The following is a 72,089-nucleotide window of genomic DNA, read 5'->3' on the forward strand; positions in this document are numbered from 1 at the left end:
CCAACATCTTGTGGATGCCACGCCATGAAGAACTGAGGCTGGTTTATGGACTGCAGGAGACCCTACCCAGTATTAGTAGAGCGTGCCTAATGATTTACTCAATGAGTATAAAGTAATCTGTATGTGTGGAGTATGAGCATCGTACTTCTAGGTGGAAATTCATTACTTGTCAGCACTCGCATACACAAAGCCCAGCCCTGTGCCTTCAGAACTCTCTGGTTTTGTCAGTGCCAGTCACAGGAGTTTGTGCCCAACTGCCACAGCCTTTCTCTGAGATTATCGTAAAGTCTGCGGCAGAAAATTGCCGGAAAAGTCGTGTAATGTTTCATGGCCTTTAGGTGAACGGGTTGATTGGCAACACTCAGGTTGACCTGGTGTGAGTAAAGGCCATGTCACGTTACACGTCTTTTCCAGCACTTTACTGTGGCAGACTTCATTTACGTAATCTTTGGGAGCCGGAACAGTTGTGTTGTGTGACATGCCCAGCAGCCCTGACAAAATGAAACCGGCTGGGTTTGTGTTCATGTGACTGCTGACACCCAATGATTGCTCAAGAACCATGGATGTTTTGGACCTTGTGATCAGAACAGAGGCTCGTCTGTCTGGTGTTTTATATACCACAACTGAATGGGGAAGAAAAAAGGGCAGAGATTGCAGTTGAATTCGTCCTACCTGCAAACCCTTTGCATGGGCATCGGCTCCATCAGGAGCACATTATTGGCTATCAGGAAAAGGGTCGAGATCGAGATACTTTTGGAAATGTGAAACTGTGTTTCAGAACAGGTCATCCACCTGAAGCTGAGCATGTTTGGACCTGGCCAGTACTTGGGTGGGAGACCGTCTAGGAAAAGCTTGGGTTGCTGCTGGGAGAGGTGTTGGAGAGCAGGGGTCTCTTACCCTGTGGTGTGTGTGTGTGTGGATCCCAATGCCCCAGTGCAGTGAAGGGGACACTGTGCTGTAAAAATGGCGGCGTCTTTTGGATGAGACATAAAATTGAGGTCCTGACACTTTGTGGTCGTAAAAGATCGCTGGGAATGCTTGGTGAAAAGTAAGGTGTATCCCGATGTCCTGGCTAAATTGCCCACCACGGCTTAATCATTCTGCCCCCCCTAATCCTCCCCCGTCTCCAATTGGCTCTCTTTCTCACCCTTTCACCACATCACAGCTCCTGTGTGGTGAGCGTACTTATGCAAAAATGGCTGCCATCCCATCATCCAGGTGGATGCTACACATTAGTGGTGGCTCTCCAATCACTATGAAAAGCACTGTATAAATGTAAAGAATTATTATTATCCAGTCGTGTAATTTCTCACGCCCAGCAATTTTCTTGTTGTGAAAACTGACACGCACAGGCACCGAGATCAGCAACTGCATTTGGGAAGTTTGACATCTCCTCTGACTAGAAGGTGTGTAATGAGGCATTGGCTTTAGTGTGAGATCGGTGTCTCTTCTGCACCTCTTGCCTACTTCTTGATGCTGCAACAACAGACTTCAGTTAAGCCCCCCCCCTCTCCCCCCCCAAATGACTTCTGTTGGAATAAATTGGGTTTGGCACAGGAATATTTCCCACACCATAGCAGACCTGTCTTGTTCTTCAGCCGCACTTGATGATAAAATTATGGGCTCTGTTCTGAAATCTTAAAACAACCCCATAACCTGCCGCCTCCCCCCTATCCTTTCTTGGTTTCATCTTTATTTACCTTTATACTTCTGCTCATATTGCAGCCCTGACAAGCAGAATAATGAGTCACTCCTGCCCCGAGTCTTTCACGGCAAAGAGCACACGATATTATGATATTCTTTCAATAGCGGACGGTGTTCTCCTACTTGAAACAGCAGGATGCTTTCTGATCAAAGTGAAGCATTGTCATTATAGAAATGTACGGATTGAGGGGCGAAGTGGAGAAGGGGAAAAAAAAAAATCAAAATTTTCATTAAATCTGTTTCCTCTCTTCGTAATTGAATGCTACAAAGGGATTACATAAATTGCTCTAACTAATTAGTCAGCCTTTGAAAGAAACTGAAATGACTAGAGGAGAGCATAAGTGTTGCCATTATTGGTTACCAAGAGAGTCTCAAAGTCTTTGAGCTATAACTTTTTTTTTTCGTTTTTCTTCTCTCTCTCAGGAGTCCCATATAAATAAATAAAAAGAAAGCAAAACCTTTCAGAGAAATGCAAAAGAAATTGAGGTCATGGGGATAGAGAAATACCAAGTATAAGATGCTGTTCGAGATGGATGCTAACACAGCCTGTGGACCACCCCAGCCCATCCCAGTGTTTTGGCAGGTAGGGGTGCCCATGTCTTTAAGGTTTGTCTGCCTAGGACCTTGTTGGAGAAGCACACCACCATGTTTATGGAGATAGAGCTGATTTTCTCATTCTCTCAGTATGATACTTGGGAGCAGATGGCACATCTCTGGAGACACGCTCATCCATTTCTCATGATGTAGGCCAAGAGGGGGCTCTCTTCTCTCCTGTCCTGTTCAGGTTAGACTGGCACTACTGTCCAGCCAGTTCATGACTATGATGGTTGGATGCACATCTCTCCAGTCCATCAGGTCTATCATGTTTTCTGCTTGGCATCTCTTTTAAGGAACTGCTACAGTCAGAGGCAGCAGGTTTGGAGAGACCTCCTTGGAGACCTGTGAGTGTTGTGTGGACTCAGGTGCGAGCCTCAGGCTCACGCTGGCTTCCGTCGTACTATTATTGACCCGGAAGGGCTCGTGAGCTGGTTGGATCGCCACAATGAACTGACGCTTGAAGGTCTCGCTGAGCACAATGTACAGGAAGGGGTTGATGCAGCTGTTGACGTAACCCAAGCTGATGGCAATGTTATAGGCATAAAAGAAGGCGATGGAGGGCCTCTGGATGCCGAGGTGGACAAGTTGCAGAGTATAGTAGGGAGCCCAGCAGATAAAAAAAGTTAAGCAGATAGCCACAGCCATCCGGGTCACCTTTCTGTTGCGTACCCTGAGACTTCGTTGAGGAAGCGGTGCCACCGTGGTGGACATGTGTTGCATGATCTTGAAATAGGCCACGCAGATGATGATGAGAGGCAGCGCGAAAGCCAGTGCAAACTGGTAGAGAGTGAACCAGTAGATATCTATGGCAGGATTGGGCAAGATGAGGGCACAACCTACTGACCCGTCTTTAAGAGGCATTAGACCTGCATACATCCAGACTGGAATGATTGTCAGCAATGAGAGCAGCCACACCAAGCAGATGACGATCGTCGCCACAGATGTCGTGCGTACATACGAGGATCGGATAGGGTAGACGGTAGCTAGGTAGCGATCGACGGTCATCACGGTTAGAATGTAGGTGCTGACCATCTGGCTGTTGGTGTCTAGGGCAGTGATCATCGTACACATGATAGCACCAAAGCGCCAGGAGCCATTTCCCAGGAGTTGGTGGATGAGGAAAGGCATGCCCAGGAGAAACAGCAGGTCCACAATAGCGAGGTTGAAAATGAAGATGTCCGGCACTGTCTGCTTGGCACGAAACTTTGTCTTCTTTACAATGGTGTAAATGACAATGCAGTTGCCCACAATACCCAAGAAGCAGATGGTGCCAAAAATGCTTGGCATGATGACGGTGCTGTAGGAAACGTACTTCTCTGTTGGGGAGAGAAAGCATAAAAGACTGGTCATTATTTTATGCACAGTGAAAATATAAAAATACTCATATAGTGACAATTTGGATGCTTACTTCTTTACTGTCATAGACTTTTGAATAATTACAATGTTAGAAAAATATTTGTCAAGAATGGACCATTTAGCTCAATAAAGTTCTCCAGTTCTATCCAGCAAATTTCATCAAAATAATATCATGCTGGAATTTGAAGGTCCTTCAGTCCACCACACTGCTTGGTCACTTATTCCATGTATCTATTGCTCTATTATTTATGTAAAATTAACTCTGAACAATTTAACTGTGAGCCTCTTCTCTTTGCTGAACTCCTTTTAAAGTAACACCCTGGTTCTTATTTCATTTCACAAGTTTAAAATGATTATTCCTCAATTTCCACTTGCATGCGCTCAAAATGGTCATCTCCTTTAGTCTTTTCCCCATAACTCATTACTCTGCAGTCCTGAAATCAGCCGAGTCGCTCTTCTCTGGACTTTTTCTAGTGCTGCTATGTCATTTTTGTAATATGGAGACCAAAACTACACACAGTACTCCAGACCAGGCCTTACTAATGTGTTATAAAGCTTCAACATAACCGTCCTTGACTTGTACTCCACACACCATGATGTATAACCCAACCTTCTATTAGCCTTCCAAAATGGCTTCTGCATATTATATTATATGACTGTCACTTGTAGATCCTTATCATAAAGGATACTGTTTAAGCTACAGACCCCCATCCATGCATTATCCAACCCGCTATATCCTAACTACAGGGGTCTGCTGGAGCCAATCGCAGCCAACACAGGGCATAAGCCAGGAACAAACCTCGGGCAGGGTGCCAGCCCACCACAGCAGACCCCCATTGTGTATTCAAATCTAACATTTCTACTTCCTACTTCTGATTTTCTTACATTAAATGTCATCTGCCATAAATCTTGTACTCTACACACTGTGATGTATAAACCTAACATTTTGTTAGCCTTCTTCATGGCTTCTGTACGTTTTCTGGACATCGATAGTAACAAGTCTGCTCTGACTTCCAGGCCCTACTCATAAGGGGTACCTTCAAGTTTCATAGCTTCCATTGTGTATTCAAATCTATCATTTCTACAAATCTGCTCAAGCCTGTATTCTGTCAAGTCCTTTCGTAAAGCTTTACAGTAGCTGATTCCTGGTTATCTGCCATTATCCATTGTGTGGTTTCCTCGCCAGACAGCGGAGCTAATTTCTGCAGTTCACACCCATTACTGTAGTGTGAACACCGCCAAGTGATTCGTTCAGAATGCTCTTTACAGTGCCTATCATTTTCTTCAACTCCCTGTGACAAAATAAACCTGATTTGATTTTCCCATAAGAGGGTTACAAGCCATAAAAATGGGCTCTTGTGTCCGTGATGGTTAACGAGCCGTAATAAGGGATACTAATTAGTTTTTTTCAGTTTATCACATAAGACTTGTAATATTCAGCATGTTTTTATTTTAGGACAATTTAGATAAGATGGAGCTTTTAAGTGAATAAACTGTGTGACAATACTAGCATAGCAAAAGGCCAATTTAGTAAAATGGGCACAATGTAAGTTTGTCTGTTTCAATCATATCATGCATTTAGAACCTTTGTTCAGTTGATACGCTAGCCCTTATGCCACTCTTTCTTTGTGTGTCTTGTTGCCTTTGTTCATTGTACATTCCAGCCCTCTTGTGGATGCTGGATGACATTACACTTAAGCCCTCACGCCAGATGTTTTGTCATTTTTTATATATATATATATATATATATATATATATATATATATATATATATATATATGTATATGTATTGTGAAGGACGGCCGGTAGTTCAGTTCAGCCAGGACATCCTAGAACGGGAAGAAGGGAGAAGAGTAGCCTTTTCAGGACACTGCCTCCCCCAGGACACTAAGTGGTAGCTCTCCTGGATGGCAACGGTTCCCCAGATTCCCTCAGGGCATCCTGGGACATGGAGTCCGTTTCCTCGGCCCTGTTGGGTGCTGTGGGTGCCGCCAAGGGGAGCTCACAAAGAACCTGGGGACTCCTACTCTTACTACAACCCAGAAGTACTTCGGAGTCGCAAGGACGGAAGCCTGCAGTACTTCCGGGCTACTTGAGGACTGCGGATGTGGCATTGACCCAGGAAAAGAGAAGGAGCACTTCCGGGTCATGGACTATTTAAAGGACTGATGAAGACCCAGCAGTGAGCCGGAGTTGGGTGGTAGAGTGATGGAGCTGCTGGGAGAATTATTGTTATGGATTATTTGTATTGATTATTGTTGGAGAATTGTGGCGAGTGTGGTGCTTTGTGCACTGTATTGGAAGAAAAGTATTAAAATTCTTCTTGGTGCTTTTTACAAGTGTGTCTTGGATGTCTGTCTGGTGGGTTTCACAGGGCAACAGCAACCCCTAGCATCCACTATATATATATATATATATATACAGTGGTGTGAAAAACTATTTGCCCCCTTCCTGATTTCTTATTCTTTTGCATGTTTGTCACACAAAATGTTTCTGATCATCAAACACGTTTAACCATTAGTCAAATATAACACAAGTAAACACAAAATGCAGTTTTTAAATGATGGTTTTTATTATTTAGGGAGAAAAAAAATCCAAACCTACATGGCCCTGTGTTAAAAAGTAATTGCCCCCTTGTTAAAAAATAACCTAACTGTGGTGTATCACACCTGAGTTCAATTTCCGTAGCCACCCCCAGGCCTGATTACTGCCACACCTGTTTCAATCAAGAAATCACTTAAAAAGGAGCTGCCTGACACAGAGAAGTAGACCAAAAGCACCTCAAAAGCTAGACATCATGCCAAGATCCAAAGAAATTCAGGAACAAATGAGAACAGAAGTAATTGAGATCTATCAGTCTGGTAAAGGTTATAAAGCCATTTCTAAAGCTTTGGGACTCCAGCGAACCACAGTGAGAGCCATTATCCACAAATGGCAAAAACATGGAACAGTGGTGAACCTTCCCAGGAGTGGCCGGCCGACCAAAATTACCCCAAGAGCGCAGAGACGACTCATCCGAGAGGTCACAAAAGACCCCAGGACAACGTCTAAAGAACTGCAGGCCTCACTTGCCTCAATTAAGGTCAGTGTTCACGACTCCACCATAAGAAAGAGACTGGGCAAAAACGGCCTGCATGGCAGATTTCCAAGACGCAAACCACTGTTAAGCAAAAAGAACATTAGGGCTTGTCTCAATTTTGCGAAGAAACATCTCAATGATTGCCAAGACTTTTGGGAAAATACCTTGTGGACTGATGAGTCAAAAGTTGAACTTTTTGGAAGGCAAATGTCCCGTTACATCTGGCGTAAAAGGAACACAGCATTTCAGAAAAAGAACATCATACCAACAGTAAAATATGGTGGTGGTAGTGTGATGGTCTGGGGTTGTTTTGCTGCTTCAGGACCTGGAAGGCTTGCTGTGATAGATGGAACCATGAATTCTACTGTCTACCAAAAAATCCTGAAGGAGAATGTCCGGCCATCTGTTCGTCAACTCAAGCTGAAGCGATCTTGGGTGCTGCAACAGGACAATGATCCAAAACACACCAGCAAATCCACCTCTGAATGGCTGAAGAAAAACAAAATGAAGACTTTGGAGTGGCCTAGTCAAAGTCCTGACCTGAATCCAATTGAGATGCTATGGCATGACCTTAAAAAGGCGGTTCATGCTAGAAAACCCTCAAATAAAGCTGAATTACAACAATTTTGCAAAGATGAGTGGGCCAAAATTCCTCCAGAGCGCTGTAAAAGACTCATTGCAAGTTATCGCAAACGCTTGATTACAGTTATTGCTGCTAAGGGTGGCCCAACCAGTTATTAGGTTCAGGGGGCAATTACCTTTTCACACAGGGCCATGTAGGTTTGGATTTTTTTTTCTCCCTAAATAATAAAAACCACCATTTACAAACTGCATTTTGTGTTTACTTGTGTTATATTTGACTAATGGTTAAATGTGTTTGATGATCAGAAACATTTTGTGTGACAAACATGCAAAAGAATAAGAAATCAGGAAGGGGGCAAAAAGTTTTTCACACCACTGTATCAATCAATCAATTCAATTTTATTTGTCATTCAGCAGAACATCCAAGATGTGCTGCAGAAAGCAAATACGATGCACAAGACATTAATAAAAACACAGTTAAAAATCAGCCTACAATAAAATACTAAAATGCTTCATTTAAAAGACGAACGGCAGTAGGAAAAAAACTGTTTTTAAACCTGGTGGTTCTACATTTCAGGCTGCGGTACCTTCTGCTTGAGGGCATGAAGGAAAAGAGTTCAGAGGCAGGATAAGTAGGGTCTCTAGAAATCCGCACAGCTCTGGCCAGACAGCGTTGTTTTGCCAAATCTTGTACATTTGGCAACGGGGCTCCAATGATCCTCTCCGCAGCCCTCACCACTTTCCTCAGTGCTTTCCAGTCCGAAGCGCTGCAGCTCTCCTGCCACAGAGAGCTGCTGCTGGTTAGCACGCTCTCTATGGTCCCTCTGTAAAAAGTGGTGAGGACTGACTTACTGAGATGGGCCCTCTTTAGCCTCCGCAGAAAGATCAAGCGCTGGTGAGCTTTCTTGATGACGGAGGAGGTGTGCAGGGACCAGGTGAGGTTGTTCGTCACATTTACTCCCAGGAACTTAGTAGACTGCACAATTTCCACAGCAGTGTTCTTAATGTAGACCGGGATGTGTATCAGCTGTTTCTTCCTGAAGTCGATCACCAGTTCTTTTGTTTTTTTGACATTCAGTATCAGATTGTTTTTATCACACCATTCCACAAATGACTTCACCTCCTCTCTGTAATCCCCCTCCCCGTCACCTCGAATGAGACCCACCACTGTTGTGTGGTCCACATACTTAATAATTTGGTTTGTGCTGAACTTGGCACAACAATCGTGGGTCATGAAGAGGAGGGGACTTAGAACACACCCCTGTGGAGAACCTGTGCTCAAGGAGATGGTATCTGATTTATTCTTTCCTACCCATACGTACTGTGGCCTATCCATTAGAAAGTCCAATATCCAGTTTTGCAGAGGTATGCCCAGTCCCAATGGGCCCAGTTTGCTGATCAAATTCTGAGGGATGATGGTATTAAAAGCCGAACTAAAATCAACAAACCACATGCGGACCATAGCGTCTCTATTCTCCAGATGTTCCAATGAAAAATGGAGTGCAATAGATATGGCATCCTCTGTGGCACGGTTGGAGCGGAAGGCGAATTGGAGTGGGTCAAATGAGGAGGGTAGGACAGAAGTAATATATGGCATTCGTAGTCTGAATCACAATCTGATTGTATGGGTGGTTACCTACCAGGTAACGCTTGTGGTTGGTCAGCAAGTCAGCTAACATCCGCCACGGTGCCCTCTTTAAGTTGCGAGAAGCAGATCATAGAATGGTTGAAAATAGTTTTACTGTCAAATAATGCAAAGAGTACGCGACACGTGTTTCGCCCTAATTCTGGGCTCATCAGGCGTACACACTCACTGCACGCATGTTAGAACAATGTAGGTAAGGGAAGTCGGCAAGCCAGATCCATAACTTCGGGATAAGGATTGGCTGTAAGGGCTGGGTCGGTCAGGCTGGGGTGCGACATCTGGCCATTGCTGTGATATTTGATGCAGAGGTAGCCCAACTCAGCCAACCCCAAGGTATTTGACCCGGAGGTGGCCAACCTCAGCCATCACCAATATATTTGATGTGGAGTTGGCCAACCTCAGCCATCACCAATATATTTGACGTGGAGTTGGCCAACCTCAGCCATCACCAATATATTTGACGTGGAGTTGGCCAACCTCAGCCATCACCAATATATTTGACGTGGAGTTGGCCAACCTCAGCCATCACCAATATATTTGACGTGGAGTTGGCCAACCTCCGCCATCACCAATATATTTGACCCGGAGGTGGCCAACCTCAGTCATCACCAATATATTTGACCCGGAGGTGGCCAACCTCAGCCATCACCAATATATTTGATGTGGAGTTGGCCAACCTCAGCCATCACCAATATATTTGACGTGGAGTTGGCCAACCTCAGCCATCACCAATATATTTGACGTGGAGTTGGCCAACCTCAGCAATCACCAATATATTTGACGTGGAGTTGGCCAACCTCAGCCATCACCAATATATTTGACGTGGAGTTGGCCAACCTCAGCCATCACCAATATATTTGACGTGGAGTTGGCCAACCTCAGCCATCACCAATATATTTGACGTGGAGTTGGCCAACCTCAGCCATCACCAATATATTTGACGTGGAGTTGGCCAACCTCAGCCATCACCAATATATTTGACGTGGAGTTGGCCAACCTCAGCCATCACCAATATATTTGACGTGGAGTTGGCCAACCTCAGCCATCACCAATATATTTGACCCGGAGGTGGCCAACCTCAGTCATCACCAATATATTTGACCCAGAGGTGGCCAACCTCAGCCATCACCAATATATTTGACCCGGAGGTGGCCAACCTCAGCCATCACCAATATATTTGACCCGGAGGTGGCCAACCTCAGCCATCACCAATATATTTGATGTGGAGTTGGCCAACCTCAGTCATCACCAATATATTTGACCCGGAGGTGGCCAACCTCAGCCATCACCAATATATTTGATGTGGAGTTGGCCAACCTCAGCCATCACCAATATATTTGACATGGAGTTGGCCAACCTCAGCCATCACCAATATATTTGATGTGGAGTTGGCCAACCTCAGCCATCACCAATATATTTGACGTGGAGTTGGCCAACCTCAGCCATCACCAATATATTTGACGTGGAGTTGGCCAACCTCAGCCATCACCAATATATTTGACGTGGAGTTGGCCAACCTCAGCCATCACCAATATATTTGACGTGGAGTTGGCCAACCTCAGCCATCACCAATATATTTGACCCGGAGGTGGCCAACCTCAGTCATCACCAATATATTTGACCCAGAGGTGGCCAACCTCAGCCATCACCAATATATTTGATGTGGAGTTGGCCAACCTCAGTCATCACCAATATATTTGACCCGGAGGTGGCCAACCTCAGCCATCACCAATATATTTGATGTGGAGTTGGCCAACCTCAGCCATCACCAATATATTTGATGTGGAGTTGGCCAACCTCAGTCATCACCAATATATTTGACGTGGAGTTGGCCAACCTCAGCCATCACCAATATATTTGACATGGAGTTGGCCAACCTCAGCCATCACCAATATATTTGATGTGGAGTTGGCCAACCTCAGCCATCACCAATATATTTGACGTGGAGTTGGCCAACCTCAGTCATCACCAATATATTTGACGTGGAGTTGGCCAACCTCAGCCATCACCAATATATTTGACGTGGAGTTGGCCAACCTCAGCCATCACCAATATATTTGACGTGGAGTTGGCCAACCTCAGCCATCACCAATATATTTGACGTGGAGTTGGCCAACCTCAGCCATCACCAATATATTTGACGTGGAGTTGGCCAACCTCAGCCATCACCAATATATTTGACATGGAGTTGGCCAACCTCAGCCATCACCAATATATTTGACGTGGAGTTGGCCAACCTCAGCCATCACCAATATATTTGACGTGGAGTTGGCCAACCTCAGCCATCACCAATATATTTGACGTGGAGTTGGCCAACCTCAGCCATCACCAATATATTTGACGTGGAGTTGGCCAACCTCAGCCATCACCAATATATTTGACGTGGAGTTGGCCAACCTCAGCCATCACCAATATATTTGACGTGGAGGTGGCCAACCTCAGCCATCACCAATATATTTGACCCGGAGGTGGCCAACCTCAGCCATCACCAATATATTTGACCCGGAGGTGGCCAACCTCAGCCATCACCAATATATTTGACGTGGAGTTGGCCAACCTCAGCCATCACCAATATATTTGACCCGGAGGTGGCCAACCTCAGCCATCACCAATATATTTGACATGGAGTTGGCCAACCTCAGCCATCACCAATATATTTGATGTGGAGTTGGCCAACCTCAGCCATCACCAATATATTTGACATGGAGTTGGCCAACCTCAGCCATCACCAATATATTTGATGTGGAGTTGGCCAACCTCAGCCATCACCAATATATTTGACATGGAGTTGGCCAACCTCAGCCATCACCAATATATTTGACGTGGAGTTGGCCAACCTCAGCCATCACCAATATATTTGACATGGAGTTGGCCAACCTCAGCCATCACCAATATATTTGACGTGGAGTTGGCCAACCTCATATTTGACATGGAGTTGGCCAACCTCAGCCATCACCAATATATTTGACTCAGAGGTGGCCAACCTCAGCCATCACCAATATATTTGATGTGGAGTTGGCCAACCTCAGCCATCACCAATATATTTGACGTGGAGTTGGCCAACCTCAGCCATCACCAATATATTTGACGTGGAGTTGGCCAACCTCAGCCATCACCAATATATTTGATGTGGAGTTGGCCAACCTCAGCCATCACCAATATATTTGACGTGGAGTTGGCCAACTTCGGCCATCACCAATATATTTGCCACAGAGGTAACCAGCCTTCTCCACTCCTGTCTATGTTGAGTGATGAGTGAACGTTAAACAGGTCGTTGTTGCAGGCAGCACATGTAAACCAAGGCTAATAATTTTGCCATTTCCTGTATTGACTTGTCCATCAATATAAAATGAACCTTAGAGGCCTTTTGTGAACACTTGTGCATGAATGAACACCCCACACCACCGCCCCCTCATATTTGACTTATATGGTGGGCATCTGCCTTGCTTTGTCCAGTGTCCACCAGCTAACTGCCTTGCCTTGTCTGTCCTCTTTCTGCGCCAATATGACTGTTTATGGTTTTAAAATCTGCTATTTGTCATACAGTAAAAAGGGGGCTGAAGTAATTTTTAGATATACTGTGCAAACTAGAGGAGGTAGGAAAAGGAATGACGCCTGCAAAAGTGTTCTCTGTACACAAACATGTTCCTTACCTTATCTGACACCCATTTAAATAATTGACTATATTATGACAGTCATTGTAATTTACAATTTAATTCTAATAATACTATAAATGAATTAAAACTAGATGTGTTGTCTCCCTCTCCTGGTTTAGCTTTGCTCTTCTTCCCTTTTTCTTTCTTGACTAAAATAAATAAATAAAGCTGTAAATAATTGCCTGTTGGGATCCTTTAATGTCAAGGTTGAGCCCCTTGCGTGTGTAGACAATCGATGGCCCTCTGTGACATTCATCTATCGCTCCGGTCAGTCACACATGAGGCAGACGTGCAAACTGCTTACCTGTTGTGGCTTTCCACAAGGAACAACTCAACTGCTTTCTTTATTCTCCAGATATGTCAAAGGAAATGGCTTCATCTCAAAAATGTTAACCTGCTTAATATAAAAGCTAGGGTGAAACCCCTCCACTGAACTCCAAAGGGGGCGGATTAGCAGCCTTTTGGCTCGAGAATCCGTTTGCCACATCTCTCATTCTTGCCGTTTTAATCCCCGAGAGCCGTTATTTGACAGAGCAGAGTGCCAATGTTCTCTCAGGGGGCCAAAGGACAACGTCAGACAAAATTGCTTGTACTGAAATTAGAGGTCATTATTGTAACCTTTTCTTCTAGCTAAATGAAAACGTCTCTTTTTCAATCTTTCTTCAGATTGTTTTCTATTGTGTGTCGGCCCTGAAGTGCTTCCCCGCAATATCGACGTCCTCTTAACAAAATAATGTGCGGCTGCTCTGACTCCCATCAAAACGGCTCAACTTGGATTTTTTCACACACCTCTCTTTTTGCATCAGCTACTGCCATTGTTGGCTGCATTTTTCAGTGTCATGTTGGCTGTTTGTGAAATGCCTCGTAATTGTGAAAGCTATAAAAGATGATCTATCTGATGGATTCATTCATTCATTCATTCATTAGACGGGGGCAGCACAATGGCATCTGTGGTTAGTAATGCTACTTCTAAGCTCCAGGCACCCAGACCCTCAACTACAGAGGCTGGCACTATCAATTTGAAGTGTGTATGGTGTCTCCTTTTCCATGGGTGTTTTTTTTGAGGTGTTCTGGTTTCCAATAATCCTCCAAATTGATTTGTCGGTTAGGCTGTTTATTGCTTCCACAGAGGTCCTGTGTAAATGAGCGTGGGGGAGTGGATGAGTGATTGACTGTGCTATATAGTGCTGTCGTGTATCATCCAGAAATGGATTCTGCTTTGTGTCCACTGCCCCTGAAATCCATAATCGTTTGTTTAAATAACTTTGAGAAGATCATTACATTTATATAGCACTTTTCTAGACCCCCAAAGCTCTTTAGGTACGCAGTAGGGAATCGCTTCATAAACATCTAACTAGATGATGGAACAGCAGCTATTTTTGCACCAGTAAACTCACCACACATGTGAGACAGAACGAGAGATAGGTAGGTAACCAATAAGGAACGGGATCATTAGGGGTCCTGAGTGACCAGGTTGTGGTGTGCAATTTAGGCAGGACCTTGGGAAACACCCTGAAAGATGCAGAGATCTTTAATAACCACAGAGAGTCAGAACCTCAGTATTACGTCTCATCTGAAGGATGGTGCCAATTTTTACAGCACGGTGTCCATGTCACTGTACCCGCCACATTGGGCTCTGCACAAAGACCACAAGATAAGCGACCCCTGATGGCCTCACTAACATCTCTTCCAGCAGCAACTCAAGCTTTTCCATATTGGTTTCCCATCCAAGTACTGGCCAGGCTTGAACATGCTTAGCTCCAGGTGGATGACTTGTTCTGAAATGTATGAGCAGGCCATCCACACAAATTTGAGTGATCACGCAAGCAGAAGATCAGTGAGAACTCTGAAATAGTCATCATCTACAGTGCCAGAGACTGGAGAGATTGGTGCAGGTAACAACTTTTGCCCTGGTGCTTCATCAGCCAAGGAATCACACAGGACATCTCTGCTTTGTTGGAAGACACAGTCAGCAAAGTCATCCAGGAGAAGGTTTTATGGCCTGATGAGAGCAAAATTGAGCTACTTGGCCATTAGATTTAAATGTCAGGCTTGAACACTGCACATTATGAAAAATTCACCATCGCCACCGTGAAGCATGGTGGTGGCAGCAGCATTAGGCTGTGGGGATACTTCTCTGCAGCAGGCACTGGAAGGCTTGTGAGGGTAAAATGAATGTAGCAAAATACAAAGAAATCTTGGAGTCTGCAAGAGACCTGCACCTTGGGAGAAGATTTGTTTTCCAGAAAGAGAACAAGCCCAAGCATAAAGCCAAAGTTATACAGGAATGGCGTCAAAACGACAATGTTAATGGGTAGCTTCATTCAAGTAGGTTCATTCTCGTTAGGTGCCCTAATTGCAATATAAGTGCAGTCAGACACTCATATTACATTCTTACTGGACACTGCTGCAAAGTGCCTTTACATGTTGATAAAACAGGTCTAACGTATGTACACCCACACTGTACAAAAACCTAGATGTACACTGCATCCGGAAAGTATTCACAGTGCATCACTTTTTCCACATTTTCTTATGTTACAGCCTTATTCCAAAATGGATTAAATTCATTTTTTCCTCAGAATTCTACACACAACACCCCATAATGACAACGTGAAAAATGTTTACTTGAGATTTTTGCAAATTTATTAAAAATAAAAAAATTGAGAAAGCACATGTACTTAAGTATTCACAGCCTTTGCCATGAAGCTCAAAATTGAGCTGAGGTGCCTCCTGTTTCCCCTGATCATCCTTGAGATGTTTCTGCGGCTTCATTGGAGTCCACCTGTGGTAAATTCAGTTGACTGGACATGATTTGGAAAGCCACACACCTGTCTATAGAAGGTCCCACAGTTGACAGTTCATGTCAGAGCACAAACCAAGCATGAAGTCAAAGGAATTGTCTGTAGACCTCCAAGACAGGATTGTCTCGAGGCACAAATCTGGGGAAGGTTACAGAAAAATTTCTGCTGCTTTGAAGGTCCCAATGAGCACAGTGGCCTCCATCATCCGTAAGTGGAAGAAGTTCGAAACCACCAGGACTCTTCATAGAGCTGGCCGGCCATCTAAACTGAGCGATCGGGGGAGAACGGCCTTAGTCAGGGAGGTGACCAAGAACCCGATGGTCACTCTGTCAGAGCTCCAGAGGTCCTCTGTGGAGAGAGGAGAACCTTCCAGAAGGACAACCATCTCTGCAGCAATCCACCAATCAGGCCTGTATGATAGAGTGGCCAGACGGAAGCCACTCCTTAGTAAAAGGCACATGGCAGCCCGCCTGGAGTTTGCCAAAAGGCACCTGAAGGACTCTCAGACCATGAGAAAGAAAATTCTCTGGTCTGATGAGACAAAGATTGAACTCTTTGGTGTGAATGCCAGACGTCACGTTTGGAGGAAACCAGGCACCGCTCATCACCAGGCCAATACCATCCCTACAGTGAAGCATGGTGGTGGCAGCATCATGCTGTGGGGATGTTTTTCAGCGGCAGGGACTGGGAGACTAGTCAGGATAAAGGGAAAGATAACTGCAGCAATGTACAGAGACATCCTGGATGAAAACCTGCTCCAGAGCGCTCTTGACCTCAGACTGGGGTGACGGTTCATCTTTCAGCAGGACAACGACCCTAAGCACACAGCCAAGATATGAAAGGAGTGGCTTCAGGACAACTCTGAATGTCCTTGAGTGGCCCAGCCAGAGCCCAGACTTGAATCTGATTGTACATCTCTGGAGAGATCTTAAAATGGCTGTGCACCGACACTTCCCATCCAACCTGATGGAGCTTGAGAGGTGCTGCAAAGAGGAATGGGCGAAACTGGCCAAGGATAGGTGTGCCAAGCTTGTGGCATCATATTCAACAAGACTTGAGGCTGTAATTGCTGCCAAAGGTGCATCGACAAAGTATTGAGCAAAGGCTGTGAATACTTACAGTGGTGTGAAAAACTATTTGCCCCCTTCCTGATTTCTTATTCTTTTGCATGTTTGTCACACAAAATGTTTCTGATCATCAAACACATTTAAGCATTAGTCAAATATAACACAAGTAAACACAAAATGCAGTTTGTAAATGGTGGTTTTTATTATTTAGGGAGAAAAAAAATCCAAACCTACATGGCCCTGTGTGAAAAAGTAATTGCCCCCTGAACCTAATAACTGGTTGGGCCACCCTTAGCAGCAATAACTGCAATCAGGCGTTTGCGATAACTTGCAATGAGTCTTTTACAACGCTCTGGAGGAATTTTGGCCCACTCATCTTTGCAAAATTGTTGTAATTCAGCTTTATTTGAGGGTTTTCTAGCATGAACCGCCTTTTTAAGGTCATGCCATAGCATCTCAATTGGATTCAGGTCAGGACTTTGACTAGGCCACTCCAAAGTCTTCATTTTGTTTTTCTTCAGCCATTCAGAGGTGGATTTGCTGGTGTGTTTTGGGTCATTGTCCTGTTGCAGCACCCAAGATCGCTTCAGCTTGAGTTGACGAACAGATGGCCGGACATTCTCCTTCAGGATTTTTTGGTAGACAGTAGAATTCATGGTTCCATCTTTCACAGCAAGCCTTCCAGGTCCTGAAGCAGCAAAACAACCCCAGACCATCACACTACCACCACCATATTTTACTGTTGTATGATGTTCTTTTTCTGAAATGCTGTGTTCCTTTTACGCCAGATGTAACGGGACATTTGCCTTCCAAAAAGTTCAACTTTTGACTCATCAGTCCACAAGGTATTTTCCCAAAAGTCTTGGCAATCATTGAGATGTTTCTTAGCAAAATTGAGATGAGCCCTAATGTTCTTTTTGCTTAACAGTGGTTTGCGTCTTGGAAATCTGCCATGCAGGCCGTTTTTGCCCAGTCTCTTTCTTATGGTGGAGTCGTGAACACTGACCTTAATTGAGGCAAGTGAGGCCTGCAGTTCTTTAGACGTTGTCCTGGGGTCTTTTGTGACCTCTCGGATGAGTCGTCTCTGCGCTCTTGGGGTAATTTTGGTCGGCCGGCCACTCCTGGGAAGGTTCACCACTGTTCCATGTTTTTGCCATTTGTGGATAATGGCTCTCACTGTGGTTTGCTGGAGTCCCAAAGCTTTAGAAATGGCTTTATAACCTTTACCAGACTGATAGATCTCAATTACTTCTGTTCTCATTTGTTCCTGAATTTCTTTGGATCTTGGCATGATGTCTAGCTTTTGAGGTGCTTTTGGTCTACTTCTCTGTGTCAGGCAGCTCCTATTTAAGTGATTTCTTGATTGAAACAGGTGTGGCAGTAATCAGGGCCTGGGGGTGGCTACAGAAATTGAACTCAGGTGTGATACACCACAGTTAGGTTATTTTTTAACAAGGGGGCAATTACTTTTTCACACAGGGCCATGTAGGTTTGGATTTTTTTTTCTCCCTAAATAATAAAAACCATCATTTAAAAACTGCATTTTGTGTTTACTTGTGTTATATTTGACTAATGGTTAAATGTGTTTGATGATCAGAAACATTTTGTGTGACAAACATGCAAAAGAATAAGAAATCAGGAAGGGGGCAAATAGTTTTTCACACCACTGTATGTACATGGGATTTCTCAGTTTTTTTATTTTTAATAAATTTGCAAAAACCTCAAGTAAACTTTTTTCACGTTGTCATTATGGGGTGTTGTGTGTAGAATTCATCCATCCATCCATTTTCCAACCCGTTGAAACCGAACACAGGGTCACGGGGGTCTGCTGGAGCCAATCCCAGCCAACACAGTGCACAAGGCAGGAACCAATCCCGGGTAGGGTGCCAACCCACCGCAGGACACACACAAACACACCCACACACCAAGCACACACTAGGGCCAATTTAGAATCGCCAATCCACCTAACCTGCATGTCTTTGGACTGTGGGAGGAAACCGGAGCGCCTGGAGGAAACCCACACAGACACGGGGAGAACATGCAAACTCCACGCAGGGAGGACCCGGGAAGCGAACCCAGGTGCCCAGGTCTCCCAACTGCGAGGCAGCAGCGCTACCCACTGCGCCACCGTGGCGCCTGTGTAGAATTCTGAGGAAAAAAATGAATTTAATCCATTTTGGAATAAAGCTGTAACATAATGTGGAAAAAGTGATGCGCTGTGAATACTTTCTGGATGCACTGTAAGTGATGTCTCTGAGTAAAATTTGCTGGAAAAGTCATCTAATGTGACATGGCCTTGAGGAAATATGGACAAGTACACTGTCTGAGAAATGAACTGTTGGATTGCAGACCCTGTTCTTCAGAGATGGGTGGTGAATATGAAACCAACCATGGAAGATCTAAAATGAAAACATTTTAAAAGGACATTATTATTTAGGAGTCACCTAAATTATTTCATTGTATGAGTTCAAGATCTGAGGATGGTATGGATGAGGTGGGGTCGTTACCTGTGAGTGAAAGTGAACTGTCCCCATCTCTTTGACAGCACACTCAAACACTTTTCAGGGGTCTTGAACCCCACAGCACAGGAGATTGAAATAGCAATGCAGGGATTACCAGGCAGTGTGCCGTTTCGGTAATGTGATGAGCGCCTGTTTGAGGAGGTCCCTCAGAGAATGGAAGGAGCTGGCAAATCATTGAGAATGCATGTAACTCAAGGAAACGTAAGAGATCCTGTGTGTGCTGTGAAGACATCAAGAAGAGGGCAGGAATCAAACATCCTGAGAAAACACATGCTGGAGAGGAATTCACCACAAGTCTGCCGGTGCGTAAGTATGGAGAGATAGTTTGTTCAAAATGAATGCATTTGGAAATGTGACAATAAATAAATACAGGTGAGCCCTAGCGATGTGTGGGTTTATGATTCGCAGATCCACCTGTTTGCAGGTTTGTCTTCAATAACTAAATGGAAGTTATTTTGAGAGTTGTGACCTATTGCTGAAAACTACAGACAATGATGTTACAATGCTACTTAAATGGACTGCAACTCCCAGCAGCCCCAGGAGCATTATCATTGGGCGGCTTCTGCAGTTGCTGTGAGGGCTGATGGGTAAAAAAAAAAAAAAGATGTGGGTGGTAGTTTTAAAAGTGAGTGAAAAAATAAACTTTGCAATATTTTTATACTCTTGGTTAATTTACATAATTGCTTTAATGATTATAATCTACTAGCTGTGTGAGCCCGCGCTGTAAAAAGCCCGGGGTCCTAGAAACTATTGAAATCGTCAGAAAAAAATTGAAATGTAGAAATGTCAGATAATTGAAAGGATCTACTCTGGGCGTCTTTCTCCTAGGAGGATTCGTTTTATCGACGCGCTTGCCTCATTTATGCATTACCGGCAGGAGGAAAAGTAAAAGGGTTACCGGTTTGCCGATGTTAGCGGCTAAGCGACTTTGTCTTTCTTCTTTCGTTTGCTGATGTGATGGCCTTGCTTGTGTTATTAGCGGCTAAGCAAGTTTTCTGTTTCCTCGGAGGCGGAGCCTTTACCTTGACTCCACCTCTCACTTCCGGGACAGACACTCTTCCACACATAGATGTTTATATATAAGCTGATTGTAAATTTGAGTTGTTATAACTTTTGTTACCCGTCCTGTTACACTTGCTGAACAAACAGGCCCTAGCCTAATGTTACTCGATTGTTTTACCTTTTTTGTAAGTTGCTTTGGATAAAAGCATCTGTTAAGCAAATAAGTGTAAATGTAAAAGAAGCCAGCAGGGTTTGGGTTTTTGTTTCAACGCTTCGCTGTACAATTGGATTACAGTGACACCCATCAGGTTACAGTTTTCTCCAGATTTATGTTTGTGTCCTGTTCTTTGTGCGATTTTGCCTGGGATGGAAAATGCCTTTGTCTGGGGAGCGCCACAACTTCTACAATTCTTCACTTGCGTCGGTATTACGGTAGGACAGAACTTTGAGGAGGCTCTTTACAGGGGATTTCGTTTCATAACCACACCAACCATCAGTGATGATGGACCGTGTCGTGAGTGTTTAACGTTTTGTGCTTCATTGGATTTCTTTTGTTTCTGTAATTTTAATCATTTTTGTTATTTACTACCATAAATTGTCACAATTTTGTTATATTTAGTAAAAAAGTTTGTAAAAAGTTGCAGTTTACCAAAGAACGCCAGTAGAACCATCAGAAAGGAATGGTCACAGGAGGTGTTATGAATGATTTATGACCTTAAGCCCCACCACCAAAATATGATTGATGACTTTAAGTCCCGCCCCAAAATATGAAATATAGTTTATGAAAATATGATTTATGAAATGGGCGGCACGGTGGTGCAGTGGGTAGCGCTGCTGCCTCACAGTTGGGAGACCTGGGTACCTGGGTTCACTTCCCGGGTCCTCCCTGCGTGGAGTTTGCATGTTCTCCCCGTGTCTGCGTGGGTTTCCTCCCACAGTCCAAAGACATGCAGGTTAGGTGGATTGGCGATTCTAAATTGGCCCTAGTGTGTGCTTGGTGTGTGGGTGTGTTTGTGTGTGTCCTGTGGTGGGTTGGCACCCTGCCCGGGATTGGTTCCTGCCTTGTGCCCTGTGTTGACTGGGATTGGCTCCAGCAGACCCCCGTGACCCTGTGTTCGGATTCAGCGGGTTGGAAAATGGATGGATGGATGGATGATTTATGAAATATCGCCCGCCCCTAGGGGTGAGGAGTGATAATGAGGGGTTGGACCACCGTCATAATTGATAAGCTCTCAACCCGCCTTTTAGGGTGGTTCTTTTGTAAACTGAGCCCTTATCACTCCCCATTAACAATACCCACACCCACGAGGTACGCCTTTGTCTCTCTAACCACCTATAGGGTTAGGGGAGAGGCATGTCGCTCCACTCGACTGCGTCAGTCAACGAAAGAGTTCTTGTATAAAACTAGTCATTTAGTGAAAACGCCACGACACACAAAAGCAGATAGAATGGACGGTCTTGTGAATGCTCCTAAGAAACTGAAAACAAACAAGATTTTACAGAATGCTCGATTTACGGGATCCCCGATTCAGCACAGCTTGGTATGATTCTAATTGTGCTTTCCGCCAGGTAGAAGTAAAAAGAAATATTCGGGGACATCTCACGGTAGTTGTTTCCAAGAAGGAGCCTATCCTTCATGAATATAAAGATGCGGGGGGAGTGAATATTTTATATCGTTTTTAGAAATTCACGGCTATGCGTGGCTACGCGGGTAAGATAAGTGTATATTTCATTTCTTAATATTAGTTTTGAATCTAGTGTTTATAAAATTAACCCACGTGTCATGAGTTTATAATTTATAAATCATATCAAACTATATTTTCATATTTTGGGGCGGGGCTTAAAGTCAATCATATTTTGGGGGCGGGGCTTAAGGTCATAAATCATTCATAACACCTCCTGTGACAGTTCCTTTCTGATGGTACTACATACTAACATCTGCCCTGCACTTCGTCTCAGCAGCCAGCCTCTCTCACACGTGATTTGCTTGCGCGCTGATCGTTTAGTGTAGCAAATTCGGAATATGCAGTAATCATGGCCATCAATGTATTCATGGATTTTCGCATTCATGGGGGTCATGTGCCCCTATCCCCTGCAAATCGCAAACAGTAATAACAAAATCATCCATCCAGCCATCTATTATCCAACCCGCTATATCCTAACAACAGGGTCACGGGGGGTCTGCTGGAGCCAATCCGAGGCAACACAGGGCGCAAGGCAGGAAACAAACCACGGGCAGGGTGACAGCCCACCGCAGGGCACACACCAGGGATAATCTGGAATCGCCAATGCACCTAACCGGCATGTCTTTGGACTGTGGGAGGAAACCCATGCAGACTCCACGCAATGATGGACCTGGGAAGCGAACTGTGAGGCAGCCACCGTGCCGCCGCCCTCATTAAAATCGAGTATATGAAAAATAGATATTACCCATTTTTACCAACAGGGGTTCAAATGAGTTGTATCACGTTGGGTCAGTTTTCAGGGACCAGCCCACCGCAGTAACAAAATCATATGTGAGCATAAATAAATGTCATAAAAAGTGTTGATCGCTTATTTATTTATGCACGTTGACGTATTCATAGTGACTGCACACAACATGATGCACACCTTGAAATGTAAACTCTCTTTTCCGCCAGTCAGAGTTGAGAAGGTGGGCTCTAGCGAATGCTCTGTTTTGATTGGTGAATCGTCGGTGAAGTTCATGCTCTGAGCTATGATTGCGTGTGTCCGGGGTGTATCTGAGCGCAAGAAACTGTTACCCAGAATTACTGCATGGAGCAAAGACACCCAGAATTAATTCAGCATTTGGGGGGGGGGGGGGGGAATCTGCTGTTGATGTGGCCTTTGATGACCAAAGATTTATATCTGGTCTACTGACAGTGCACCAATTCAAAAACAGTACTAGCTAGAGCCCATCTTTGATGAGTGAAAGTGACCGCTTTCATTTCAAGGCTTAATTCAACTGTGCAGTGTCACTAAAATAAATGTGGAAATAATTTACAAAGTGCATAACAAATTAGCACCAAACACATTTCATGCCACATATGCCCAATAACATTCAGTTATTTATTGTCACATTTCCCAATGCATTTGATTTGCAAATTTATTTTAATAATTATGTCTGCAATGCTATAATAATTTTGACAGTCTTGCTTCCGATAATGCTACCAAACCCAATCCCATTTTTAAAAAAATAAAGTGCCAGTGTGGTTTCACAGAGTGATGCCATAGGCGGACCAGTTTTGGTTCCCAAAAGATTTTCACATGAAGGTTCCACAAAGAACTTTTATTTCTTCACATCCATGATGGGCTCATACAGTTATGCAGCCATGACTAGCTGGTAACAGATTTGTAATACCAGTTCGTCATGGTTTTTAAAAAGGATCGTCGCTGCATAGAACACCACAAGCAGGTTTTCTTAACCTGTTAGTGTCCTGCTAGGTTAGCCTACCATACATTAAAGGTTTCACTTCCTGACCCCCCCCATATTGAAGTTTTTCAAAGCACAAAGAACCAACAGAATGGATTGGTGTTCTGTCATGAAAGGGTTCTACAAGGAAACATGCAACCCAGTAAAGAACCGTAAAATGTCATTTAATGAGCCAGCATTTTTAGGAGTGCCACCAGGGCTGGATTTTCCTATAGGCTAACTAGTTTTCAGCCTAGGGCCTCAAGATCAAGAGGGGCCTACATTCAAATTGTTAGCAAAATTAAAATTACACTATTCTAAAAACAGGCGGCACGGTGGCGCAGTGGGTAGCGCTGCTGCCTCGCAGTTGGGAGACCTGGGTTTGCTTCCCGGGTCCTCCCTGCGTGGAGTTTGCATGTTCTCCCCGTGTCTGCGTGGGTTTCCTCCGGGCGCTCCGGTTTCCTCCCACATTCCAAAGACATGCTGGTTAGGTGGATTGGCGATTCTAAATTGGCCCTAGTGTGTGCTTGGTGTGTGGGTGTGTTTGTGTGTGTCCTGCGGTGGGTTGGCACCCTGCCCGGGACTGGTTCCTGCCTTGTGCCCTGTGTTGGCTGGGATTGGCTCCAGCAGACCCCCGTGACCCTGTGTTCGGATTCAGCGGGTTGGAAAATGGATGGATGGATGGATGGATATTCTAAAAACAGTGAACACTGAAACACTGAACCGAAAATAAGGAGAAATTCTACGCATATGACTAATAAACAAACATAAAAATGTATTGGTTAAGATCAACGCGTATTACGTATTTTATTATCTCTCATGTAATTTACAAACTTAAAAATGGAAGGTGAAAGGGCCTCATAAGTGGAATAGTCTAGGGCCTCTTTTCATATAAATCCGGCCCTGAGTGCCACGTCCTTGAACGGGACTGTGAAGTAGATAATGAACGGATGGATGGACACAACGAGGTCTTTAATGCAAGACATTATTAAAAAAAAAATACACGCTGTATATATAATTATCAGAAGTAAAGGCTAAAGTGGAGTATCAGAGAGATTTGGCGGGCCGTTTAAAGTGAAGAAGCGGACAGCTGTTGGTGTGCAGTTGCGTATCGCAACACCCCGAAAAGAATGCCGTGCCTCTGTGTGTTACTCTTCACTGGCATTACGGCATCTTGTAAGAAGATGGAGGATTATTAAGCTGCCAAACGTCCGGGTGAGTGGCTTTAACATAGCTGACAAATAAAAGGAAAACGTGTCCAACTCTCGAGGCTGCCTTCGGTACCAGTGCAGGATTTACGTATAAACTACACAAGCTATAGCTTAGGGCCCCCAAAACAAATTGTCAGAGTGAGCAATTGTCATATATACTTAAATATACTACAGCATTATTTGTCCCAATCAGGCCCGGCATAGGCGAAGTAGGCGACCGCTTAGGGCCCCGGATTGACTCCTTGGTCTAATTTTCACGCATTTCACAGAGCTTCCAGGGGGCCCCTGGACCCCCCTTTCGCCTAGGGCCCCATAATACCTAAGACCGGGCCTGTTCGGTACCGCTAACGGTAGATTGATATGCTCTGCTGTAAAAAAAATAAAATAAGGTATAAAGATAAAAAAATATAGCAACGAACCGGTGATGCGACCGACAGGGGAATGAATTTTAGTAGTCTGCGGAAATCGGGTGGTAAGGCTTTTAGTTTCTCACCCGTCCGGTCCTGCTCTACTTCCCGGCGGTTCGGTTCTTCTGTGACTCAAGCAGGCGCACCCGGCTTGCCAGCGCATACAAGCCGCCGGCCTAACCACACGCCACTCACACGGGGATCATTAAAGCGAATTAGCCTAGGGTGCCGATCATAAAATGGGGGGATATAATCCCAGTCGCACGGGTTATCTACTGAACAGTCGGTTGGCTACTAATAAACTTGGCCTAGGGCACAAAACAATCTAGCGCCCTCAAATCGCCGGACTTAATCAGAAGGTACACGCGTCTGAATCTGAAGCGCTTCTTTTTAAGTGCTTTGTCCTATCCGCGCTTCTTTCATGGACGGTTTCTCAATCTGCGACCCTCTCTGGGCGCTACACCATTTAAACCATCAAGCGAATAAATAATCTGAAAATGAACGGCGATTGTAAAGTACCCTAAATAAAAACATACGACAATTAAATCGTTAACTTGGACGTCAGTATCATGGATGTGTTTTTGTTGCGGAACATCTCCTTAGATAAGAATCCACAATATTCTTTTCACACACCCCTTATTTTTAAACTTGACGGCTGCTGCTCGGATTTCTCCATTCGCGTGACACTGGGTTGATTGGCGGCTCTGAACGAATCCATTCTGAGTGATTGTGATTGCGATAAGAGACTTCTTATTATGATAGTTATTCGCAGCTCTTTATTTGGTTGGCTATTCAGATAGGTTGTGCAAACCAATTACTTATTCAGTGTCAACAAGAAATAAAAAATCTGCAAAGTAAATATTAATTTGCATCATGAAAATCCATCCATTCATTATCCAACCCGCTATATCCTGACACGGGGGTCTACCGGAGCCAATCCCAGCCAACACAGGGCGCAAGGCAAGAAACAAATCCCGAGCAGGGCGACAGGGCACACACCAGGGACAATTTAGAATCACCAATGCACCTAACCGGCATGTCTTTGGACTGTGGGAGGAAACCCACGCAGACACGGGGAGAACATGCAGACTCCACGCAATGATGGACCCGGGAAGCGAACTGTGAGGCAGCCACCGTCCTCATTAAAATCGATTATATGAAAAATAGATATTACCCATTTTTACCTACAGGGGTTCAATGAGTTGCATCACGTTGGGCCAGTTTTCAGGGTTTTGAGAATGTCTTTGCTAAATTCGCAATTAAGTTTTGCGCGGTCTGTCGCGGATACTTGGGTGAAGTTGACTGGCAAAGATGGCACACTATCTCATATATAATTATTTACTGTGATGGTTAATGGGCACTGTAAAGTGTTAAATGTCATTTCACAATTTTTAACAGACAGATGCCTTTGCTAAGATGCAGTTGAGTTTTGCCCACTCCAGCGTTGGTACCTGGGTCAAAATTGCCACATCTTCCTAGTCAATGAGTGGGATTTTTTTTACTGTGATGCTAAATAGGCAGGTCCTATCAAAACCATTCACAAATCTAACATCAGCTATTCATGTTTGTTAAAGGAGTAATCTAAATAAATATAGATTCTTTCCGGAACCTTCACATGGATAAGTTTTTTGGGAAATGAACATCCATCCATCCATCCATTTTCCAACCCGCTGAATCCGAACCCAGGGTCACGGTGGTCTGCTGGAGCCAATCCCAGCCAACACAGGGCACAAGGCAAGGAACCAATCCCGGGCAGGGTGCCAACCCACCGCAGGACACACACAAACACACCAAGCACACACTAGGGCCAAATGAACATGGCTCCTGTAATGCACAGGTGTCAAACTCCTGTCCTGGAGGGCCGCAGCGGCTGCAGGTTTTCATTCTAACCATCTTCTTCATTAGTGACCAGCTTTTACTGCTAATTAACTTCTTTTGCTTTAGTTTTAATTAACTTGACTCAGACCCCTTAGTTGTTTCTTTCTCCCTTAATTAGCAGACAAACAATAATGAGCCCCCACGTGACCAGCTAACCAGTGTCCATCATACAATATCTGAAAATAAAGAGAGGTGAAGGTCTCAGTAAGATTGATCTCTCAGTTCTTCAAAACATCCATCCATTTTCCAACCCGCTGAATCCGAACACAGGGTCACGGGGGTCTGCTGGAGCCAATCCCAGCCAACACAAGGCAGGAACCAATCCCGGGCAGGGTGCCAACCCACCGCAGGACACACCAAGCACACACTAGGGCCAATTTAGAATCGCCAATCCACCTAACCAGCATGTCTTTGGACTGTGGGAGGAAACCCACGCAGACACGGGGAGAACATGCAAACTCCACGCAGGGAGGACCCGGGAAGTGAACCCAGGTCCCCAGGTCTCCCAACTGCGAGGCAGCAGCGCTACCCACTGCGCCACCATGCCGCCCTTCAAAACATTTTCTTAGAAAATCAACAGTTTTGGAAATGTCTGCTGTGGCAGAATGAGAGCAGCAATAAGCCATGGAATTAAATAACGGACTTAATTAACAGCAAGAATTGGCGTGTCTGGTTGGAGTTTGAAGCCCCAATTTAGCTGATCATCTGTTGGCTCGGTTCACGTCTCATTTCTGTTTGGCTGTCATTTAATGAAGAAACAAATCAATTCAGAGCACTAAATCCTTAAAAACGGGGCTATTAAAATGAAGGGAAAAATAAATTAATTAGCAGTGAAAACTGGTCACTGATTAGGGAAAGGGTGAGAATGAAAACCTGCAGCCACTCCAGGCCTGGAGTTTGACACCCCTGCTTGTTAAGAGTTTCTCCGGATCCAAAAGTGGTTTGTCCTTAGGGTGCCCCCATAAGCGGGTACAGGAGAAGACCCAGGGCATACCCAAGAAGAGGGGGGGGAGAGAGGGGTTATTCCTCAAATGGCCTGGGAGCCTCTGGGAACTCCTCAAGGGCTGCTGGATGAAGTTACCGAGGATAAGGTGGGCTGGTGGGGTGCTACAGCAACCCTCATCAAGATAAGCGGATTGAAAATCACAAAGATAATAATTAAAGAGAAGGAGAACACCAATATTTTGTATAGCGCCTTTGATAACGAGATGTTCAAATCCATTGAAAACAATTAAAAATATTCCCCCCCCCCCCCCCATAAACTCGGAGTATACATCACATTTCACTTTAAATGGCATCGGAGCAAACTGACCTGTTTGGTTGGCAGATGAGTTGTTTCGCTGAGACAGATGAAGGGAAGCATTGGCAGCTGTCATTGTGTTCGACGGCAAGAAATCCGAGATTCGGATCCTCTAAATTGAGTTCACCTGCAAAGAAAGGAAGTCGGGAAGGATTTTGTTTAAATATAATGTCAGTACGGAGAAAGGAACAGCAAAAGGCGCGAGGTGTCTGTCACTCTTTCCTAGGCTCGTTTGATTTGATTTTTTTTTCTTTTAAACTCCCGAGTTGTCTTTTGTTAATAAGCTCCGCCAAGCTTCCAGACTCTCCCGGGCGGCGCGTGAGTTGGCTTTGGGTTTTTTATTTCTTTTGGACTCTAAAGCTCCAGTTGACATTCAAGTGCATCTGTGTCGTTCCCGAGTTTTCTTTATTTTTTATTTCCATATGGCGATGGGGTTGCAGTTTAATCCCCTCATCATCAGTAATAAGACCAATCTCAGGGAGCGCCCAGACTGCATTCTCCCGATCGGCAGTTTACCTCCCCAGCTGTGGTTGGTCAGGAGAGCCGAGTGAGGTGGCATTGAAGACGCCTCTCTTCGGGATGTGTGGACGATTTGCGCGGTGTGTAGTCATCGCTGGCGAAGCTGCTGCCTCATTTCTGTGTGCCTGTTTGAATGAAACGTCTCCAGCTCCTAAAGTTGTAGTGATAAAACCATACAAAGTTGCACAGTGAAAAAAAAGGCGTAGGCTTTAATCTTAAATGCGAAGGTATAGCAGGCCATTATTAAACCCACCTCATAGGGCGACGAAGGCCATCCCAGCTAAAAAATGAAAATGTGAAGAAAAAAAAAAAGAAACGACCACCCGAATGCAACCCGCACCTCCAATTGTTAGCCTTTTCGACTCCCTCGGATTCGATCAACTCATTTTATGACGCCTTGCGTCCAGTGCTGCTGTGATAATCACATTACGTATACAAAATATTCACCCCTTGGAAGTTTTCACAAATGTATTATTATACAACGTCGAATTCATTTGGGTTTTTTTTCGACACTGACCATCAAAATTAATAACACGGAGTGGGGGCTCTGAGGCTAAGGTATCCAGAAGGTTGCCGGTTCGAATCCCCGTCACTGCCAAAAGAGATCCTACTCTGCTGGGCCCTTGAGCAAGACCCTTAACCTGTAATTGCTCCAGGGGCGCTGTACAATGGCTGACCCTGCGCTCTGACCCCAAGGGGTATGCGGAAACTAACAAATTCCTAATACAAGAAATTGTATAAGGCGAAATAAAGAACAAAAAAAAAAAACGCACAATAATTGATCCCATTCAGTGTTTAGATGCACCTTCGACGGCCATGATTTGTGTCCGTGCGCACAGGACTCGATCAGCTTTTAACATCTGGACGTGACATACCCCAGTGTCCCTACAGGTTTTAGCAGGGCCTTGAAGGATCCCGGCTGAGAGTTAGTGGGACAATTGGGGAGGCCGACACCGCTAATATAACAAATAAAACGGTGTATTTTTTGAAAAAAAAAAGCTCTCTAACACTGCAGGCGTGAATTGAGATGAAACACAACGAAGAAAAGTATATTCACCAGGCACCTAAAAAAGTCTATCCCCTTTTAAACGAGCGTTGAAAAATCAGACCTTCAGTAAAAAAGAATGCTTAGCCGGCTTTCTCGCCCACTCCAAAAACTCAGAGGGAAAGCTGATTTGCCCTGGCCAGTCGGAATAACGGTCTGCTCCCCAACTGGAAAACACCCTGCAGCCGCCTTAACCTCTCACGTATTGACCTTGTGCTGGTCTGAACTGAACTAACCCAGGCTTTTAACCCCAGTCAAGCATCATCTGACCCGACTCGAACACCCAAGTCAAGTCAAGAGTATTTATTGTCATTTCATCCATATACAATAGTACAGCATACAGTGAAATGAAAAAACGTTCCTCCAGGACCATGGTGCTACATAAAACACAGGACAACGAAGAATCCACGACACAATATAAAGACATCTAATATATAACAAGGTACATGTGAGTCAAATGTGGAAACATGTGCACATGAGGGGTCCTCTACAGCGCATCTTCAACCTGAGCCTGGAACAGGCAGTGCAGGATTTATGTATAAGCTACACAAGCTATAGTTTAGTGCCCCCGCCTTCTTGGGGGCCCCCAAAACAAATTGTCCGAGTGAGCAATTGTCATATATACTTAAATATACTACAGCATTATTTGTCTCAATCAGGCCCGGCCTTAGGAATAGACGAAGTAGGCGACCGCCTAGGGCCCCGGTGTCCGGGGGGCCCCGGATCGACTCCTTGGTCTAATTTTCACACATTTCACAGAGCCTCCAGGGGGGCTCTGCCCCCCTCAGGGGGCCCCTGGACCCCCTTTCGCCCAGGGCCCCATAATACCTAAGACCGGGCCTGGGAACAGGGGAGAGTCCCAAGGCTTTGGAAAACATCTTGCATCACCCCAGTCCCAAAGGTATCACATCCTAGTGAGCTGAATGACTTCTGGCCTGTTGCTCTGACATCACATGTGATGAAGACCATGGAGAGGCTGCTGCTTCACCACCCGAGGCCACAGGTTCAACACGCCCTCGACCCTCTGCAGTTTGCATACCAGGAGAAGGTGGGAGCGGAGGATGCCATCATCTACATGCTACACCGATCCCTCTCCCACTTGGACAGATGCAGTGGTGCTGTAAGAATTATGTTTCTAGACTTCTCTAGCGCCTTCAACACAATCCAACCTCTGCTCCTTAGGGACAAGCTGACAGAGATGAGAGTAGATTCATACCTGGTGGCATGGATCGTGGACTATCTTAAAGACAGACCTCAGTATGGGCGTCTTGGGAACTGCACGTCTGACATTGTGGTCAGCAACACAGGAGCGCCACAGGGGACTGTACTTTCTCCGGTCCTGTTCAGCCTATATACATCGGACTTCCAATACAACTCGGAGTCCTGCCACGTGCAAAAGTTCGCTGATGACACTGCTATCGTGGGCTGCATCAGGAGTGGGCTGGAGGAGGAGTACAGGGACCTAATCAAGGACTTTGTTAAATGGTGCGACTTAAACCACCTACAACTGAACACCAGCAAAACCAAGGAACTGGTAGTGGATTTTAGGAGGCCCAGACCCCTCATAGACCCCGTGATCATCAGAGGTGACTGTGTGCAGAGGGTACAGACCTATAAATACCTGGGAGTGCAGCTGGATGATAAATTAGACTGGACTGCCAATACTGATGTTCTGTGTAAGAAAGGACAGAGTCAGTTATATTTCCTTAGAAGGCTGGTGTCCTTCAACATCTGCAATAAGATGTTTCCTGAAGAGAGGTATCAGCTCTCTGGAAATGTGTTCTTTTATATTGCGGCGTTTTAATTAACCTGAATTATAAATTAAAATGGTATTACCCCACTCAGCATGCAATGGCGGTTACAAGCTTACACGACAAGTTAGGATAATTCTAGTTCTTTAATAACGGCTTACGCTGCATAATAAACGGGGAAGACACACCGCAGTACTCAGTCCAAGGGTGGGGACCTTGCGTATGGAGTTTGCAGTCATCGTCACAGCGTTTGGAAGGATTTCTCGGACCAAGTCGACATAGTCTCCTGTAGTCCGGGCGTCAAGTCTCCCAATGGCTGGCAATCCTCCAAGATGCTTTATAGTATTTCTCCACGTGCAAGCCCCCAGATGGCGCAGAGCCCATTTCCAAACAAGGGTACAAACTTTTAGCTGACATCAGACAGTAAGTTTTTATAACACACAGTTCTCCTTCAGGCTGACGACAGTCCTCCAGCTGTCCCTGTTTGTCTTATCCTAATGCTTGGCCCAGCAATTCTGAATACAGACACTCTGTGCTAAATCTGTCTCAGCTCTGCATGCTTACAGAAAAGAAATGAATTTATACAGTTTAAACAGATAAAGTGACAATTAATCTCAATATTGTAACAACATTCATATAACATAAGATGATGCAGATGTTCTATCAAACGGTTGTGGTGAGCGCCCTCTTCTGCACGGTGGTGTGCTGGGGAGGCAGCATAAAGAAGAGGGACGCCTCACGCCTGGACAAACTGGTGAGGAAAGCAGGCTCTGTTGTTGGAATGGAGCTGGACAGTTTGACATCCGTGGCAGAGCAAAGGGTGCTGAGCAGACTCCTGTCAGTCATGGAGAATCCACTGCATCCACTGAACAGGATCATCTCCAGACAGAAGAGCAGCTTCAGCGACAGACTGCTGTCACCGTCCTGCTCTACTGATAGACTGAGGAGATCGTTCCTCACCCACACTATGCGACTCTTCAATTCCACCTGGGGGGTAAACATTAACATCATACAAAGTTATTGTCTGCCTGTATACCTGCATTGTTATCACTCTTTAATTTAATATTGTTTTTTATCAGTATGCTGCTGCTGGAGTATGTGAATTTCCCTTTGGGATTAATAAAGTATCTATCTATCACTGCAGAACAGAACACATATATCAGATATCTGACCGGTCCATGAGTTTGACTGCTTGGGGGAAGAAACTGTGACACATTCTGGTGGTGAGGGCCCGAATGCTTCAGTATCTTTTTCCCAATGGTAGGAGTGTAAACAGTGAATGTGAAGGGTGTGTTGGATCATTCACAATGCTGGTGGCTTTGCGGATGCAGCATGTGGTGTAAATGTCCATGATGGAGGGAAGAGAGACACCGATGATCTTCTCAGCTGTCTTCACTATCTGTTGTTGGGCTTTGAGAACATTGACTGTGGAATTTCCAAACCAGATAGTGATGCAGTTGCTCAGGATGCTCTCTATGGTTCCTCTGTAGCATGTTGTTAGAATAGCTGGTGGAAGATGGGCTTTCCTCAGCCTACGCAGGAAGTAGAGCCGCTGCTGGGCTTTCTTGGCTAACGAGCTGGTGTTGTGGGACCAGGTGAGGTTCTCTGCCAGGTGGACACCCAGGAATTTGGTGCTATTGACGACCTCCACAGTTGAGCCGTCAATGTTCAGTGGCAGATGGTCACTCTTTAGTCTTCCTAAATTCAACAATCATCTCCTTTGTTTTGTCTATATTCAGAGACAGGTTATTGGCTTTACACCCGTCCGTTAACCGCTGCACCTCCTCTCTGTATGCTGACTCGTTGTTGTTGATGAGACCCACCATAGTCGTGTCATCGGCAAATTTATGATGTAATTAGAACTGTGCATTGCTTCACAGTCAGGAGTCAGCAGTATGAACAGTAATGGACTGAGCACACAGCCTTGAGGGGCTCCAGTGCTCAGTGTGGTGGTTCTGGAGATGTTGTTTCCACTCCTCTCTCCCCGGTCACATGCCTATAGCCAAAACGATAACTCCGCCGATGATGCCGTACGCACACTAAGCTGCCGACTTTCCACGTCACATCCATCTCTCACGCCCACGACCGGCCTCCGTCACATTCCTCTCCATTACTTTGTAACATCTCAACTACCATGGTTGCACCAGGAGAACACCTGGATGAAGCCCAGCAACAGGTAGCAGGCATGGTCACGCACTTCAAATGGAAACACTCGCAGCCCAGTCCACTTCAAGTCTGACAACACACGGCCGCTCCACGTGTGCACCCGGAGAACAACCCAGTAAGTAAACAAGTGCCTTTTCCCTTTTATTAAAAGGACAGTGCATGTAAGGAATTAAGTAAAATAGGAACAATGATCACATTGGGAGGTGTTCCTCACAGGACATGGCCATTTTTTCCTCATTCTTCTTTGTAAAACTGCTCGAGCTCTATCAGGTGTCATGGTGGTCGTGATTGCACTGCATTTTTTCAGGTTCAGCTACACATTCTCAGTTGCATGGAGATCTGGACCCTGACTTGGCCACTCCAGCACATGAACATTGTTGTTTTGAAGCCATTCCTGTATAACTTTTGTTCTATGCTTGGGGTCATTATGTCTTAATAGAAATCGAACCTTCTCCCAGGGTGTTGATTTCTTACAGACTGCATCAGGTTTTCCTCCAGGACTTCCTTGTATTTTGCTGCCTTCATGTTCACCTCGCATACCTTCCAGAGCCTGATGCTGCCTGCACCATGGTTCATGGTGGGAATGGCGTGTTTGTTATAATGTGCAGTTTCCAAACAAGGCATTTCATCTGATGGCCAAAAAAAACAATTTTGGTCTCATCAGAAGATAGAATCTTATTCCAGCTGAGTTCACTTGTGCCTTCTGGTAAAACGTTAGCTAAGGTGTCCTGTGTGTTTTTCATTTTTGCCACTCTCCTGTGAAGCACCTGGGCAGCAGTTATTGCTGTCTGCACAATCTCTCCTATCCTAGTCACTGTAGCTTGTAACTCCTTTAGTGTTCTCATAGGTCTGCTGGTGGCCTCAACCACTAGTCATCTTCTTGTACGATCACTCAGTTTGTATGGATGGCCTGCTCAAGCTGATTTCCAGCTGGGTCATAGTCTCACCATTTCTCCTTAACTGATTTGATATTTTCTAGTCTCCATCCCCTGATTTCTTTTTTCAGTCCCCTTTTCATGGAGTTGCTCTGAGTGCTCTTTTGTCTTTATTGTGTAAGTTAGCCCACCATACTGACTCACCACAAGTTGGCTCTTCTACATTTAGGTGCATTTATATTACAATCAACTGTAACCTCAGACAGGTGATCTCCATTGAACTACTACTGTGACTTATATAATAGCATTTGGCTGCCTAGTGATGATTTAGATGTGTCATATAGAAGGAGGTGAATACTTGTGTGATCATTATTTTGTGTTTTATGTGTGTAATTATTTGAAACCACTTTGCAGAGATCTGTTTTTGCTTTGACATTTAAGAGTACGTTTCTGTTAATCGGTGTTGAAAAAGCCAAATTAAGACTATTTTGATTCAATGGTTTATAACAACAAAATGTGAAAACTCCAGAGGGTTGCTCTATAAAGTCCAAAAAGTCAGCAAGACCAAACCAAAGAGATCAGACCGAATACACTATCACAACTTGAATCTTCTGTTCAGATCTCTCTTTTTGTTTAATTTCAGCGCATTAGACCTGTAAAGAATAGGAGTCTGTGAAAATTCTGCCAAGTCTCCTCTGTGCTTTGGGAATGGCCTCCACTGAACTGAACTGTGCTGTCTGAAGATCTAAAGACGGGGCATGTAAAGAGGTAAGGTTTAGGGTGAGGTGATTCTAATGTGCGGGGCCCCGAGTTATGACGTATTACTGTCTGAATAATGAAGCGATCCAAACGAAAAAAAGATCACAGTTTTCCTGGATAAATGTACAAATCTATTTGTGAATGAACCGCATGACCGTGAGATCAGTGAAGGTTATTTCCAGCAAGATGGGCCAACCTGTCACACGTCTACTCGCAGCATGGCACAAATTGAATGTTTTTTTTTTTTTTGGCAGTCGTGTCATTTCAAAGGGACTACGGCCACCTCATTCTCTGGACCTGTCACCTCCAGATTTGTTTATTTGGGGAACGCTGAAAGGAAAAGTGTACAAGAGCAAGCCTCATACAATTGGAGAAATTACAGCGAAACATTGCACAGGAAATTGCTGCCATCACCCCTACAGTGCTGCCAATATGGAGCGCTGTGTCGATCTGTGTTTGCAAGAAGAAGGTGACCATTTTCAAAACCGAATGTGATTGGATCATTTACACGTCTCTCAAGGTATGCACTATATTTATTTAGTTTCTATCATTTCATTATTACGTGAGTCTTCTTCTTCTTTCGGCTGCTCCCGTTAGAGGTCACCACAGTGGATCATCTTCATCCATATCTTTCTGTCGTCTGTATCTTGTTCTGTTACACCCATCACCTGCATGTCCTCTCTCACCACATCCATAAACCTCCTCTTAGGCCTTCCTCTTTTCCTCTTCCCCGCCAGCTCTATCCTTAGCACCCTTCTCCCATTATACCCAGCATCTCTCCTCTGCACATGTCCAAATCAACGCAATCTCGCCTCTCTGACTTTGTCTCCCAACCATCCAACTTGAGCTGACCCTCTAATGTCCTCATTTCTAATCCTATCCATCCTCATCACACCCAATGCAAATCTTAGCATCTTTAACTCTGCCACCTCCAGCTCTATCTCCTGCTTTCTGGTCAGTGCCACCGTCTCCAACCCATATAACATAGCTGGTCTCACTACTGTCCTGTAGACCTTCCCTTTCACTCTTGCTGATATCCGTCTGTCACAAATCACTCCTGACACTCTTCTCCACCCACTTCACCCTGCCTGCACTCTCTTTATCACCTCTCTTCCACAATCCCCATTGCTCTGTACTGTTGATCCCAAGTATTTAAACTCATCCACCTTCACCAACTCTACTCCTTGCATCCTCACCATTCCACTGACCTCCCTCTCATTCACACACATGTATTCTGTCTTGTTCTTACTGACCTTCATTCCTCTCCTCTCTAAAGCATATATCCATCTCTTCAGGGTCTCCTCAACCTGCTCCCTACTATCGCTACAGATCACGTCATCAGCAAACCCATCGTAACTTGGGGTCCCGCCCATTAGAATCTCCCTGTAGTTTTGTATCTCAGATAAGGAAGACATACTTTTTGTGGTCAGCCAGTAATACTCAATAATTACGGCACCGGACAGTAACAGCATGCTGATTAGCACATGCTATTAAGAAATTCACTGCAGTCCGTACACGTGACAATATTGATCATATGAACCTATAAAATGCATTGTCACAAAAATTAAAAAGAGCCACATAAATGTTTGGGGCAGCCACCCGTATATTATTCCCTGGATGCAAAATGGTTAAAGATTTGTACTGATGTGTACAGATTGGAGTCCAGAACAGAACTGAGGGGACAGAGGAAAGGTGGCAGCTTTAAAGGCCAGTATAGGAAGTGACCTCAAAGGGGCTGGAACCAGAAGGGTCTTCATCCATAGGCTCAGACCCAGAAGTGACGTCAAAGGGGTCGGAACCAGAATTGACGTCATCAGGGCCAGGCGGAATTTCCCGTGAACGGTCTGCAAAAAAGCGAGAAGAAGAGTCGGTGCACTCTGCCACCTCCCGGTCCGGCTCAGGATTACTCTCATTCAAGGCCTTTGGCTGCCTCCCATGCGCTCGTGTCTGAGAGCATGTATTATTTTTCTAATAACTAGGGGGCTCTGCCCACCTGCTCACTTTGCTCACCAACCCCCATGTGGGCCCTATGCGCTCATCATTTCCCGGATCTGCCGCTTGCGACGTATCATGCTGTGCTTTTGGATCAACTCGAGTATCATCTCTGACTTTCTAAACTATTATCGCTGACAATTCGTCACATGTTGGTTTATTATATACTAGACAAAGAGCCCGTTTCGACAACGTAACATGAAACGGGCACGAGTTTGTGTCAGCAGTGTATGAAGAACAAATGATAAGTAACGAAGAAGTTGTTTTGTAATGATTGTAGTCCGCTTTACTCATTACTGTACAGGCTTGTACTGTTAGTTGATGAATTTTCCAGGCCTATAGTATAATATTGAATGATGAATGTTCCAGTACAATATGGAATAGTAATAAGTATAAGCACCACAAACCTGATATAGATGTATTGAATGAATGCGTAATTGAATCAGAATGCATAATTAGGCCTCGAGCTGTAGTCGAAATCGCCTTTCAGGCCTCTAGAGCTTTAATCGAAGTCGCCTTTCTCTTTGAATTTTTGCGGCCGTAAATCCGCCGCCTTCCGCGATGTTAGGGTTGGATGTCTGTCGAAGTTGCCTTTCACTTTGAATTTTCGTGGCCGTAAATCCACCGCCTGCCGCGATGTCGGTCTCGTAAGGTTTTTCGGGCAGCTGCGCAGAAGGCAACTGTGCATTCGGCTTCGGACGGACGTGAGTGAGTGAGTGAGTGAGTGAGTGAGTGAGTGAGTGAGTGAGTGAGTGAGTGAGGAGGCTGGCGAATTATGCATTAAGATGTGAGCGTGATCTGTCAGATTCATATAGAAATCCAAGTAAACTACTTTGTGCGGGTTTTCCAGATAAATTTTGTGTAAAGTGCGATACTTTTGGATGTATGGATTTGTATCCATTATTGGCTGTAGTATTTCTAATGCATCCGATCGTTTAACTCTTTCAATTCTATGTTGCATCGCTTCTCCGTGATCATAAATATAAACCTGACCGAATTGAGGTTTCTTTGAAATTAAACTTGTCGTAGCTTTAATAGTTGCGGGACCACAGATTCTCATAGCGTGTGGTACTGAGTCGTGTAAATCTACGTTTTGAGCACTGAATGATGAACAGATTATTGCAGATTTGGATATTTTGCCTGTACTGTTTGTGGATTTCACTTTCACCAAATAACAAATCTTTTATTTCTCATGAATACGCCTCTTTGTTGGGAAGAAACACTACTTTTCCCTGATGGCAATATGAATCGGACGATCTACAAGTCTCCGACTTAAACTTTAAAGCCGAACAATATCTACATACTTCTGTCATATCACCTATGTCCATATATTTGATCTCTTTTCACTGTTCCGTTATTTCACCGAGTAATAATTTCCATTTGTTTCAGCTAATGCAATCTTTACTATCAGTTTTTTGAGACTTTTGAATTTTAGTACTTTCATAATCGCTAATCTGCTCTGCACGTGTATCGCTTCAACGTTTTTGAACCTCTTGATGACGTTCTACTTTGTCTTCTACTCTTTGTCTTTTCTTCTTCTACTCTTTGTCTTTTATTTCCGACCCTGCTTGGACCGGTTAGGTTTTCAGTTCCGCTTGATCCGGGCTGATTATAACTTTCCTTATTTTCCGAATTTGCACTTAGATTATTATTGTTCTTTATTGAATACTTTTCTCTCCAACGCTTTTTGGGCTCTTTTCAATGCGCTGCCCTTTCTTCTTCACTTAGTCGTTGATGTTTCATCTAGAATGTATAAAATTATTGCCCAGAAAAGGACTACATCAAAGGAAACTAATAGATTGTATGTCAAGTATTAAAATGAGGAAAACGTAAAAATTTATAAGAGCTGAGAGCACAGGAATTGTGTCTGACAATAACATTCACACGAATGAGAGGTGAGTGGACCGTGGGCCTAGCTAAATTTCTTGGCACAAAGTCTCATCTCGCGGGACTTGAAATTATCTCTCTGAAAAAGTCTTGTCTCGTCCCAGGATTTTTTTTATATAATATTGAGATTTTTAATTCTAGCACTCCTTTAAAACTTCACCTGAACCACAGAGGTTATGGAGTGGTGAAGCAGTAAGACTTGTTGCTTCATATCTCCTGATTTGGCTTCAAATCCCAGCCCAGTTATTGTTTGTGTGTAGTCTCCTTGTTCTTTTCCGTGTCAGTGTTGTGTTTTTTGTTCCTTGTGCTGTCATTTTTCCCCCACATTCAAGCATGCACATTAGGCAACTTGCTGATCTTTTTCATTGACCAAGGGGAGGGTGTCTTCTGCTCGGGTGATTCCTGCCTTGACCTGTTGCTGTCAGTGTACATTTAGCTCCCATAATTCTGAGATGGATTAAGCGGTTTTGAAAATGAGAAGATGGATGGAATGGTGTCTCCCTTTCGTATGCCCCAAATCCCTTTCTTTGTCAGTTTATAAAGTTCCAGCTCTTTATGAATACCTCCAGTAACAGTAAGTGATGGTGCTGGACCACTCACCAGAAGGTTTACAAAACTATACTAAGGAACCTCTAATCCCAATATTGTTCCTATCAATGTATTATATTTATTTACTTATTTACTTCTGCCTTCTACATTTCCTGGGGGCATCAGCCCACATGAAGTGTCCTCATGGCATCTCTTTCCTGGCTCCAAGTAAGGCCCAGCCTGATGGTGTCTACCTCCAGATCCCAGTGTCGCACGTTCCTTGGCCTTCCTCTCCTCCTTTTCTCTTGAAGATTCCACATCAGGAACTGTGGCTGGAAGGCTTTCTGAGGGTGTCTCCAATCCATCCCCATTTCTTCTTTAAAATCTCATGTTCTGCAGGCATCTGGTTTGTTCACTGCCATAGGTCGTTATTGCTGATGATGTTGGGTCATTGTATCTGAGGGATCTTTCGCTCATATGTGTTGAGGATGGTCTGAACTTTCTTACTGGTCATAACTGTCATCCTTAAGGTCTCAGTTCCATAAAAAAGGCCTTGCTTAACATTGATATTGAAAATTCAAGAGTCCACGGCCCACCAAGCATTGCCCTAATGGCCAGTCCGCCCCTGGGCCTCAGTGAGATGTCCACCATGGATGACTTTCCTCTCTACCCTTCATATTTGTTTTTGTTTCTACCTGTGAAGTTGACACTTATGATTAAATTTCTGCTTGCTGTCATCTTTGTTCATTTTTCATCATTGTTGATTGTTTTATGTCCTTTTTGGTAATATTATTCTGTTGAGATGCAAATGACATCTCACTGGTTTCCACTTACACCAGAGCAAATTCATCTGGTTTAGAACAAATACTGTATCTGAAAGAGAAATAAAATGTGAATGACTGAGAATCATTCATCTGCTTTAGGCTTCAAGTCATTTGGATGGCATATTACAAAGCAAAAATCACCAATAGAAGGATCTAACATGGTAGAATTAAAACACAAATAATCCGAAGAATTAAGTAAGAACTGTTATTGGCCAGGATTCTTGTCTAATTAAACAATCAGGTTGCAACAAAAACTTGCAGCCACTACTGCCCTCCAGGACCACCTTTGCCCAATCCAGGCCTAAGGTTTTCCCGAGACTCTGTCATCCTTGTTCTTTTCTACCCCTAACCCTACCCATTTCTTTTGAGTTCTACTGTTCCATTTTATAAACCCACTTTATGCTGAGCAGGGTTGGGGGTGGGCTGGAGCATATCCCAGCAAGCATCAGGCTCAACGCTTGGGCACCCGTCCATCGCAGGGTGAACACACACACACACACACACACACACACAGGCCAATTTTGTATGGCTGTACCACTTAACCTGCTTGTCTTTGGACTGTGGAAGGAAATCAGAGCACCAGGAGAAACACGGGGAGAACATGCAAACTCCACACAGGGAGGACTCGGGACGTGAACCCTGATGTTCTTATTTCAAGGCAGCAGTGCTACGGCTGAGCCATTACCCACCATGTTAATAATTTTTCAGTATTTTGGGAAGCACCTATTGTCCGTGTAATGTCTGCCTGCCTCTGTCCATCCTTCTCAAACAGCTCAGCTCCCACTGGTCTGGTTTTATTGAGGTTTGGTAAACGTTTTCATCAAGGAAATTTGTGGGTGAAGTTCAGTTTCCTTTGAGATAGCTCAAATAAATCGAAAGCTCCTCACCAGTGAATTTTTTAAATCATCCATCTCCAAACAAAAACAGGCTGGGTCGCACCAATTGCTGATTAATTTACACTTTTGAATTCACAGCGCATCACTTTTTCCACATTTTGTTATGTTACAGCCTTATTCCAAAATGGATTCAATTCATTTTTTTTCCTCAGAATTCTACACACAACACCCCATAATGACAACGTGAAAAAAGTTTACTTGAGGTTTTGCAAATGTGCATGCAAAGAGGTCGTTTCTTCTTATATATTCTCCTCTTTTACACGTCCTATAGCCCCCCTGTTCAGTCATATTGCAACACCAGCAAATTATGCATGCAGTTGGGAACGTGTCATGGCTTCAGGGACTTCTGCACATGCAGGAGGGCTAAGGCGAAGGTTTTCATTCTCAATCAGATACTGATTTAAAAATTAATGTCCATTTATGAAATATGAATTACAATCAGCCATGGACTGACTACGGTACTTCAAATGATGCAATTTTTGCATCACTTGAGTGCAATTTCAGCCATAAGAGGACTAAATGGTATGAGACGCTGGGGTCGCTGTCGCCAACAGACAGATACACAGACATGGGGTAAAAGCATGAAGAAGTTCTTTTCATTATTTTGCCTTCTTCACAGTAACCTTTTAAGCACTACAGCCACCATAAACAATTAAACCAACAATAAATGAACACAATACTCTCCCCTACACCTCCCAGCAAGCTCTGTCCTGCTCCTCCCGACTCCGGCTCGCCTGCACTCTTTTAATTGGTCCTTGACCCGGAAGTGCTTCTGTCGGGTCAGATGGAGAGTTGGCTTTTTCTTCAGCCAGGAAGTACTTTGAGGCTCCCGTCCTCATGACGGGCTATGGATGAGGTGTTGCTCCTCCGGTCCTCTCGCAGCTCCTCCTGGCAACCCCCACGGTACCCAACAGGGCTGAGAAACTGCACTCCAAGTCCCAGGATGCCCTGTGGGAATCTGGGGCACCATTACACTCCAGGGGAGCTGCCATCTAGTGTTTTGGGGGAGGCAGTGTCCTGGAAAAGCTGCCTTCCCCCATCCTTCCATCTCATGAGCTGCCGGCTATCCGCCACAATTGACTCCATTATATTGTCAAGCGCTATATTAAAACTTGGACTTTAAGGGCTCTACTAATACATGTAATCATATTTTATTATCACCATACACACTCACAAATTATTAGGTGCACCTGTTTATCCATGCAACTATCCAATCAGCCAATCGTGGCAGCAGCACGATGTATAACATCATGCAGATGCAGGTCAGGAGCTCCTGTTAATGTTAATAATAACCACCAGAATAAGGAGAGAATGTGATCTCGGTGATTTCAACCATGGCATAACTGTTAGGGCTGGTTGGAATATTTCTGTAACTGCAGAGATCTACAGGCTCAACCGTCTCCAGGCTTTTTACTCCAAACAGGGCTAAAAAACAGCCAATGAGCAGCAGTTCTGCAAAAGGAAGCCCCTTGTTGATGAGAGGGTAAAGATTTCATCTGAAAATGTTTGTTCATAACCTTTCTCAAAAGGATGTCTGGTTTTAGACACCCTAACTGTATCTCCTACTTTGAACTTAAACAACGGCGGACCCGGGGGGCTGGCTACGCCGTATAAGTTTTTGAAAACTTTCCAGGAATTTAATGTGTTAACATCGGAAGGAGCCATTTTTCTGCTTTGATGATAACTTTTGTTGTAAGAGTATACTAGATCCTGCAACTTATCGATGTAGGTTCTCGTGTTATAAGAGCTGAAATATTTCCACATTTTAGATTTTAGTGTGCGGTTAAATCTCTCCACCACGGAGGCCTTTAATTCGTTTCCTGTGGTGAAATGTTTTATTCCGATCTTCTTTAACAGCTTTTGAAAATCTCGGTTGAAAAACTCTTTCCCCTTATCGGTCTGGAGCTTCTTTGGAGTATGCCCGGCACTCAGAATGTCTTGGAAGGCTCTTGTCACTTCCTTACCCGTTTTGTTCTTCAGGGGTCGTACCCACGCATACTTAGAAAGTACGTCAATACAGGTTAACAAATATTTATAACACAGATTATGCTCGGACACATTTGTCATGTCCGCTAAATCCATCTGCCATTGCGAGTCTATATTGGATACATAAACCTTATTTCTCCTAAAATGCCTTCTAGCGGGTTTGTGAATTGTATAAGCATATTGACCGGATAACCAATCCGACACCTGTTGGTCATTACTTTTCTGACCCAAAACCTCAAGAGCTCTTTTCAAAGAGTCTTTTGCCCCAAAGCTACCACGATTTGCCGGGTTATAATAAACTTTTTTCAAGTAACCCTCCATCGCCAACGGTGAAAGAAAAATGTCAATGGTTTAAAAATCAAATGAGGCTTTATTGTTAATTTTCAAAACATTATTAAAATTTCAAAACGACAGTATTAAAAAACATGATTAAAATATTTCATAGAACAGGCACATTGAGTTCAGACACTTCGTCTGATTTTTCTAAGTCGTACTCCCCGTAAAACCCCAAAGGTGCATCGGTCATGTTAGGTACAGAAAAATGTCTTTTAGAGAAGACATCGGCTATTTCACATATTTTTGAGTAAGAGGGATCGTCCATGTTGTGAAAGGCTTGTACAATAGCTTCGCTAATAGAATGTTCATTTTCCAGTTCGTCGACAGCATTTTGAACAAATGAATGAACCTTGTGAAAAGGCGGAAAGATATTGAAGCAACCCAGAGTCTTTATGACCAGGCTCCTGAGCCACGGTTTGCGGAAAACAGTCAGAACCTCTTGAAAGCGGCCAACCCGATAAACAGAGTCAGGCTCAAACAGACACGTATGCTGCGTCTGGCTGGGTTGGTCTATGAAACAGCCATGACAGGTGCTTTTTAGGTCTCGATCGACTATTATGTCCAGCAGAGCCGCAATCAAACTCTTGACCAGTTTCAGAGTCTTTCGAAGTGTTTGACCCAGGGGCTTGTCAGTTTGTTCAAGGTCCATACCCTCATAATCAGCATCCCGGGATGATGTCTGCCATGCGGACAGAGCATCTACTAGTTCGTCCATGGCCTCTTCTTGCCGCATGGCCTGCACGGCTATCTCCTCAGCGCCCATTAGGCTCTCCCGAGCATCCTCAGCAGGGACAAAAAGGTCAGGTACTGTACGGTTCTCCAGGAGACTGTCCAGCCAATACATATCATATGGGGCAGGTAACGGAGGTTCGGGCCAATAGATCTGATCATTTCAGGGCATCAGAAGATCCAGCCAAGACGGAGGGCCTGAAGGAGAGTTGTTAGGAGCAGAGTACCCGGAGTTAGGTACGATGTCGTTGGGCCAAAACAGGCCGTCGCTGGGCGCCGTCTGTTCCATAGACCAACATGACTGATCAGGAGTATAACCGGCGGGGTGCTGGGTGTTACCCGACCAAAACACATCGTTGTCTGTCAGCATCTGCTCTGCAGCCGAGTAGCAGGGCTGTAGGTTAGTGTCAATCATCATCTCGTCGGGAGTAGAGTAGGCGGTGTTGGCTTGAAGGTTAGCCGGCCAAAACAGGTAGTCAGCGGCGGACGGATGTTCCATACCTCCGGAGCTTGGTTCTTCGGAGCGCATCAAAATGTCGAGGACTTCTGACACCTCAGAGGCCGAGAGAACAGGGAGACGACCGTCCCAGCTGGCACCAGCTTTGGTAGGGTAGGTAGTTGAAGACATCTCGATAGGGTTTTAGGTTAATGTAGACTATGGAAAAGACCTCTGCATTTATCCCCGCTCACTTAGGGCGTGGTTGCCTCCCAGTTTTCTTCCTCCTCCTCTGAGCATGAATTATTCAACATGCTAAACTCCTCCTCCAATTTTAATTCTTTTCATCTGGTCAGACAGTTTTCCATGATAAATAGCTTCATCAATATTTGGCATAAGAGCTTTAAAAAAAGTCCAGTCTTTTATAGAAAAATTAATTTCACTCACTCGCTCCTTTATCACATTTTCTTTATCTTCCTCCTCTTCGTGAACGGCCTCGTTATATTCGGGAAGGATAGGCTCCTTCTTGGAAACAGCGATCGTGAGCTGTCCCTCAGCATTTCTTTTCACCTCTACCCGGCACAAAGCACAGTTAGAATCGTACCAGACAGAGCTGAAGCGTGGTTCCCGTAACTCCCGTAACGTTCTTCTGGACATCCTGTTTGCTTTCAGTTTCTTAGGAGCGTTCACAAGACTGTCCATTCTGTTTGCTTTTGTGTGTGTCGTGGCGTTTTCACTAAATGACTAGAATTTTATACAAGAACTCTTTCGTCTCCTCCCACAGTCGGGGGTGAGAGACACGCCTCACCCCTAACCCTATAGGCGGATAGAGAGATAAAGGCGTACCACGGGGGCGTGAGTATTGTTAATGGGGCGTGATAGGTGTCCGATTTACGAAAGACCCACCCTAAAAGGCGTGGTTTAGAGATGATCAATTATGACGGTGGTCCAACCCCCCAGGGGCGGGGTATAGTTCATATTTTTATAGTTTCATAAATTTTCACATTTTTTATATTTACAGAAGTTATATTTTTATATTGGGCAGCACGGTGGCGCAGTGGGTAGCGCTGCTGCCTCGCAGTTGGGAGATCTGGGGACCTGGGTTCGCTTCCCGGGTCCTCCCTGCGTGGAGTTTGCATGTTCTCCCCATGTCTGCGTGGGTTTCCTCCGGGCGCTCCAGTTTCCTCCCACAGTCCAAAGACATGCTAGTTAGGTGGATTGGCGATTCTAAATTGGCCCTAGTGTGTGCTTGGTGTGTGGGTGTGTTTGTGTGTGTCCTGCGGTGGGTTGGCACCCTGCCCAGGATTGGTTCCTGCCTTGTGCCCTGTGTTGGCTGGGATTGGCTCCAGCAGACCCCCGTGACCCTGTTCGGATTCAGCGGGTTGGAAAATGGATGGATGGATATTTTTATATTTTCATATTTTCAGAAATCATATTTTCATATTTTTTATATTTTCATAAATTATATTTGGGGGCGGGGCTTAAAGTCAGAAATCAAAAAGGGGTGGGGCTTAAAGGTCATAAATCAATCTAACACCTCCTTTAACAGTTGCTTTCTGTATGTACTACTACTAGAATATACTTCAAACTGGTAAATATTGGTATATAACTATTTAAAGAATTGTTGACATAAAGAATTGTATATAATTTAAAGAACATTAATTTTAAAGCTAATAAGAAGGCAGACAAGCAAAAAACAGGTGGAGGTCCATGCGGTCCAGACCTTACCCCTGTAGAAGAGTTGGATCTCCAACAAAATGCCCATCGCCCTTTTTCTGAGGGCATTCCAGGGGGAAGCTCCTCCTCAGAACCAGTGGCAGGATGCAGTGGTCACTTCATTTCAGGTAAAGGATGGTCATTGCATATATTTGTCCTCCATGTGTGCCATAGGTAGGTTCCATATAGCCCTCTTTTTTTTGTTAGGTCAGTTGCAGGGAATGTCATATCCCTTGAACCTGTGTCTGACCAACGAGATATTGACGAAGGTCAAATATTTGATGAAGACACTGTGTCTGATTATTCATAAGGAGGAGAGGTACACTTTCCAAATCAAACTCCACTCTGATCAGTCCCATGTGCCCCAATCACATTTGGAAATCCTGGTAATGAGAATGTTAGGCTGATTGAGATTCTTCATGGAATTGTGGGTGTTTCAGCCTGTGTATTACCTACCTGCAATGGCATGAAACACCTCTTTTATTGTCTGCACACGCAGGTGTCCAGTAAACACTATGAAAACCCGAAGGAAATATTTCAGAGCCAAACAGACTTTACGAATTGCCTGGCTAACTGCACTTTTAAATAGATTTTCCGCATCGCCTACAAGCAGGGCTATTCAATTGGCGGCCCGCGGGCCACATGCGGCCCAGAATCAACCCCCGAGTGGCCCAGCCCGTGGTTCCACCCATAGATAATAAATTAATATATATTATTCATAAATTGTTATTTAATATAATTTAATATAAATATATATATTATATTAATATAAATATATAGTATATTAATATAAATATAAAGTATTTATTATGTCTATGGTCCCGCCAAAAACACGCATTCCTACGTAAATTACGTAGCCTGCAACACGCAAATAATGCAGAGCGTGCCGGTAGTAGCTTAGATTACTGTACTATCAATATGCCTTTCTCAACACTGAAACGTAAAATTGCCAATGAAAACCATAAGTTTAACCCTGCCTGGACTGACAAATACTTATTTATTTTACCGCCACATCCAAACGCCAAACCGATGTGTTTAATTTGTAATGAGTGCGTTGGCGTATTTAAAGATTACAATGTGCGGAGGCATCATGTTGAGAAACACCACACTTTTCGCACCAATTTTCCAGAGGGATCTCAAGAGAGGGCTGCAAAAGTGCAGAGTTTGATTGCATCTTACAACCAGAGCAGTACTACCATGGTGCGGTCATTCACAGCCCAAGAGAGAGCTACTGCAGCATCCCTTCGTGTTTCCTGGATACTGGCAAAAAAGAAAAGGCCATTCACAGACTCTGAAATCGTGAAGGACTGTATGCTGGCTGTCGTGGATGAGGTGATAAGTGACGATAAAATTAAAATGAGCGTGGTATCTGCTATAAAAAACGTACCCCTGTCAGATAGCCTACTTCAAACATTCGTAGGGTTGAAATTCTTGCTGCAGATGTGTATGAAACGCTGTTAGGAGACCTGATGAAAGCTGATACTATGTCTATAGCAGTAGATGAATCCACAGACAAAACTGATACTGCTCAGTTGTGCATATATGTCCGTTTTTTTGATGGCAAATGCTTCCGAGAGGAGCTGCTCGGCCTACTGCCGTTAGAAGGACACACAACTGGCGATATAGTCTTTGGGAAAATTTCCGTCTTTTTTAAAGACAGTGGTCTGGATATGAAGCGTGTGTGCATGCTTGTGACAGATGGGGCTCCGTCCATGACAGGGAAAGTGAATGGTTTGGCAGCACGTTGGTCCGCTGTTGCACCTCAGTTGATCTCCTTACACTGCACTGTGCATCAGGCGGTGTTGTGCGCAAAACTAAGCGGGGCGCTCAAAACGACAATGGACAGCGTTATGGCTATAATTAATTTTATTCGCTCCACATCAAGCCTCCAACACCGCTTATTCCGCATGCTGCTGTCAGAAATGGCTGCTGAGCACCACGACCTTCTTTTGCATAATGACGTGAGGTGGCTGTCCAAAGGCAAAGCACTGGAGTGTTTCTGCGGTCTCAGAGAAGAGATCATAACTTTCCTCCGCGGCAGCAAGCAAAAAAAAGGCAGAAACGCACTTGAGTCGCATACTGGACGACAACTTCATGGCCGATGCCTGCTTTCTGAGCGACATATTCAAACACCTGAACGATCTCAATTTGGGACTACAAGGCAGAGACAAAACTGTCATCGACCTTGTGGAACAGATGCGCGCATTCCAAGTTAAACTGGACCTTTTCGCAAATGATTTGAGCACAGGCCGAATGCTGCATTTTCCGACACTCCGCAAATGCATCTCATCCCCCGCACAAATCACGGATGTGATGACAGATTTCATTGCGATGTTGAAAAATAACTTTGCTGGTCGATTGGATGGACTTGATCTGCCCACAGAGTTGGCCGTTTTTGTCAGAGACCCGTTCACTGTTGCAATAGAAGGGGACTTATCTGCCAGAGCTAAGAAACTGGTCCCTTCCATTGACGAGGGGAAATTCACACTCGAACTTGTTGACATGCAGTCATCTGTAACCATGGCACAGGAGCTTTCCACTAACGGGCCTGCAATGTTTTGGACTGATGTCAACGCACATCAGTTCCCTAACATTAAGAAAGTAGCGATCGTCATGCTCAGTATGTTTGGATCAACATATACATGTGAGTCAAGTTTTTCACACATGAACTCCATAAAAAGCAACTCTCGTTGCTCCCTGACTGACCATACTCTCCACCAATGCCTTCGAATTGCATTGACAACTTACGAGCCTAAAGTCACTGCTCTCGTTCAAAACAAAAAATGTCACTTCTCCCACTAAGTCAGCAGGGTAACTGTAGCCTACAATACATCAATATAATGTGGGATGCGTAACAGAGGCATGCCTAATCACACATGGTGATTTAAAATATGTTCCCTCAGTGTTGTTATAGTTGTGAATACTGTGCACTTTTTATTTTATGCACTTTGAGATGTTCCTGGGTCAAATGTGTGCAAGTTGTTTATTTTGTTTCAAAAGGAAACAATGTTATTTCTAATAGCCTACTACTGTGCACTATTTTGTTTTATGCACTTTGTGATCAGATAGGTCAGATATGTAGCCTAGGTCAGTTTTTTTTCTTTTGTAAGTGGAAAAAATAGGGGCTACCTCAGATTCTGTTAATTCAGCTCTTTTTGTATGCACCTTTTGCTCTGCAAACTGACCAAAGTTAAAAGAGAAACAACGAATAAACCTTATGTTTTTTCAATAAATTTGTTTGTGTTGGTTTTTTAAAATTTGTCATTACGAGCTGCTTTGCCGCTAAAATGACTGGCCCAGCTAACCTTCTTGGTTTGACAATCTGGCCCAACTGAATTTGTAATTGAATAGCCCTGGCCTACAGTATATTAAAAAAGTGCCGCTTGCAAAAAAACTCAAAGCAATGCCTACTGTCTGTGTGGTGATGAGAGATTTTACTTCGAATATAAGGTCCTAATAAATTTTTGAGGTATAATATTCCCCCTCGGCTAAAGCGGTATCTTTTGAAAAGAATTTCCTTCGGGAGCAATAAAGGATCTTGCCGATCGCGCAAAACCCTCTCTGTATGAGATTCTCTTCTTATAATTTGCGCACCAATATCAATTGGTCGCTCATTCATGAACGGCGAAGCCATGACTAAATTAATTCCACGCACGGACACTGCTTACATGTGTAAACTAATCCCTGTTTACATAGAAGAAACCATTAGGATGTGTTGCTATGACAACACTTCCACCAAGAGTTTCGAAAAACCGACAGATCCAGGATCAGGCCAAATCGTCAACAATTACATCCGGCTAAACGACTAATCCACGTACGAAAAATACCCCCCAGGAAAAATTAAATCTAGAGATCATCAGCAAGGAGCGACATCATTTTTTCAATTTGCCGAAACCTTCAAAGATCTGACATACTGGGTTGGTGGGAAAAGGATGGCTGCTCAGCGACTTTTGTGAATGTTACAAATATATTAAGCAAACATAAGTGAGATGTATTTGTCTGTGACAGAGTAAATAACCCAAAATGCTAACCGTTGTAAAAGTTGAATCTATGTCCCCGAACGCGCCTCGACATAACATCACAGCAGGGGAGGTAGAGCAGTAAGTGGTCCGTGGCTTTGGGCAGATTTTAAATAATTGCACCCAGGGACCGTGGCGGCTCTGTGTGCGCAAAAGTGCGCTTCACTGCAGGGTTGGGCGCGGTGCCCGGACGGCCGGCCGGCCGGTCGTGTGTTTGTCATTCATATCCACACCCGCGCCAGTCGGGCAAGTGAGGATTAAAAGCCCGGGACACAGAGTGGGAAAAAAGTAAAAACGGAATAGACAGATCGGGGAAGGCATGAAAAGTAAAAAAAAAAAACTAATAATGATAACGTAAAATAAATTTGTCCACTGGTCTGTGCTATATAAATTTGTTTTCTGTATGATTCCAATCATTATGAGCATTTTTATAGTCAAAATCGCTGAATTGGCGCATTTCCTGTTCAAATACTGGGGAGAAACCCGAGGTGCGGCAGTGACGAGCCTCACCTCAGACTGTGGGGTTGATGCCTGCAATTGGCGAGTGCCTGTTGCTGTCTCTCTGTATGTCGCCAATAAAATGTTTGCAGACACGTTTATTATACACCCCGATTTTCCATAGTCTGGCTAATATCCTTAATGAATGTGTGTGACATATTTAGTCTTGCTGATCGGACATAAAACCGCAGTGAGAAAGCACAAGATGAAGCCGACAGTACCGTGCTGCCCTGAAAGGGGGCGCATGTGAGCCCAACAGGTACTCGTTGCTACTGTTCTTCTACGCAGAGGCGCCAATAAGTTAGCGATATCAGAAAGTCAAGTGCACTGCAGCGCTCCCTATATTTTTATTTTTTGTTCAGACTGACTGCCAAAAATGAAGATAAAGATTATTAACTAAAGTAAAATGAGGAGGACTTTTACAAGAAAGTGACGGAGATTTCCGTGGAGAAGGATAGGCGCATGGAGTTCATTTACAAATAAAGGTAAGACCATAAATGGTTTTCAATTTTATAAAAAAAAAAAAAATAGGATCAGACTAAGAAAAAAACAATCCAATATTTAAAACTGAATTATTTTGACATTAAAACAATACACTTTTGTTTTTCTTGTTATCCTTTTGTTGGACAGTCTCAATTAAAATTGATTAAAGCATCAGAATTAAAAGCTTTTAAAAACAACCAAGTATTTCAACTAAGGCCAAAACTGAAATCCGTTTTTTTTTTTGTACACCACCCTATACTTTCATTTGTATTGACCGAGTATGAATTGTGGAATTGCAATGGCAAATCCAGAACACATGAAGGGTGAGGAGCAAATGCGCTCTCTCCGTGCTCTCTCTCTCTCTCTCGCCGCTATAAATGTAACCTTCTTTCTTTGCCAAATATGAACCTTACCTATGTGTGAGTGTACAGAATGCTGATGAGATATGAAACATAACCAGTAGTCAATGTGCCAATTGAATAGGGAATATGCTACTCTTTGGGTTCATATATTTGTAACTCTGACTCTGAATGAGTCACCAGCCACGAACCTCACCGCACGTCACTTCATCACAGGTACGTTTTCAGACTTGTGAAACGTGGTAGACTGCCTTTCCATTAGGCTTGACTTTTTATCATTCTGCCATTAAAAGTGTGTTGGCGGAATGTTCCCTGAAAAGCATTAATACACACTTCCAGTCGGTCTCATTTCTTCAGCCATCAGCATATGTCAGATTTCTTCATTTTGTCCTGTTATGTATTGTTTCTTTAGCACACAAATTGAGGCCCTCTGAAAAGAGTCCTCACTAATCTCAGATTAACTGTATTCCAACGTTAGTTTTTGGACAGGAGCATTACGAGGTGTTGATTTTCTGTTGTATGTTGCTGTTTTATTTTGCAAATAGGACAAAACCATGAAGAAATGGCCTCCGTATCTTCAATACTCTTACAATCAGCGCAGAGGATGAAATCACAGGCTTTGCTATTGCTGTGCGTTGCGTAAGGCTGATTCGAGTCATTTTTTCGGTACTGCTTCTCTTCTTCCAAACTAGGGGGCTCCGCCCCCTGCTCGCTTCGCTCGCCAACCCCTGGTGTTGGGAATGACAAAGAGCGTGATGTATGAATGAGATATAGAATAGTGTGACGGTGTAGATGATGCAAATAGAAAGCAAACAATAAAGTGTGTGGCACAGTGTAAAGGTTTATTTGAAAATGTCTTTGTACACGCCGTTTAAGTGTAAAAGGTAATTCCAGCTCAGAACTTGTAAGGTCAATGAAGATGGTTATTGTTGTGATCAGAGTCAAGTTTGTCAGAGCTTAGAAAGAGTTGCGTCTCTCCAGGAAGTAATGGAATGACTTGGGTATTTATGTTTTCCACATTAATATTTTTTGGACATAATATAGTGCGTTGTGTTAAAAGGGGCATTTGGTCTAATGAGATTGCTGTTCCAAATCTCTCTGTAACTAAGTCGTCGCAGATAAAGGCTTGAGGAATTGTAATAATATGTGGCTGAAGTCCATCTGTATTGGTGAGTGTACCATCTCTCAGTTGTAATAAGCAATTGTTATGATCTGGTTCTGGACATCGTATCTTTTTTACTAACTGTATCTTTTGAAAGCAATGCCAATTGTCTGCGTATTTTAAGGTGCACTGAACAATAGCTGAGTGCATGGCATCTGGAAGAATAGCTAATCACTGTCTAAAATCTCCTCCTCATAAAAGTACCTTTCCTCCAAATCTAATATTATTATTCATAAACGTTTGTAGAAGTTTATGAATGGTGTTGAGTAAGTGACTTCATGCCATTGAACATTCATCAATAAACAACATTTTTTCAAGACGGATGTCACATGCAGTGCCACCGTTAATGTTCATAGTGGATACCGATTTGTAGGATCTAATGTAGTTGATAAAGATTTCACTTTCAGGTACATCGTCAGTTATAAGCCTCTGTAGATATTCAGTATATGAATGTAAAGAAGGCAGTCTAATTTGACCCTTTTGACAACAACGTGTAAATGTATTACTTGTATTGCCAGTTGTTTCTTCAGGGAAGTGAACTGAATGACAATGATTGAAAATGACATTCATTAATCCGAATGAATTTTACTGGTGTATGTTTTCCTTGTGCCGTTTGAGAGGCGCGTTGTTGCATGTGTAGTATTTGGGACGTGTTGTTTTGGAGCTGTAATCGATTTGCCTGTGCTGTGTGAGAAGCCCGTTGTAGCCTTCGCTGCCATTAACGTATGTCTGAGACGGGAGGTGTTTCGTTTTGAATCCGTGCCTGTTGCGATGCAGCACTTTGATTGATAGATTGCGTAATGTGGATCTAGGATGTAGATTTGTGCATATTTGCGTTGTTGATTTGTTTCAGGGTGCACTGTTCCAATGCGATGCAGTATTTGTGCACATATGGGAAAGCAGTATGGGCCATTGCCTTTTGGTGGCCTGATATTTACTCCGTTAGATGCAAAACCAAATGAACTATTGTAGGATCTAATGCAGTTCATAAAGTTTTTACTTTTAGGTACATCGTTAGTTAGAAGCTTTAGTTGAGCTTTGCGTTTTTGGAGTCGAGACATTTTTTCTTTTAGAAATATGGATAAGTAATAAGAAGTATTGCACTCACTGTTAATATGGAGACTTTTCTGCGGTTGAACGGTTAATAGTGCCTTATTGTAATGAGATCCACCTATGCTGCATAGCCGTCTATTTTGTTGTTTCTTTCGTGTTCGTGTGTTTGTTCCTGTTATCCTTTCCTTTTCGTTTTGTACCCGTGACCGTGTATTCATGACTTGTTTCTTTCTCAGCATCCGAAATATGGATAAGTAATAAGGAGGATCGCAGTCACTGTTAATATGTTTCTTTTTCTGCAGTTGAATGGTTAATAGTGCTTTATTGTAAGGAGATCCACCAATGCTGACACCTATGCTGTCTAGTGTGAAGGTGTTGATGTTCACTTTAGAATATGTGGCTTTGGGTGTCACTTCTTATGGATGTGTGTGTGTGTGTGTGTGGGGGGGGGGGGGGGGGTGGTTGAGGATTGTTGTTGCGCGAGCGTCTTCTTTCTTTTTGTGTTCCTGTGTCTTGTTGAATCCCCCTCTTTGTGTGTGTCCCGTCCCTCGCTTGTACGGTCTGTGGGGTGGTTTTGTGTTCTTTTTTTTGTGTTCCATGGGCTTGTTGAATCCCCCTCTTGGTGTGTGTCCCGTCCGGTGCCTGTAGGGGGGGGGGTGCCTTGCTGTTGTGCGCGAGCCTCTTTTTTTTTTTTTTTTTTTTTCGGGTCTAGTTTCGTGTGCAATGTGTTTCGTGCTTTTCCTGCGTTAGACTTTGCGCCTCATTTCTCCTTTTTGTATGTGCTCACTCCTTTTTTCTGTGGTCTTGTCCGCCACTCGCGGCCCCTCATCCGCCTTTGTCGCCCTCTTTTGTTCGCCTTTCTCCGACTCTCGCGGACTCTTTTTGCGCCTGCGCCTCTCGCGGCCCCCCATCCGCCTCTCTCGCCCTCTTTTGTCCGCCTTTCTCGGCTCCTCAGCCGACTCTCGCGGACTCTTTTTGCGCCTGCGCAGTACGTCTTTTTGCAGCTACGGCCCATTGCCGGATGTGCCTGCGTCCATCATCCGGTTTAGCATTCTCGGTTAGTAATATGGATCCTCTTATCGCGATGAATTAGGGTGATCGATTTTTTTTTTCTTTTTTGGACTGTGCCGTTATCAGCAAAGAGCTTCAGTGCTGAAAAACTCTGGAGATAAGCAGCAGTTATGAAACATTTTTCAAACGTATCTCCTCGCCAAATATGACAGGTCCGTCGTCTGTTTTGTACTCTGACTTTTATGCATTTGACAAGCAATTTAACCCCCGAATTAAAGCTTCTGAGCGGCAAACCTGCTGGTCCAGCGCTGAAAATGTTTGGCTATAAAAGGTACATTCTACTGATTTCTTTAGGTGCCTCATCAGATTCTTCTTGGACTTACTGTATGTAGGGTACGCAGCTAATAGACAATACAAATGAACGAAAATTTTTTAATTATCCATATTACTAACCGAGAATACACCGGATATGGACACAGGGACACGGCGATGGGACCATGAGACGTACTGCGCAGGCGTGCGTTCCATAAACCGCAAGCGAAGTCGTATCCACCGCGAACGAAGGAGTCACGGCCCAAGAACGAAAGAGCTCAACTAACGTGAATGAGAAATGAAGCAACAACGCGCCCATAGCTACCACTAACGATACAACCACACAGAAAAGAGGATTCTGCGCTGCACCCCAGAGGCTACGGAGGCCCCACAGGTCCATAAAGATAGTACGAAAAGCGCAGGCGTCACTGCCATATTGTGAGTGGCACTACTGCGGAGTGAAGTTAGGAATAATGTGCTGCTTGGGATTGTACAAACCGCTGAACGCTTTACACCAAATTCAAACACAATACAGCTCAACGATACAAACACGAGCCCACCTGGATAAGATCAATGAACGCAGGAGCCTACAACGCGCGTCTGAAACTGCGGAAGCAAAGCAGGCACAGGTTCAAAACGAACGACCTCGACTGGCGGATATACAAACACGAGCCCGCCTAGATAAGATCAATGGACGCAGGCAGCTACAACGCGCGTCTGAAATGCCGCGGGCACTGCTCCAAAACGAACGAGCTCAACTAATGTATTTCAGGATACCCAACGCCGGGGGTAGGCGAGCGAAGCGAGCAGGGGGCGGAGCCCCCGTGTTGTATTAAAAAAACAAATGAGGTCATTTTCTTAAAAGAAAAAAAAATCTCAAAGAAAAAAATAAAGCACTTTATAGCAACTTGTTTCAAAATACTCCATGTTGTTTAACAGGAATCGCTTTTATGTCTTTTTAATTGCATGTTAAAGGATGAAATGGCCACTTTATTTAGGTTTAACTGCTTGTTAACAAAAATGTCTCATCAGCCAATCACAGGGCAGCATCTCAATGCATTTCCGCCTGTAGACATTGACGAGACGACCTGCTCAAGTTCCAGCCGAGCATCAGAATGGGGATGACAGGTGATTGGAGTGACTTTCAACGAGGCCTGGTTGTTTGTGCCTGACAGGCCGCTCTGAGTTTTTCACAAATTGCTGATCTATTGAGATTTTTACGCACAACCATCTCAACGGTTTACAGAGAATGATCAGAAAAAGGGAAAACATCCAGTTGTCTAGGTGAAAATGCCTTGATGAGGTCAGAGGAGAATGGCTGGTTTGAGCTGAGCTCAAATAAGCACTCGTTATAACCGAGGTGTGCAAAAGAAGAACATCTCTGAACACGCAACACGTCAAACCTTGAAGCAGGTGGGCTAGCAGGAGACCACACCAGGTGCCAGCTGAGCCAAATGAGACTACATTTCACTAAAATTGGACAACAGAAGATTGGAAAAAATGCTGCCTGGTCCGATGGGTCTTGATTTCTGCTGCGACATTCGGATGGTAGGGTCAGCATTTGGTATCGATACCATGAAGGCAGGGATCCATCCTAGTGTTGTCAGGAGAAGTTCTGGCGCCATATGACCCTCAAGCAGGTTAGCTTTGTCTTTTGTGATTAATTCTTCCAGGTTTTCTGGGACTCAGAGTTGCATCCTGTCTTCTCATCTTTCAGACTTCTTATGTGATCTGCAGGCGGTCTCAGATTGATGACCGATCAGAGCTCACGAAGAGGCTTGAACTTCTGGACTCCTCTCCTCAACAATGTTTACAGTATGTGTGTGTGTGTAATCTACAGTATTACAGTTAGGTCCATAAATATTTGGACAGAGACAACTTTTTTCTAATTTTGGTTCTGTACATTACCACAATGAATTTTAAACGAAACAACTCAGATGCAGTTGAAGTGCAGACTTTCAGCTTTAATTCAGTGGGGTGAACAAAACGATTGCATAAAAATGTGAAGCAACTAAAGCATTTTTTGAACACAATCCCTTCATTTCAGGGGCTCAAAAGTAATTGGACAATTGACTCAAAGGCTATTTCATGGGCAGGTGTGGGCAAGTCCGTCGTTATGTCATTATCAATGAAGCAGATAAAAGGCCTGGAGTTGATTTGAGGTGCCCAAGTCTTCCAGAGTACTTCTAGGTCATGTAGAAACTAGGACAATCCTCCTCCAGCAGCCCCCTCTGGTGGTCCTCAAAGAGCCTGACAGTGCTGCATATCCGGACTCCCAATTCCCATACCACCCTGCGGGTGTCTTTATCAGGTTCAGCCCTGAGGAACACTGCCACCTGTTGTGTGGGGAAATGACTTGCTCCTAGTAAGCCCATTCACCTGGTCCTTCCATTATGGCTTCCTGCCTGGGTATGAAACCTTCCTTTATCCCAGCTAGGAAGCCTGTCCTTACTTCCTAGTACCTACAGACACACACACGCACACACACATATATATAACTTTTAAATGTCTCCAGAGGGAGTATGAACACTACTGATATGCAAATATCAATATGTAGTATGGTAGAACTCACAGCAGAACAGAGGATGATGAAGTATGACACAGACTAGAAGAGCATCTTACTTCACAATCTAATTTGTTTCTCCAGTTCAGACAGTTTTGGGGTATGTACAATAAATAGTTAATCAGAATAAGGAATTTCTTAGAGTTGGAGTTCAGTGTGGTAGAAGATTCATTTCAGTTAAACGAGAACACTTGAGTGTATAGAATGCCAGACGACTTATTACAGCTGGACGTGGCTCGTAATGGGAGAAGGCGTTAAAGTTAAACCACCTGATTGTCCCCCTGCAGAGACAGAAATCGAGTCTTTGCTGACTGGTCAGATGTGCCCAGCATGGTGGAGAACTAAAATAAAAATGAAGAGAGAAAAGTATCTGTTTGATATAATGGATACCTGGAAAACGTAACACTCTGGGGGGAAAGCCCTGCAGTAAATTCAGCAGTGAAAGTCAAAGAGTTAGGGGGGCTTCTGCGGAGGAACATGTCTGGTGAATACACCGACTTAGGAGGATGAAGACACCGTGCCATCTAGCCGGTGTTGTATAGTAACCAAGTAGAAATACTTTTCCTTTTTACAGTACTTGAGTGTGTTTTGAGAATATTTCTGCTTCACTTGAGTGTAAACTTTTCCTTCTCCTTTTAGATTTCCTTTGCTATATTTTCAAACACAAATGGCTGCTTGCGCTGTGCAGTCACTCCAAGTCCACCCCACCACAGCGTGCAGAATGGGGCGGGGCTGGACATCGGTGAGGCACGTTCTCGGTTATTTCCGTGATACGGTTGTCACGGCAACCAGCCAAATGTGGGCAGGGCCAATGTGTAGGCTGTGCTCACACTGCTGTGTCTCACTCACCTTTTTACGCCTTACACGTCATCTTGGGAATCAACTCTCCAGAACCGATCAAGAAGCCTAAGGAAACCAATAGGCCAGTCCTTTGAATGTGTAAGGAACTTAATTAAAGATCATTAGCAGGGGTCCTGCAGGACCACCGTGGCTGCAGGTTTTCATTCTAAACCTTTTTTTAATGAGTGGCCTATTTGTGCTGCTAATTACCTTTCAATTTTAATTGAATTGCTTTTTTAAGATTTCCATCCATCCATTATCCAACCCACTGAATCTGAACACAGGGTCACGGGGGGTCTGCCGGAGCCAATCCCAGCCAACACAGGGCACAAGGCAGGAACCAATCCCGGGCAGGGTGCCAACCCACTGCAGGACACACACCCACACACCAAGCACACACTAGGGCCAATTTAGAATCGCCAATCCACCTAACCTGCATGTCTTTGGACTGTGGGAGGAAACCGGAGCGCCCGGAGGAAACCCACGCAGACACGGGGAGAACATGCAAACTCCACGCAGGGAGGACCTGGGAAGCGAACCCCCAGGTCTCCTAACTGCGAGGCAGCAGCGCTACCACTGCGCCACCATTCCGCCCTTTTTTAAAGATTTGTTCCCCTGAATTGCTTCCTTTCTTTCCTTAAACAGCACCCACACAGAAATGAAATGTGATGTGAGGGAGCCAACAGAAGAGTAACTAAGTCAGGACCTCAAACTCCAACCACTTTCACTCCAACAAGTTGCTCAATGAAGCGCCAATTGTTGTTGTTAATTAAAGTCGTTCTTTAATTTCTGAGGCTTGTTGCTGTTCTCGTGGTGCATTAGCAGACATTTCCAAATTTTTCTCTTTCCTAATAAAATGTTTTGGGGACCTGAGCAGATCAGCATTCCCAAGACCTTCATCATTCTTTATTTTCAGATATTGTATAGTGAACACCAGTTGTTTTGGCTCATTTTGTGTCTTGTTATTGTTTGGCTGCTAATTAAGGAAAATGAAACAATGAAGGGGTCTGAGTCTTCAGGAGCAAGTCAATTAAGAAGTGAATTAGCAGTGGGCGGCACGGTGGCTCAGTGGGTAGCGCTGCTGCCTCACAGTTAAGAGACCTGGGTTCGCTTCCCGGGTCCTCCCTGCGTGGAGTTTGCATGTTCTCCCCGTGTCTGTGTGGGTTTCCTCTGGGCGCTCCGGTTTCCTCCCACGGTCCAAAGACATGCAGGTTAGGTGGATTGGCGATTCTAAATTGGCCCTAGTGTGTGCTTGGTGTGCGGGTGTGTGTCCTGCGGTGGGTTGGCACCCTGCCCAGGATTGGTTCCTGCCTTGTGCCCTGTGTTGGCTGGGATTGGCTCCAGCAGACCCCCGTGACCCTGTGTTCGGATTCAGCAGGTTGGAAAATGGATGGATATTTTATTTAAGGTCAAAATTTAGTTTTTAAATATTGGATTGTTTTTTTTCTTAGCCTGATCCCATTTTTTTATAAAATTGAAAACGGTTTCTGGTCTTACCTTTATTTGTAAATGAAGTCACCAGGTCATTTTCCTTTAGTTAATAATCTTTTTCTTAATTTTCCATTTTGGCAGTCAGTCGGAACAAAAAACATAAATAAACGGAGCGCTGCAGTGCCTCTAACTTATCGGCGCAGAGCCTCTGCGTAGAAGAACAGCAGCAACCTGTTGTGCTCACATGCGCCCCCTTTGGTGCGGTACAGTACTGTCTGCCTCATCTTGTGCTTTCTCACTGGGCTTTTATGACCGATCAACAAGACTAAATACAGTAAGTCACACACATTCATTAAGGACACTGTATGTGGAAAGTCAGGGTGTAAAATAAACGTGTCTGCAAAACATTATATTAGCGACACACAGAGAGACAGCAACAGGCATCAACCCGGTGTGTGAAGACAGCGCAGTCTGAGGTGAGGTGAGGCTTGTCACTATCGCACCTCGAGTTTTCCCCCTGTATTTGAATAGGAAATGCGCCAATTCAGCGATTTTGACTATAAAAATGATCAAAATTAATGGAATTATACAGAAAACAGATTTATAGCACAGACCAGAGGACAGATTTATTTTATGTTATAATTATTAGTTTTTTTACTTTTCATGATGACAGTTGAGTTTCTGCCTCCCCTGATCGCACGTCCCTGATCTGTCTATTCCGTTTTGGGGTCTTGTTCAGAAAGCGGCCTTCCCCTCCCCCAAACACTAACCTTAAGGTCAGTAAAATAGCTCCCTGGTGTTAAGTCAGTATTTTAGGGCTAAAATGGTACCAGAAATGTGAAACCTATTTATATACCTAATCTTAATTATTGTGAAACAACCAAGTGGCGTTAGCTTTCTGAAAAAGAGCCCCGTTGGGAGCCCCGTTTTGCTTTTCTCCCCCTCTGTGTCCCGGGCAGGCTTCTTTTATCCTCGCTTGCCCGATTGGCACGGGTGTGGATATGAATGACAGACACACGATCAGCCGGCCGGGCACCCCGCCCAACCCTGCAGTGAAGCGCACTTTTGCGCACACCCGAGCCCACGTTACCCGGGTGCGATTATTTAAAATCTGAACCATGCCAATGTGCCAAGATTCAGTTAGACGAAAACACCAGAAGTCTCTTGAAATCTGCTGCACGGTCAAGTCTGCAGATAAAACCGTGCCCTTTGCCGATTTTTTGCCATTGTCTTCAGAGAGGTCTTCAAATAAACGTCAGGCAAAGATGTCCATTAAACAGATGTGTGCCTCTTGCTCGAGATTCACAGGGACTGCCGCAGCGCGAGCCCAATGCCATCTGTCAACCGGCCATTGGCGATCTCCGCGAGCATCAATCATCGCAAATCATCATCTGCCAAGCTTTAAAAGCTCCTTGCCCGGATGGATTCACCGTTCAGAATGGGATGCGGCTACTGCCAGGTGGTCTTAAACTGTTGAAATGAAAACGAAATGCCCCCCACTGCGCCCCAGCCCTCCACCCTGCACTTCATTACTTTTTAAAACCTGTTCTGGCCGCAAGTATCTGGCCTTCATTTTAACACATGGCTAATCTACTATTAATTGATTTGGATTTGGTTGTTTTACTACTTGTTGATTTTTTTTTTTCCATTTTTGACACCACCCTGCTGTTCAGTGACAATGCCTTCTTATGACAGAACCACCAACCCTTACAGTGCAGCCCAGACCACGAGGAGAATGCACAGTGGTTAGCAGCCATTAGCGACGCTCCAGAACTCTCGTAACAGGACCCCGTCATTATCTGAAGCTCCAGATGTCCCACCTGCCATACGGCCGAAACACTAGGAGTCATTAAACAGATTTCCATTTTCAAATTTTCCACGCCAGCCCCGATTGTCTCTTCTCTCACTTCCCTTTTCTGAAGCAGCGAGAAGGAGAATGAATGCAGTTTCTGTTGTGCCCCCCACACCATCTGCTTTGGCGTTGTCAGAAATTAAAGGTCCCCGAGGGATCAGAAGTGAACGCAATCCACACACGCAGGAGCCTACTGGACTGAACAGTACCTACGTTTGACCGCTAGGTGTCCCCATTTTACAGACCAAACGAAAATATGTCGGCAGTCTTTTTCAACTTCCGTCTACTGACCCAATTTCATACCCGCTTAGTCCATTTCAGTGGGCATCCAGTGCCGGATTAACCAATAGGCACATGTAGCATATGCTACGGGCCTCGCAATTTCGGGGGCCCCCAAATGGTGGACCCAATATTTAATGAAAAAGTGTAGCATTGAAAAACTGGTCTTTATAAATATTATCTTTACGTTTTTAAACTGTAAATTTCTTACACAACAAAACTTTAGGGGCCCAACACATAAAAGTCACATAAATATTATAAGATTCTTATTATAATCGAGAGTAAAATAATTATTTAGTCCGGTTTGAACTGTTCAGAATCTAAACTTCAGATGATGCAGACCAAAAGGGCCCCCAAATTTGAAATGTGCTACGGGCTCCCAAAGCTCTTAATCCGGCCCTGGGGGCATCAGTTGCAAAGCATGCACCACCTCTGGAATGAGAGCCACTCCTTCACATGGCACACACACACTGACATACAGTGGTATGAAAAACTATTTGCCCCCTTCCTGATTTCTTATTCTTTTGCATGTTTGTCACACAAAATGTTTCTGATCATCAAACACATTTAACCATTAGTCAAATATAACACAAGTAAACACAAAATGCAGTTTGTAAATGGTGGTTTTTATTATTTAGGGAGAAAAAAAAATCCAAACCTACATGGCCCTGTGTGAAAAAGTAATTGCCCCCTGAACCTAATAACTGGTTGGGCCACCCTTAGCAGCAATAACTGCAATCAAGCGTTTGCGATAACTTGCAATGAGTCTTTTACAGCGCTCTGGAGGAATTTTGGCCCACTCATCTTTGCAAAATTGTTGTAATTCAGCTTTATTTGAGGATTTTCTAGCATGAACCGCCTTTTTAAGGTCATGCCATAGCATCTCAATTGGATTCAGGTCAGGACTTTGACTAGGCCACTCCAAAGTCTTCATTTTGTTTTTCTTCAGCCATTCAGAGGTGGATTTGCTGGTGTGTTTTGGGTCATTGTCCTGTTGCAGCACCCAAGATCGCTTCAGCTTGAGTTGACGAACAGATGGCTGGACATTCTCCTTCAGGATTTTTTGGTAGACAGTAGAATTCATGGTTCCATCTATCACAGCAAGCCTTCCAGGTCCTGAAGCAGCAAAACAACCCCAGACCATCACACTACCACCACCATATTTTACTGTTGGTATGATGTTCTTTTTCTGAAATGCTGTGTTCCTTTTATGCCAGATGTAACGGGACATTTGCCTTCCAAAAAGTTCAACTTTTGTCTCATCAGTCCACAAGGTATTTTCCCAAAAGTCTTTGCAATCATTGAGATGTTTCTTAGCAAATTGAGATGAGCCCTAATGTTCTTTTTGCTTAACAGTGGTTTGCGTCTTGGAAATCTGCCATGCAGGCCGTTTTTGCCCAGTCTCTTTCTTATGGTGGAGTCGTGAACACTGACCTTAATTGAGGCAAGTGAGGCCTGCAGTTCTTTAGACGTTGTCCTGGGGTCTTTTGTGACCTCTCGGATGAGTCGTCTCTGCGCTCTTGGGGGTAATTTTGGTCGGCCGGCCACTCCTGGGAAGGTTCACCACTGTTCCATGTTTTTGCCATTTGTGGATAATGGCTCTCACTGTGGTTCGCTGGAGTCCCAAAGCTTTAGAAATGGCTTTATAACCTTTACCAGACTGATAGATCTCAATTACTTCTGTTCTCATTTGTTCCTGAATTTCTTTGGATCTTGGCATGATGTCTAGCTTTTGAGGTGCTTTTGGTCTACTTCTCTGTGTCAGGCAGCTCCTATTTAAGTGATTTCTTGATTGAAACAGGTGTGGCAGTAATCAGGCCTGGGGGTGGCTACGGAAATTGAACTCAGGTGTGATACACCACAGTTAGGTTATTTTTTAACAAGGGGGGCAATTACTTTTTCACACAGGGCCATGTAGGTTTGGATTTTTTTTCTCCCTAAATAATAAACACCATCATTTAAAAACTGCATTTTGTGTTTACTTGTGTTATATTTGACTAATGGTTAAATGTGTTTGATGATCAGAAACATTTTGTGTGACAAACATGCAAAAGAATAAGAAATCAGGAAGGGGGCAAATAGTTTTTCACACCACTGTATCTACTTGGAAAGAGAAATGAAATTGCAAATAGTGCTATGGGAGAAGATTTGGAGGTACAGTATTGTAAAATCAGGTGTGTGCTGTTTAGTTGTGTCTTGGAGTTTGGGGGCTCAGAGGTTGCCCCTATTGGTCACAATCTTTACAGCATTTGTGGATTTTATTATTGTGCTTCAAACTGACACCTCAAACTGAATTGGAATATAACAAAAAAATGAGGAAAACATTACACTGGGTTTTTCATCATCCAAACTTCGATGAGTGTGTTAGGACGATTGGTGACTGTAAATCTAGGGGTTGGTTCCTGCTGTGCACCTAATGCTGCCGGAAGAGGCTCTGTCTCCTCGTAACACCAAATTGAATTAAATTATACTAGCACGGCACACATCACAGGACAGCTTTCTCAAATTCACGTCTAAGGGCTACCTCCCACTGCTTCCCGAGATGGATTTCTTTGGGAAACTTTCAAAGTTTGAGAAATGTTAACAGCTAACAACAATCTACATAGTGACTAAATATGTTTAGCCAAAACGTTGTTTGGAGGCTCACTTGAGCACATAAATGCATAGCTTTGCTAGTTTAGCCTGGCGTAGCTAAAGTTAAGATTATAAAACGGGATTTTCTAATGGCCAAATATAACCAAAACAATTGTTCAGCTTTACCTATGAAATGTAATCCCTGTGATCTGGTTTGGAGCGTACAGCGTTTTGTACAATCCCAAACAGCACATGCGTGAGGCATCTTTATCCATTATTTCACTCCACCGCAGTGCCACTCGCAATATGGCGGCGACGTTGACGTACGATGCTGCTGGTCATGCGGTGTCTAGTAATTCTATGTCTATGGTCCGAAGGAGGAATACGAATCGAGAAAAGCGGCGTGGGGGTGTATGGGAGACCTCAGGCGGCGTGGAGAAGGGTTTTGAAGAGTATGAATAGGAATCGAGAAATACTGTGTCGGGTGTATGTGGGCAGGACTGGTTTTGAAGAGGAGCCGCAGGAAGCATGGGGAAGGGTTTGGAAGAGGATGAATAGCAATCGAGAAATGCCATGTCGCCTGCGTAAATTATACTTGATTATATCCACTGTGACCACTAGAGGGCGTTGCAGCACCCCAAACTTCAGACACAAGTTCTGGTAAAAATAAAAGATTTATTCACACAATATATCTTGCACAAAGGTTTCAAAAGTGTCATAAACCAACCACAGATCTTCTTTTTCTTCTTCTATCTTTCTTGTCCTCCTCCACCTAACTCCAACTCACCTGGATGAGGTCAAGTGGTCTCTTTTATCCTGGACCCAGGAGTACTTCTGGTGCTAGGGGCATAGCCAGGTCAATCACAAGTCCCATAAAGTAGGAATTAAGAATCTCATCAGCTCCCCCTGGTGGCCCCTATAAAACCTAACAGGGCTGCCTTATGGGACTACAGGTCCCAGCATGCCTTGTGGGAATCCTAATTTAAGGAAGCTGCTATCTAGCATATTAGGGGAGAACATATTGAGCAGTGCTGATTGTACTGGCCTCCTGGCCATGCAAGGCACAGGTGTTGAACTCCGGTCCTGGAAGGCTGCAGGTTTCCATTCTAACCGTCTTCTTAATTTATGACCAGTTTATGCTGCTAATTAACTTCTTTTGCCTTAATTTGAATTAACTTGATTCAGGCCCCTTAGTTTGTTTTTCATTAAGTAGCAGCCATACAATAATGAGACAAAAAATGAGACCCCACATGACCAGCTCACCAATGCCCACCACACGATATCTGAAAATAAAGGTGAAGGTCTGCTATGGTCACCAAAACATTATGACAGCATTCTTAGAAAAAACAGAAAATCAACAGTTTTGGAAATGTCTGCTGTGGCAGAATGCGAGCATGGAATTAAAGAACGAGTTTAATTAACAGCAAGAATTGGCTTCTCATTAAGAAACTGGTTGGAGTGAAATTGGTTGGCGTTTGAAGCCCCAATTTAGCTGGTCATCTGTTGGCTTGTTTCACATCTCATTTCTGTTTGGCTGTTATTTAATGAAGAAAAGAATCAGAGGACAGAATCCTTCAAAACAGGGCTAATGAAATGAATGTAAAAGGAGTTAATTAGCAGTGAAAACTGAACACTGATTAGATAGATAGATGATTAGGAAAAGGGTGAGAATGAAAACCTCCAGGCCTGGAGTTCGACACCCCTGATGTTCAATCCTGGTCAGGATACCACTCCATGTGGGCCTTCCATTACACCACCCATCTTCCAGCCCCATTTACCTGAAGCCTGTCCCAGTAAGCCTAAGGTATAAGGCAGGAACGAACCCTGGACTGAGAGCATGCCCATCACAGAGTGAACACACACACACACATCAGACAACAATTTAGCATCGACAGTCTACTTAACCTGCATGACTTTAGACTGTGGGAGTGACACCAATGTACATGCCAACTCCACGCAGGGCACACCCAGGACTTGAACCCCATTCTCCTTATTGCAAGGCAGCAGCACTACCACTGTGTCACCATGTCACCTGCTTGGATAGTATGATGCTCAAATAATGTTATTTAAAGGAATCTGACATGCGTTTACAGTATCAAGTGCATCTCCACGTCAGGTGGGACTTCAGTCCTCCACCAGTACCCTGTAACCTGGTGCGACCTGCTGCGTGGTCAAGCGGTCAGCAAATAAACCATTCCTGCTCTTTGGAGGAGGGTGTGCTACATGCCCTGTTGAGATGAAAAACAAGACCCGTCAAAGGCACCTCACAGGTTGAGGAGCCATCCAGTGCCATCTGCGTCATCTTGGGAGGGTGACAACAAACTAAGTAACGTCATTATTAGGCAACCAAGCTCAATATCATCAGGGAACAGACGAGCTCATCCACGGGCAATAAAGGATCGCCCGGTCATGGGGATTCACTCTTGTCATGGATAACGGGGGCCGGGCCGATCAAGTCATGGTGTGAATGAGGAGGCCATACCCTCAGTACAGCTGAAATCAAAGCATGTGGGGGCTCTTTCTTTCTTTCTTTTTCTTTCTGCAGGTAATTTTCCATATATGAATAGTTCTATGTAAAGATTTATAATTAAAGTATTGGACAAACAGTATCCCAAACCAGCTTCCACCTACAGTGTGTCGCCATTATCGAACAAGTTTGTTTTAACTAATAGGAGGCGTTCACCTTGCCTGTTCTTGATGATTTCTCCATCTCTTAAACACCAACTCCTTTTTCTCGTAGTTTCCACTCCACTTCGTGAACTCCTCTGTGTTGGCCCAGTTGTAATATGAAGACCAGATCAGCAAAAAGCATTCCAGATGTGGCTTCTCAAATGTGTTATAAAGCTTAAGTAGAACCCTCCTTGACTTTCACTACTCCAAACAGCATGAATGCTATAGAACTGAAACCCGCTTAGCCTTTTTCATCACTTCTTTGTGCTTTTTAATGAATCCATTGGGGTTTCCAAGTTTCTTTTAATAAGGTTAATCCTTCTACCCTACAATCCTTCATTAAACTTTATTGTCACATCTCTGTGTTTTATTTCCAGATCCATCTGAAGTCTTGCCATAATCTGCTCCTCCAAGTAGTTAAGTTTCATCTGAAAATGGAACTAATTTGTTTATTACAGTTTAAAATAAAAAAATATATATATTTTCAAAGATTAGCAGTTCCTGAATTGACCATTTTGTGACACTAATTTTGATATTTGAAAAAAAAAAATTGCACCATAGCTCTCTGGATCACTGCAGCCTTTAAATTTAAAAATTAGTATTCAAAGATCTTTAAAAGTTCAGATAAATAACTAAAGAGGCTTCACATACTGATTTTTCATACAGTATAAGTATGGCAAGTTGTGCCCACAGAGCACCAAATCCCAGACACAATCGGACCTAACGAAGTCAGTCATTTTCTAATCCGTTAAGTCCAGAACAGTGTCATGGTTGGGGGTGCTGGAGCCCATCCATTGCCAGAGAACACACACATGTGCCAGTTTAGGATCGCCAGTTCACCTAACCTGCAAGTCTTTAGAACTTGAAAAGTGCACACAGAGAGGACACGGGACGCGAACCCTGGTCTCCTTATTGCGAGAATGCAACACAAGTCCAAGTTTAAATAAATGTTCTTTCATTTCTAAAACATTATCTGCTCACGTAGGTACAGCCAAAAAACACAAATACAGTAATGTTTGGTGCTTTTCCCACTCCTTCTGCTCCTCAAGGTGAGTGTCATGCAGTTCCTCCTGCCTCTGACATCCTGTCATCCATTATGGATGGCCTATACTGGTGACCAAAGGTGAACTTGGCACTGGCCATTCCAGCTGAAGTGGTAGAAGTAGGAGTGGTGTGTGGTTGGGGACTGGTCCTTAGATGTTTGTTCCTCACACAGCATTCTTAAATCAACTTAGTCAGAGTCATGGGGTTTGAAGGCTTTCCCCAGAACCAATCCTGAACTGGGCACCAGTATATTACAAGGTCCATTCACTCACACATCCACACAGTGCTCATTTTGAATTACTGCTTACCTTTGTTTGTGATGTGTGACGAATCCCCACGTAAACTGGCAAAATGTGCAAACTCCATACAGACAGCAACAAGACACAGCATTCAAACACATGACCCTGGGTCCGTGAGGCAACCGTATTAACCACTACGCCTCTCCGTCTGTTCCTTTTGCCTTCATTATTCCTATTATGACTGCTATTTTATTAATACCCTTTCAAATCACTTCAGGTTTTTTTTTTTGCATTCTAACTCATCAGTACAAGAAACCCCTACATACGATATACCTCTTCAACTCATGCTGATGTCTAGTTGTGCAAGATACTGAGCTTTTTGGGGTTTCTCCCCAAGTTATGGCCCCCTAAGACCCAAAAAAACACTCATTTATAGGCCATTTCTGGACCATATTTTGTGCATAGAATTACACCTTTATGGTAAGGAGTAAACCAATAGGTGTCTTCAGCAAAGATGATCAGAAGGGCTTGAAGTTGTTCCCAACCCTAGGGGTTCAACTCATAGTAGGGGGGGAAATTCAAGGGATAACAGTTACTCCATTTTACATTGAAATAATGGGGATCAGTAATATGGTCAAGAGGGGTGTCATTCTATGTTATTTCCAGGTTGCTGATGACATTTGATTCTTTACCGGTGGTCCAAGCACACGAAGAGCCGATCCCAGGGGTTAAAAATGACAAATCTCAAACATCGGCATGTGGGGGTGTCGTTTTCTACAATTTCTAGATCAGTGATTATGATTATGATGTTATGTTTGAAGTTTGGTTCTTTACTAAAGACCTGACCCTTTATGGACCCTTTCAGAGGGCAAAAAATGACAATTTTCTATTACAATCGAGAATATTTAGACTTTACACATTTCAATTCAAGCACAGACTTTAATAGTTCAAATATTTGACGCCATTCTTCTTGTTGATTATGTACTTCTATGTCTTGAAGGAAATCATTACATTTCTTATGAACACTTCGCATTAGGGCATCTTATGCTAATTCAGACTTTCTGTTTTTCAGTTATTCCAATTCAGTTGTTTGGAATTGCTGTATTTACTGACTTGCACGAACCTGTGATGTTTGAAGTTGATCTGATTACTGCAGTGCTACAGGCTTGAAAAGCATTATGCCATCATTTCTCTATCAGTAAATTGTATTTACTCCTTGACTGTTCTCAAGACTGCTAACAAGGGTTTGGATTATTATCGGCATTGTTCTCCCGCTGCCTTTTGGTATTTCTAATGTCTCCTGTAACTGTTGTTCTAAGGCAGAGGTCTCCAAATCCAGTCCAGGAGAGCTACTGTGGCTGCAGGTTTCCATTCTAACCCTTTTCTTAATTAGTGACCAGATTTTCCTGCTAATTAACTCTTTGCCTTAATTTTGATTGATGCACAACTTAAGACTTCTTCTTCTTCTTTTGGCTGCTCCAGTTAGGGGTTGCCACAGCGGATCATCTTTTTCCATATCTTCCTGTCTTCTGCATCTTGCTCTGTCACTCCCATCACCTGCATGTCCTCTCTCACCACATCCATAAACCTTTGCTTAGGCCTTCCCCTTTTCCTCTTGCCTGGCAACTCTATTCTTAACATCCTTCTCCCAATATACTCAGCATCTCTCCTCTGCACATGTCCAAACCAACACAATCTCGCCTCTCTGACTTTGTCTCCAAACTTTCCAACTTGAGCTGACCCTCTAATGTCCTCATTTCTAATCCTGTCCATCCTCGTCACAAACCAATGCAAATCTTAGCATCTTTAACTCTGCTCCCTCCAGCTCGGTCTCCTGCTTTCTGGTCAGTGCCATTGTCTCCAACCCATATAACATAGCTGGTCTCACTACCGTCCTGTAGACCTCCCCTTTCACTCTTGCTGATACTGTACCCGTCTGTCACAAATTACCCCAGACACTCTTCTCCACCCATTCCACCTTGCCTGCACTCTCTTCTTCACCTCTCTTCCACAATCCCCATTACTCTGTACTGTTGATCCCAAGTATTTAAACTCATCCACCTTTGCCAACTCTACTACTTGAATCCTCACCATTCCTCTGACTTCCATCTCATTCACACACATTCTGTCTTGTTCCTACTGACCTTCATTCCTCTCCTCTCTAGAGCATATCTCCACCTCTCCAGGGTCTCTTCAACTTACTCTCTACAGATCACAATGTCATCAGCAAACATCATAGTCCACGGGGACTCCTGTCTAATATCGTCTGTCAACCCCCTCCTCCATCATCTCCACTATATAATTGGATTTTCTGGCACTACTCTGGAGTGGTTTGAGTCCTATCTCACGGATAGGGCTGAGTATGTGGCCCTGGGGGATGCTAAATCTCATACCCACATTGTCACCTGTGGACCGACCCTTTTCAACATCTATATGCTAACCGTGGGTCACTTCATCAGCAGGCATGGAACTTCATTCCACTGTTATGCAGATGATACGCAGCTCTATGTGAGACTGAATTCAACCTCCCTTATACCTCCATTAAGTCTTTCCTCTTGCTTGGATGAGATTGAGGCTTGGATGTCCAAGAACTTCTTCAAACTGAACATTATAGTCCATGGGGACTCCTGTCTAATCTTGTCTGTCAACCTCCTCCTCCTTCATCTCCACTATATAATTGGACTTTCTGGCACTACTCTGGAGTGGTTCAAGTCCTCTCTCATGGATAGGGCCGAGTATGTGGCCCTGGGGGATGCTAAATCTCATACCCACACTGTCACCTGTGGGCCGACCCTTTTCAACATCTATATGCTAACCCTGGGTCACATCATCAGCAGGCATGGAACTTCATTCCACTGTTATGCAGATGATACGCAGCTCTATGTAAGACTGAATTCGACCTCCCTTATACCTCCATTAAGTCTTTCCTCTTGCTTGGATGAGATTGAGGCTTGAACTTCCTCAAACTGAACAGCACCAAAGCTGAGGCTCTTTTAACTGACACCCCCCATCAACTTCGTTCCTCCGTAAATTGTA

At 44.1% G+C, this 72,089-nt stretch overlaps 1 protein-coding gene across 1 annotated transcript; it reads right to left on the reverse strand.

The window, feature by feature from the left end:
• Positions 1 to 2,571: 2,571 nt before the first annotated feature.
• mchr1a (melanin-concentrating hormone receptor 1a) lies at positions 2,572 to 28,390 on the reverse strand. Its single transcript, XM_051936302.1, has 2 exons — positions 28,232 to 28,390; positions 2,572 to 3,617 (listed from the first exon to the last, which is right to left on the reverse strand). Exons 1-2 carry the CDS (start codon positions 28,293 to 28,295, stop codon positions 2,590 to 2,592), a joined length of 1,092 nt encoding a protein of 363 aa, XP_051792262.1. The 5' UTR covers positions 28,296 to 28,390; the 3' UTR covers positions 2,572 to 2,589.
• Positions 28,391 to 72,089: the final 43,699 nt, after the last annotated feature.

This window comes from Erpetoichthys calabaricus, chromosome 14 (genome assembly GCF_900747795.2).
Source record: "Erpetoichthys calabaricus chromosome 14, fErpCal1.3, whole genome shotgun sequence".
Lineage (NCBI taxonomy): Eukaryota > Metazoa > Chordata > Cladistia > Polypteriformes > Polypteridae > Erpetoichthys > Erpetoichthys calabaricus.

What these genes read in the sequence shown, in the direction of transcription:
- mchr1a (XM_051936302.1), bottom strand. Translation starts at nt 28,295, where the DNA reads ATGACAGCTGCCAATGCTTCCCTTCATCTGTCTCAGCGAAACAACTCA. An exon ending in CTCATCTGCCAACCAAACAG is followed by an intron (nt 3,618 to 28,231) that starts GTCAGTTTGCTC and finishes TCTCCCCAACAG; the next exon opens with AGAAGTACGTTTCCTACAGC.